Genomic DNA, 72089 nt, shown 5'->3' on the forward strand with positions numbered 1-72089 from the left:
GGACCCCCTCTACATACTGTATAAAATTGCGTTGAAGATCAAACTATTTCATAGATGGCTTCACAGACATGTTTGATAGCAGCGTATATTGGATTCATGTTAATGTGTATTTTCAGATATCTAACCACTTAAACCCTCGAAACTACACCAAACCTCTTTGCCAAAAATAGCCGATCTACAAGCTCACAACAACGCCTCGCAGCACGAGGCGTTGTAGATCTGCTATTTATGGCTAAAGTTCTCCTCAGAATAGGGATACTAGGGGTCAATCCTATCACACAGAGATTTGGCGGCCCCCCTGTAGTAACTCTGAGGACCCCCTAGAGGCAAGCACTGTGATTGGCTAGTTGGTTGCCGCTGAATTCTGACACTAGCAAACAGCAAAATATGACAGAACACTATGATAATAGGTTATTAATTATGTTGAAACATGCATGTATAATTAATATTATTTAATGTATTATTATTTGACAAATTTGCAAAAGCGTAGTCATCTCGCAGAGAGATATTTGAAAAGGTTACCTCCACCTATCTAACTATATAAATGGCGACCAACTTCCGCACCCTCGGTGTCCACACCCCACAGCTCTGTTATCGACTAAACAACGCACCGCCAGACCACATGTCGGCAACTGACTCGCCACGGCGGCCGCGCTGAATTTACGCCTCGCGTAGGGGACATCTCACTGCTAACTACACCTTTTCCACCGCGCAACATAATTAATTCTACTCACCAAATGTCGGACAAAACGGAAGGGGAGGCAGCTTCGTACCGTTTACCGTGCGCACAACCTCATCACCACAACAGCACGCAGCCGCTGCGGGGGTTTTTTCCTTTTTTTCCAAACTTTTTTTTTGGTCACCATTTTCTCCAGGCACCATTTCTGGTGTAACGTGCGGCAGCATGCGCTGGGTTGCCACGTTTGTGCGGCAGCATGCGCTGGGTTGCCAGGTTTGCACAGCCAGCGCCAGAAACAAGCAACCACCTTCATGAAAAAAAGAAAAAATGTTCCAGGGGTGTCCCCGCGCGTCCCAACACTCCACAGGGGGTCAGTGGACCATCAGGGGGTCCGCGGACCCCCTGTGGACCCCCTGAAACATAACAAATATTATTTCTTCAAATTTTTTCCTTTTTCAAAAAAAAATCTCCACAGTTTTACTCCGGCGATTTGGGTCCCCCAATATACACACGGCCACGCTGGGCCCCGTGCGCGGCTGGGGTTGAGGGGGGCGGAGCCCCCCGAAACTCTAGTAAATTATATTACATTTGTTTATTGAAAATGTTACGTAGGCCTATAGGCTACACAGTAAAATCCTCAGAGTGAATTTAGCTCAGAAAGGAATGGGTCCATTTGGTTACATTGGTACTATAGCTGTGTCACAGTTACAGTATTGATTATCCGCTGAAATAACACAGTAAAATCTGTCATGCTTCCAAGGAAGCTACTATGGACTTAGGCTACTGCAGGACACTTTACCATTTCATTTAGCAAACAATGAACCAACATGCTGATTCACAAACAATGATCAAACAAATAACCAGTGGTTTAAAGTAACTAAGTGCATTTACTAAAGTACTGTACTTAAGTACAATTTGGAGGTATTTTTACTTTACTGGAGTATTTCCAATTTTCAGTACTTTTACTTCTCCTCCACTACATCTCAGAGGCAAATATTGTACTTTTACTCCACTACAATTATTTTGAAAACTTTAGTTACTAGTTACTTTTAAGCCCTAAGAAATGTATTATTTCTTCATATATATATATACATTTTTTTGTTCTTCACAAATCTTGTATGGGGGTCCCTGGTACAAAATATTTGACATATAAATTTAGGGGTCCTGACATGAAAGCCCCTGGCTGGCCTAGAAGTTACGTATTACAGCTTTAACACTGAGGATTTTGAAGTCAGACTTCGGTAACTGGAAAAAAAAAATAGATAAAGGTTGCCATGACGCCCAACTCACCAATCACAGCGGCGTCCCTCCGAGACATGGGACGCAGACTCCCTCTATTGGCTGTTTTAGGCTGGGACTCTGGACAGCTCCCTCAGTCTGCTTCACACAGCGATCCGCCGGAGGAGGAGAGAGAGACACAGAGAGGGAGAGAGAGAGAAAGAGAGAGAGGGAGAGACATGGAGAAGAAGCCACCACCACAGCACAGGCCCGTATGATCCAGATAAAAAGAACACATCTCTACTGGGGGGAGAGGAAGAAGAAGAAGGGAACAAAAAAAACAACAAGCGACCTCGAGAGGAGGAATAGGAGGAGGAGGACGACGGAAAGAAGAAGAAACGGAGGGGATATATACGATAGGACGGAGGAGGAGAAGGAGAAGAACAAACCAGGGGATTTTAATACGAGGTAGGAGGAGTGGATAGTGGAGCCATCCGGAGAGAGGAGCGCAGCACAACAGGAGGAAAAGCGGAGAGAGAGAGAGGAGAAAGGTGGTGGAGGGTGGTGTGGTGCCGTGGTGGTGGAGGAGGTTGTGGTGGGGAGGAGGGGGGGAGAAAGAAGAGGAGATAAAGGAGAAAAGAAGAGAAAAGAAAGAAAGAAGAGAAATCCCCCCCCCCCCCTGTCTTCCCCCCTGCTCTGCATGGATGGACTATTACATGACTTGATGAATGAAGACCGCCTACACTAACGCTTATCGATGCCTGGCCAAGGACCTGGACGCTTACGCCATGACCGCCACGGAGGGGCTGACAATGGAGAGCCTGCACGGCGGCCACGGGGGCGGCGGCGGCGTGGGGCTGACCGTGGGCTCCGTGGGGGCCGTGGTCCACGATGCGGAGCTGATGAGCGGCCACAGCCCCCACCACCTGGTGGGGGCTGTGGCCGCTCATCAGCTCCGCATCATGGACGCTAGTAGTGCGGACGGATCGGGCGGATCGGGGGCTGGAGGCGGCGGCGGTGCTGGCGGCGCTGGCGGTGGCTCACCCGCCGCTGCCTTGCGGCTACATCAAGATTTGGCCGCCGCTGCAGCCGCCTCCCGCTCGGCCATGGCCATGTCCATCCTAGGGGGGGACGGGGGGGACTACCACCACCATCACCACCACCACCTCCGCGGAGCCGCGGAGCAGCTGTCCGGGCTGCCGCTGCACCACGCCATGCCCTGCGGCGGGGGCGACGCGTCCGGCTCCCCGCCGCCCGGGGGAGGAGGAGGCGGGATGCACGGCGGCGGCGGCGGCATGGGGAGCCACGGCGGCACATACACCACCCTGACCCCGCTGCAGCCGCTGCCCCCCATCTCCACCGTGTCGGACAAGTTCGTGCACCATCCGCACCACCACGCGCATCACCACGCGCACCACCACGCGCACCACCAGCGGCTCTCCGCCGGGAACGTCTCGGGGAGCTTCACCCTCATGCGGGACGTGGAGACGCGCGGGCTGCCCACCATGAACAACCTGTACGGCGCCGTGTACCACAAGGACCCCCACATGGTGGGGGGGTCCGCCGCCGGCATGGTGGGCCAGAGCCTGTCCCCGCTCGCCAGCATCAGCCCGGTGGGCATGGGCAACGGCCTGGGGGTCTCCTCCATCCACAACACCGCGGGGCTCCAGCAGGGCGCTCTCCACGGCTACGGCGCGGTCGCCGCGGCGCACGGCGGCGTCGCCGGGACGACGCACGACAAGATGCTGGCCGCCTTCGACGCCCACCACACCGCCAGCATGCTGGCCGCCCGCGGGGTCGGGGTCGGGGACCCCCACCACCATCAGCACCGAGGCCTCGTCGGCGGCCCCCCCGGCGCCGGCATGATGCCCCACCTGAACGGGATCCACCACCCGGGGCACCCGGTGGCCGCGGCCCCCATAAACCACCACCAGTTAGGGCACCACGCGCACCACCACCACCCGCACCTGCAGTCCCCGTCCCACGGGCCCGTGCTGGCCTCCTCCGCCCGGGACAGACCTCCGCCGTCCTCCTCCTCGGGCTCGCAGCACGCGTCGGGAGGCAGCCAGCTGGAGGAGATCAACACCAAGGAGGTGGCGCAGCGGATCACCGCGGAGCTGAAGAGGTACAGCATCCCCCAGGCCATCTTCGCCCAGAGGGTGCTGTGTCGCTCCCAGGGGACCCTGTCGGACCTCCTGAGGAACCCCAAGCCGTGGAGTAAGCTCAAGTCTGGCCGGGAGACCTTCAGGAGGATGTGGAAGTGGCTGCAGGAGCCCGAGTTCCAGAGGATGTCCGCGCTGAGGCTGGCAGGTATGAGGCGACCGTTCTGTTGTGTTCACACACAAAGCGTGTGTTTTTGTTTTGGTTCAGCATTGTTGTGCGTTTAGGGTTGGCAGTGGTTCTCAACCTTTTCAGGTCGGGACCCCCACACGATAATCATATTTAAACTGGGGACCCCCCACAATAATCATATTTGAACTGGGGACCCCCCACCCTGACAAGCACTTGGAATTGTAAGAGTTTAGTTCGACTCAGTTCCACTTCCACAGATAAATATTGTGAAAATAGCAGAACTACAAGCTCACACAATGCCTCGCAAAACCGGCCAATGTTTGACCGGTTTTAATAGCATAGTTAGCATCACTTTTTATTTTGTATTAAAATGGTCTTTTTAAAGTCCTTAAATTGTCACTTTACTGACATCCGGGGACCCTCACAAAATCAGGTGTGGACACCCCCTGCCCTGTGGGTCCCGAGCCACAGGTTGAGAACCACTATAGGGTTTAGGCTGCACATTGAAAACCTCTGTGTCAATTTAACTGTAGGCTTATAGGTCTAAATGTAGGCTAATTGAATGGACACTGGTCCATTTGATTACATTTGTATACACTCTCAGACATGGATACTTTTACATTCTGGGGATTTTAAGAGATGGAATTAAATATATCAGAATGATGAGGCGTCCTGAAATAAACCTCAAATGTGACAGTGGTCTATTTAAATTATATTGGCCTTATATTTGTTTTTGTGACTGAAGATTTTTGCTTTTTTTGGTCGAAAATAAATAGGGATCAAAATAAAATAAAATGTAAAATAATGTAAAACCATAACAAAAATCCTCACGTGTCCTCGCGCATATAAGCCTACTCTAGATGTAACTGAATCAAATGTTGGTCCATTTGGAATTACAGTATTATGATCGCCATTATTGATCAATAACAAAGCGATCGATGCGAAATGACAAGGTCATGGGATTTCCCTTTGCCGCTCTGTCACTCAATTCCGTTGTGTAATAATAACCTACATTTGATTTGCTCGTATAAAGGCTAGTAAATAACACCTTACATAATGAAATAATGACGGTATTTCGTTTACATTTCAACCGCGACTATTTAGTATTATGTAACGCGGTAAAATAAACTAATTTAGGAAAACAGTCCATTATTAAAATTATTATCATCATCATAATCATTATTATTATTGTTGTTAAATCCTATCATTATTATTGGGCATATTATTGATGCTGGTCTGTAAATCTGTGATAATTAGGAGTCAATTTGAGTTGTTTTGGGGGGAAGTAGCTTAGGTTGATAGGCCTAATCAACTGTTGATTTAATCACCACAATTAAAACCCATTCTGAGTGGCTTTTAGAGCCTTACTGTTGTGAAAACGGTGTGTGTGTGTGTGTGTGTGTGTGTGTGTGTGTGTGTGTGTGTGTGTGTGTGTGTGTGTGTGTGTGTGTGCGTGTGTGTGTGCGTGTGCGTGTGGAGGAATAGGAGGGGAAAAAGGGGGGAGATGGACAGAGTTAAAGGTGTCGTTGATTGGGATAAGCCTAAAGCAATCAGAGGGGACTGACTGAGAGAGACACGCGTTGAAAACGGGATAAATGGGTTTCTCTGGCGGTCAAACAGTGGGGCTGTTGCCCCCTCTAGCGAGGACCCGAGTATCTGACTGTCCCCCCCTCCTCAACCCTCCTATTGTTCCTTCACACACAAGGGAAAGGAGAGGAGGGGGGAAAAATAGAAAAACATCTCCTGATAAACCTATTAAGGAAGACCTGAGGCCAATTCTTACAAATGCCTTCTGAATCAGCAGTTCTCACACTTTCAAGATTTTTCCAAAAATGTTCAAAAATAGCAGATCTACAAGCTCGCAGCGCTGTGAGCTTGTAGATCTGCTATTTTTGAGTAGCCAAGCAAAAATCTAAAAATGACACAGATGCTTCGGCTTCACACGAGCTATGGCAGGTTGTTAGCTTATATGTAGGCCTAGATATGTCCTTTTTCTGGCAAGCAATAAATACCTCTGTTTACCAAGAAGGCGCAAATAAATGAAGCTTAAAGATGAACTGTAATTGAAAATGACAAACAAATGAAAAACAAACAGGATGTAAGAATAGAAATATGAACGATGTTAATGAACAATATCTACGAAATGGGATGATATTAATGCATGACTATTAGGCTATACGTATATATATATACTCTCCTGGAGAATATAGCCTAATTAAGTCTGGCAAACAATTAATTATGACATCGCCTGGGATCGCTCACATTACAAATCAGGCCTACTGTGTGTATATATAGGCCTAACTGACATTCTATATTATTACATAAGCTGACTGACTGAAGTTAACTGGCAATGATTATTATTGTTCTTGTGTGACATTGTTAGGACCACATGTCAGTTCAAGCGCTTGCCTTATGGAGAACAATAAATCCATTATTCTGTTTGTGATCAGTGACATTTGAACATATAGGTTAATGGCAAATTAGACTTCTTAATATGATATGGAAGCGGGGGGGGGGGGGGTGGGGAGAGAAATGGCAGTGTGTGTGTGTGTGTGTGTGTGTGTGTGTGTGTGTGTGTGTGTGTGTGTGTGTGTGTGTGTGTGTGTGTGTGTGATCCGTGCTCCCTTGTGTGTTGTATAATGTCAGGGCCTCCGGTTGTCAGCGCATGAAGGCTCACACACAGTAAGAATCGAACCCACTGTGTTAATTTAACTTAGAAATGATTTGGCTGCATTTGGACGCTCTCGAAGTTACAAATGGATCATTTAACACCATGTTATTGTTTTTGCGTGTATCAGTATTTAATGCCCCTGTGCTTCATTATGTGTTTAAATCCTCAGTATTCTTCTCAGCATGTTTGCTTTGGTCAGACAGCTCTGCGTTCCTGGCTGTATTACATGTTGGTGGGATATTGTTTTGCAATTGTAAATGTATAGGCCTAGAATCTAGGCTAGATCCTGTGTTTTGATTGATCTGGAGCAGTGGGTCTCATTTCTATGTGAAGTATTGATACTTCTATGTATTTGGCTAACGTAGCCCATTTGAAAATATTTGGTGCCAGGGACCATGAAATGAACAACTGCAATTTTTCAAGATTTTCTCTTCCAACTATAGCCGCTCTACAAGCTTTTCTAATTGCTAAATATTTATTTAAAAAAAATAGCAGATCTACAAGCTCTCAACACGGTGCGATGTGACGCGTTATAAGCTTGCAGATCGACTATAGTTTTGAATAGCTGAAGTATGAAATTGGGTTAAAGTGGTTAAATTGTTCCTCATTTAGCTGGGGACCCCCTGAAAAAACCCTCAAGGACCCCTGGGGGTCCCGGGAACCCATTTTGAGAACCAGCAATCTAGAACCTAGAATTAGACCATATGCAACCAATACAGTTTCAAGGGTTCCATTCAATTTACATTTTATTAAAGTGTCAAATCACAACAAGTTGTCTCAAGACACTTTACGTGTAGAGCAGAGACCTGACATTGTCCCACCCAGAGCAAAGCAATGTTTGTGACAGTGGCAACAAAAAACTCCCCCTTAACTGGAAGAAACGTCAGGCTAGACCCGGGTCTAGCCTAAGAGAGAGAGAGAGAGAGAGAGAGAGAGAGAGAGAGAGAGAGAGAGAGAGGAAAGAATAGCGGTATTAAACAAGACATGACTCAGTCATGTATACCAGCATGCTAAATGTTGTCCTATATATTACTCTGTGTCACGGCGATTTGAACCGACGGCAGGCGTGTATAGTAGCCTTAGAGGCGAGAGGCGTGTCTAGTACCATGGCTTGGGAGGACGAAACCGCCCGTTCAGAGTATGGGAAAGTATCCCCATTGGCTTAAAGGACAGCCAATGATCGAAAACATGTCGAGAATATGTCGAGAAATGACTAGTGCTGCAAGTGGCTTGAAAGTGCTGTGTGCAAGCTTCTTTCTTCTATCTGAGGTCACTTATAAGTTCTGTTAGATGAAGTCGTCACTATACTCTATGAAAACCATGATGGATATTAGGATAAGTTGTACAGCCATTTGTACAGCCATATAATTGGTCGTCACTCGTCACTAATGCTCATGATTAAATTGTAAAAACAATTGAATACTCGGTCTGTCTCAGAGGAGGGCTGTGGACAGTTCAGAAACCTGCCTACCAGTGACATCATCGTTTTTATTTGTATTAACGCGAGAACAATAGCTTCCATTATAGCATGCTAACTTTCCAGGAATAGAAAGCCTGCCGTTTCAATTAGCTTGTGTTCCTCGTCAATGATGTCATTGGTAGGCAGGTTTCTGAACTGTAGAAATAAATAGTGCCATACTATCAGGAGCATTAGTGAGGACCAATTACAAGAAGAAGATAGGTTGAAAATGGCTGAAGTCATCCTTTAAAGTTTATTCAGGTGAGAGTGCATGCATGGAAGGTTTTGTTGTTGTGCGTACAAACGTATAGCATTCCACACACTGGTCTGGACATTTTAGGAGGAGGTCATGACTGGTGACCAAGAATTACGTTTTAAGGCTATCAAAGGGATAGTTCACCTCCAAAATGACTTTTTTTCCTATCGATTAGTCACCCCACGGAGACTTGAATTCATGGATATCCTTTTTAGTATTTGTCGCATTCCTAAGCCAATAATTTGATGACCGGCAGCAGTTCCGGTAGGAGAGTCTCCTTTGTATCTCCTACCGGAACCGCTGCCTACCAGGTCCGCTGGCCATCAAATTATCTGCTTAGGAATGTGACAAACACTAAATAATATCCATGAATTCAAGTCTCCATGGGGTGACTAATCGATAGGAAAAATAGTCATTCTTTGAGTGAACTACCCCTTTAAGTCGACAGTCAAATCCAGCACAAGTTGCAATAAAGTCTATTACTGTGAAGAAAAGTGCAAATCCTAGGTTGGCAACGTTACAAGCAAATAAATATCAGGACTGTGGGAATGGTCAGTGTCTTGGCAATAGCTGGGATGTAAATACTGTAGTAGCATTATTATAATATCTGTAGTCGCCAGTGTTGCCAGATGGGGAATGTTGAATTATCGTATACCGGAGGCTTAAAATGATCGTATTTGAAAGAAAACTATCGTACACAGCCAAAAAAGAGAAATCATGCGTGTAAATGTGTAATTTCTGAAAGAAATGCGTATTTAGTGTTAGAAACAACTTTGTTTGAGACTCCTACGTGACAAAAACGTGCCACACAATTATGCTGCGTGGAAGCAGGCAACGTCCTGGACCTTACACAAATAAAAGCCTGAAACTGGACTGGAAAGACGCAAACCGGGGTTTTTATTGCCTCAAAATACAGATCTAGGGTCAGATTTACCGATTTCCTGACTTAATTTTAAAAGCCAAAATCGGAACCCGAATCAGCAGCCATGGGGAATTTAGAAAAATTCACACACTTTTTTTGTGATATGGCGAAATTATCGTATATTTGAACATTTTTGGAATTATTGATTCAGAGGGTTAAACTATCGTACAAATACGATAGTTATCGTACATCTGGCAACGCTGGTAGTCGCCATAACATGCACCACGATCAGTCACAACCAGGGGTCATCAATATGTCCGTACACGGACAAATGTGTCCGTGGCAAAGACTTGGTCTCGTCCGTGGCGAATGTTTTATTTTATTTTTTACACACCATTATAATGTTCTTATTTCGATCATGAGATCCAATTACCGAATGTCAGTCCCCAGGTTTTTCTTCAGAATATGTATGACTCTGATTTACTACGTCACTATGGCACCCTTACGGGTCCCTTACGGGTCCATTTGGTTCCATTTGTACACTCTCAGAGTTACAGACCTGTTATGGTCATTCGGGGCTAGCTCTTTATGTGTTTCTGGTAATATTGTTGTCCACTCATTTTGTATGTCTGTGGCAAAAAATAGAATTTTGACCAAAATGTCCACCACAAGCCAGCATGGAGATGACCCCCATGGTCACAACAATCACAAAGTATACAACACTATAAAATCCTTACCAGCATTTCCCCCAAGCAGTTCTACAGCTTTACACACACAGATGTTTCCAATACTCGTTTGCTTGATTACATGGACCTGGCTCACTCAGACACACACTCACGCTCACATTAGTGACGGCAGTAGATCAGGAGGGAGAGAAGCTTTCTGGCAATCAGAAGGTATACAGCCTTGATTGAAGTGTTAATTTACAAATCGATAAATTAACGCCGAAGGATTTTTACCGTGTATGTCAGCAAGACTAGGGGATATATTATACAGTATTACCTTTATTGTTTTAAGATTGTGTTGCAGAAAGACATGCCTGATGTCGAGGTGGAAACCTCATATCAAAATGTAGATACAAAAATGAGTCCTCCTATCCCCGATAACTCTATTGACACAAACTCACGGACGCTTCCTTCAGCATACAAGAGGCCGTTAGAGAGATTAGAGGTGAATTCTTTGCTTTGTTGACTATTATGTTCAGATGAGCAGCAGAACATTATTTTTTACTAAAGTCAAACACTGTTGTTTTTTCTTTTAAATGAAGCGTATTATCTGCAGGCTGCCGTTTCTAAAAACCTATAGCTATATGATTAAGTTCTGTGTGTGTGTGTGTGTGTGTGTGTGTGTGTGTGTGTGTGTGTGTGTGTGTGTGTGTGTGTGTGTGTGTGTGTGTGTGTGTGTGTGTGTCCTGCACTACCCCCACCTGAGCTTTCTCTACAGCCGTAATAACATTCCGTCGTACAAATACAATTATGTGTGTTTCATCTCTGCAATAGGAGAAAGCGAGAGAGAGATGGGGGGGGGGATGGGGGGTTCCTTATATCCGATTTACTCTCTCTAGCCTATAGGTTTAGATTGTAGGCGTTTGCCAAGTCACCATCCCATAGGCTGGCTGGCTGGCTGGCTCACACATACATATGCAGTCGTTCTAGCCTATTAATACCACTTGGTTCTCAACGTCGGATCCTGGGACCACCAAGGGGATCCAAAAGTGACCCTGGTCTCTTACGGGGGTCTGTACCTCTGAGAGTGTGCGAAATTGACCTTTACAGGGGTCCATTTGGTTCCATTCGGACACTCTCAGAGTTCAATTTCCTAGTGTAAATTGGGGTACCAAAGATTAATAAAGTGGTTCCGTTTGTACGATGAGTTAAAGACCTGTTATAGGACCCCTAGGTGGGGCCCAGACCAGATTTTGAGAAACGGTGATCTAGAGAGCCGCCCTATACTGTTCATTCAGGCATTCAGTCAGTCAGTCTCCCTCCCTCTCTCCCTCCCTCTCTCTCTCTCTCTCTCTCTCTCTCTCTGCCTCTCTCTTTACTCTCATTTATTGCTGTCTACTTATTCTCCGTCTCCCTCTGTGTCTCCTTCTCTCTCTCTGTCTTCTCCTCCATCTCTCCATCCATCTCTCTCTCTCTCCCAGGGCTTGGGGGTGGGGGTGTTGGCGGTGCGGGTTGGGGGTGTGTGTGTGTGTGGGGCGGGGGGGGGTATTATGTGATCGGGGCAGGCCGGGGGGAATAGAACACAAGAGCCAAAGCTGCAGCGTGCTGATGAATTATTGATAGGAATCTCTGCATGACCCGCCTCTGTCTCTCCCCTCACAGTGGCTGCTCGCGGCTTCTTCACCTTGCCCTGGGTTAACCAGGCAAAATCAACAGAGATAGATAGAGAGACAGAGAGACAGAGAGACAGAGAGACAGAGAGAGACTATTTTTCTGACAGCAAATGCACAATTCTTATGGTTTTGTAAGCTAGTTTTCCTAAGTTGCAATGTAACACTTACTCATTTCTGCTTTCGCTTTTAATTGTACATACATTCTTTTTTGGTCTCGACCGTTTCCTTGCGCTTTTGCCTCGGCAACGTAAACGTACGTTTCCTCATGATGCCGATAAAGCCCCCTTTCAATTTAATGGAGAGAGAGAGAGAGAGAGAGAGAGAGAGAGAGAGAGAGAGAGAGAGAGAGAGAGAGAGAGAGAGAGAGAGAGAGAGAGAGAGAGAGAAAGAAAGGGGAATAGAAGGAGAGTGGAAAGAGACAGAGAGAGAAAGGGAGAGATGGAAACAGGATGGAGGGAGAAGCACAGACAGCACAGGGAGAGAGAGGGAGGGAGGGAGACGGGGAGACGAGGAATAGGGAGGAGATGGAGACAGGAAAGCAAGAGAGGGGTGGGGGGTGAGAGCAGCCATCCAGTCAGCCGTCCACTTGCTTCTGTTGATGACCATACGTACAGTGTGTGTGTGTGTGTGTGTGTGTGTGTGTGTGTGTGTGTGTGTGTGTGTGTGTGTGTGTGTGTGTGTGTGTGTGTGTGTGTGTGTGTGTGTGTGTGTGTGTGTGTGTGTGTGTGTGTGTCCATGGCACAGAGCCTGTGTGTTGATGATTCAGCCTACTGTATGTGGTTTTCACAATTTTTCAAAAAAATAGCAGATCTACAAGCTCATAGCGCGGCACTCGGTGCCGCGCTATGAGCTTGTATATCTGCTATTTTTGAATAGCCCAAAGAAATCTAAAAACAAAAGACAGCAGTATGTATGAAAGCAAAATGACACACGAGACACTCAATTCATAAACATAGATTACACAATGTCCTCAACACATACATAACACTATATGTACAAAGGAGGAAAGGGCATGAATGGCACTATCCTCCTGATAGATGTTTTTTTCAGGCCAATGTTGAAAGAAACCAGCGATTCACATCCTTTTAATCATCACCGTCCATTAAAGTATAATGGATGGGTGTCTGGCCATTCCACATTTTAGTGGCAGAGCAGTAGAATGATAATTTTCTCCTGTTTTGTTCTAAATTTGGGTTGTTATACCAGATCATGGTCTGCGGGTGTCACTCACTTTGGAGAAGTAGTTGGAAAGGTACGAGGGTATTGAGGGCACTGTCCCTTTGATCTTAATCCATTAAGACCGGGAAAGCATCTGTGTCATTTTAGATTTCTTCGGCTATTCAAAAATAGCAGATATACAAGCACCAAGTGCCATGCTATGAGCTTGAACGAGCTTGTAGATCTGCAATGTTTTTCATTTATTGTGAAAATGTGTGCAATTCTTTGAATATACAGTATTTATTTATTTTTAACGCGAAAATGTTTAACTCTAATCTTTGCTTCTGGGGGGGTCCCCTGGAACAACATATTTTGAGATGGGAGGTCAGTGGCCAAATACATAATCATTTTGGGGGCCCTTGACATAAACCACTGATTATAGCAAGAAGCAGAAGTAGTCGTATCAGTTTGTTTTGGGACATAGTTTTTAGTGACGTTGAGATGTTGGAGAACCAAGAGGTGGCAAGCATAATCAAAATGGCATTGAATGAGGGCCCCAGCTAGAGACTTGAGAGCACTTTTGGGCTACAAATAGAACAAAACGTAATAAAACTGAATAGAATGGGACAACTTATAGGATCAAATAGGAAACAATAGAACTGCAGAAGAGAAGAGAAGAGAGTATACTCTCAGAGTTACATCTCACACATGTATTTTACAAATAATGAAATGCATCTATGGAATCTTTGTGGGTTTCTGTCGATCAATTCATCTGTATTCGTCATGCAGTTTGAATACAAAGAGCTAAAATGTTTTACGTCATAGGCGTCCATCTGTGATTCGTTTTTGAGTGTCTTTACGTATTTAGTCTGCAAGGAATAGAACTTAACGGCTGAGAGTCAAAACATTAGCATTATGCTGCGGTGTGTGTTCGTTCGATACATGGGGTTATTGTTATATGTTTGTTGTCTTCCTGGTTTACCAAAGGTCTTTAGAGCTAAGGTTACAACACGGTTTCTGTGTGTGCGTTTCTGCATTTGTGTCCGTTCTCATATGCAAAGGTTAAACTTCGCTGCAACCCAACGCATACAGTGTGCTAGTCATCAGAATATAGTTCAAACACTTTGTGCGCGTGTGCGTGTGCGTGCGCGTGTGCGTGTGCGTGTGTGTGCGTACAGTGGTGGAAACAGCAGTCACATTTTTTACGTAAATAAAAGTATCAATCGCATCGCGACGCATTGAGAGCTTGTAGATCGGCTATTTTCAAATGGCCAAAATGTATATAGGGCTGAAGTGAGTAATGTATGTTTTGTAACAATAATCAAAATCTACAAAGTAACTAGTAACTAAAGTTTTAAAATAACTATAGTGGAGTAAAAGTACAGCATTTGCCTCTGAGATGTAGTGGAGTAGAAGGAAAAAGTACAGAAAATTGGAAATACTCCAGGTAAAGTAAAAGTACCTTAAAATTGTACTGAAGTACAGTACTTGAGTAAAGGTACTTAGTTACTTTACACCACTGCTCTGTCAGGCGCAGGGCAGTGTATAATATGTCTCCTAAAAGTGGATGACGAGAGACGAACTAAAAACTGCTGCTGCTCTCATTATAATCTGTATTTGGGTGTTTGGGTCTGTTAAACACCGCGAAACTGAAATAGATCAATAGCGTATCGTCCTACCCCCTCAGTCTGAGGTGGCGTTTTTAGGGACGTTTTGTGATGAAATTCAGGGGCAGACTAAACAGTGCAGCGGCCCACAGCTGTGGACCTTGACTCAATCTAGAATCGCCGTTTTGTTATCTGTGCCAAAGCGTGTTGAAATTCAGACGTCCAGACCTAAATATTTCCCCGTTTACTGAGCTGTGTTACTGTCTGTGCATTATTACTGTGTATTATTACTGTGCATTATTAATGACCCCGAGCTCAATGTATCTACACGTATACTTTATAATGGATAACTTTGTGTCTATGAAGAATAGTTTATGTCAAACGGTTTAAAATTTGTGTCATATGTTGTTTACGTTTCATATAGGCCAGTGGTTTGAAAAGATATATATGCCCCATAAGAGAAGATTTTTTTTTACGGCTCTAGCAGTGATTTTCTACCAGTTTAATTTCAAGGACCCCCGGTTTGGCATTAGGCTACGGACCCCCACTGAATGGCATTCCTATATCTGGAACCCCAATTTATATTGTGAAATCAATGTTAATTTTAACTCTGAGAGTGTACAAATGGAACCAAATGGACCCATATCGGTCAATTTGGTTCCTAACTTTGTATCATTTAGCTGGGGACCCCCTGGAACTCCCTCAAGGAGCCCTGGGGGTCCCCACTTTGGGACCCAATGATATAGGCCCGTTGTACCCGTGTGTCTGAGTGTCTGTCTGTCTGTGTCCCTTTTATGCTCATATATGGAGTTCCGTGTGAGGCATGCCCAAATATGGAGTCTAGGCCAGTCTATATGACGTCAGTGCTATATCATATCGATGACATCAGAGCACTACTGTACATATATGGGGATTCGCGGATTTATCGATATTCTGTGGAAATCCGCTGATCAGACCGACTTCCCACTCGGTGCATCATGACTCCCTCGGGGGGGGGGGGTCCTCAGCGACACACACAACAGAGTTTCAAGTCGATCGGTTCGGGCGGTTCTCGACATACACTGGTGACACACGCTCACTCACAGAGATGTCGTGAATTCATGGATGGATATACACAGTGAAATCCTTCCTTTACTGGTCCGTTTGGTTACGTTTGTACATTCTCAGAGTCAGCGTTGCCATGTCATGTTGTTATAAGCGGCTTTGGTCTTCTGTTTCTGTAAAGTTGCTTGCAAATATTGGTAGTCGTGGGTTTCGTTTTTTTGGGGGGCTTGTTTCTAATGTGTAGTTGTTTACTTATGAGCTTACTTAAAAATATTCCAAATATTCCACATTTTATTTCATGGTTTATTTTGAAAATAGCAGATCTACAAGCTCGTAGATCGGCTATTTTCTAGCAGCCCACGTATACAGCGTATAGGTTTAAAGTGGTCATGTAGGCCTATTTTGGGCTTGTTTTTCCTAGACCTGGTTGCTTATTTCTCTCACAACACTGCTCAGAGTTAACATTAACACTTGTGTAACTTCACAGTGTAACCATCTTGCCTACAGTACCTTCAGTGGTGGAAAGTAACTAGGTACACTTACTCAAGTAATGTACTCAAGTACAATTTTGAGGTACTTTTACTTTACTGGAGTATTTCTAAATTTCAGTACTTTTACTTCTACTGCACTACATCTCAGAGGCTATTTTCAAACATTATAGTACTTTTTTTTAATATGATGCCAATACTTTTTTACTTTTACTCAAGTAAAATTTTTAATTCCGGACTTTGACTTGTAACAGAGTATTTCTACATTGCAGTATTGATACTTTTACGTAAGTAAAAAAAAATGTAGTACTTTTCCCATCACTGCCTGTACCTTGCTTGCTGGCCCCGCTCGATTGCCTGCCTAGACCAATTACCTTAACCCTGGTTGGTGGGTTGGTGGCGGTCCGCTGAGTGCGAGGCCAGGTGTCCTCTGTGCAGCACATAGGGGGGGGGGGGCTCACAGGAGAAAATGGCCCTGTCGTCACTTCATTACGCCGGCCAAATCAAAGCAGACACCCCCGGCTCCTAGTTTATTCCACCAGCACAACACAATCACTCAGACCAAGAGAAGAGAAGAGAAGAGACCCACACTTTAAGAGTCCACCCAGTGTTCATTCAACACATTAAGACCGGGAAACGTATCTGTGTCATTTTTTTGATTTTTAGTTATTAAAAAAATAGCAGATCTACAAGCTCGTAGCACGGCACTCTGTGCTGCTATTTTTTTTTTAATCGTGAAGATGTGTGCAAATCGTTGAATATATATGTATATTTATTTTTTAAGCGAATATTTGTAACTCAAATCTTTGCTTCTTGGGGGGGGGTCCCTGGAACAAAATATTTTCAGATGGGGGTCCGCGGCCAATTACATATAATTTTGGGGGTCCTTGACCTGAAAAAGTTTGAGAACCACTGATATAGCAACATAGGTTTTCTCAACCAAAAAAAAGAGGATTTAGAAGACATTTTGTAGAATCGGCCTCTCAGTCTTAATGGGTTAACTCTGGGAGTGTACAAACTGTAACAAAGTGGACCCGTAAGGGGCCATTTGGTTACATTTTGTACACCCTCAGAGTTACAACCAGATAAATGAACCACTGCAGGTCAGGAGAACAACAGGAAACATCTTTCAGTGGCAACAGTACCTATGCTATTAAAGCAGAGAATAAATTACTCCACTGAGGTGGACTGACATTTTAATTTGGCAACAAAAAAAGACAAGTTATGTTTGATCATAAATGATGGCCACAATATGGCAAAATCCATTTCATGGTACTGTAATACTTCTTCTTGCTAATCATTTTAAATGTATACTGCCCACTATCCTAATGGGTACTGTAGTGTAGAGCTATGAGATATGTACAGTAGCCTAGCAACACTTGAAGTATTAGAAATACTATTCTATGCTGGAATTAGTTTGAATTTCTATGTATTTGGTGTTTGGCACCAAGAGACGTTCGATAAACATTGCTAGACTACTCAGAATGATGAAAGTAAACATACACTGGCTTAAAGGTGCAGTAAGTGATTTTCTTTAGTTAAAATGAGAGTTAAATAGCTCTGTATTCTGATAGCAATCTCATTGTTGCTATTGAGTGATTGTTCAGTAACAGGGAGACTGTTTCTCCAGCTCTTTTAGTAAACAGAAAATGCATTTTCAGGAGAGAGAGAAGTCATACAGGACACAGGATGAACAAGGTGAAATTGGAAGTGATGACACAAAGAAACGGGCCGACAAAATGTAAACTGGAACTCTATCAAATTGCACCTGATAAATGGGTTCTCTCTCTTGATTGGCTGAAATTGGGTTTATTAAAGAGATGGCGAGACGGGGAGACGGCTAGCTTGATTACTATCTGAATATAGAGATTTAACAAAAAATGTTTTGTTTTAACCAAAACTATCACGTTCACTACCTTGGCTTTAAGGCAGTGTTGATTTTGTCGACTAAAACTATGACAAAAAATGCTTGTCGACTCTGCACTGACGAAAACTACATAAAAACAAAATAAAAACTAAGCTATGATGACTAAAACTAGACTAAATGTATTGACAATTTCATCAACAAATAAAAACTAGACTAAAATGTTAGTGAGGGACGAGTGGAGAAGAGATCCAGTAGAACTGCGACGCGTTGTGAGCTTGTAGATCAGCTATTTTCAGCATGCAACCAAGTGTAAAATCAGGCATTATGACGCCATCAAGGCACCGCCAAAATACATTTTAGTCGACTAAATCAACTATAGATTTAGTCGACTGTAATCTTATGATATTTAGTCAACTAAAACTAGACAAAAACTAAAACATTTCAGATGACTAAAATATGACAAAAAAATAATTGGAATTTTATTCAAAAGACTATGACTAAAACTAAATCAAACTTTGCTGTCAAAATCAACACTGCTAGGCCAACTCATCACATTTGCACAAGGCAGAGGAGTGAAGAGGAGTATTTGTATGTGTTTTGTTCTGCTTTTCTGAATGGCTTCCAGAAGCACAAGGGTCATGTAATGTAACCTCAGTCAACAGAACAGATGTACAAACTCTCTGTTCCAGTAAGAAGACTCAGAGAAGGAAACACCAAATTTGGAGTTGGGCCCCTATCTATCTATCTATCTATCTATCTATCTATCTATGTTTGGGTTTCATTATTCTCGTGACTCACAACTTGGGCTCATGGCTTTACTGTGCGTGTATTTCAGATACACACTGCAAATCTTTACATTAAACATTAACCCATTAAAACCTGAGGCTGATTCTGAATCAGTAGTTCTCTCACTTTTAATATTTTTTAAAAAATGTTCAAAAATAGCAAATGTACAAGCTCACAGTGCGGCACGAATTGTATATCTTATTAGCCAACGCTAAAATCTAAAACGACGCAGATGCTTTCCCGGTTTTAATGGGTTAACCCATTAAGACCTGAGGCCGATTTCTAAATCCTAACAGTTTTTTGAAAAAAATATGTTGTTCCAGGGACCCCCAGAAGCAAAGATTTGAGTTACAAATGTTCACTTTAAAAAAAGATATATTCAAAGATTTGCAAAATGTTTATGATTTTTCAAAAATAGTAGATATACAAGCTCGTAGCGCGGCACTATGAGCTTGTAGATCTGCTATTTTTGAATAGCAACACAATCTAAAGTGACACAGATGCGTTCCCGGTCTTAATGGATTCAGTGATAAAGATGTATTTATTTATTTTATTTTGTAGTCTTTGCCCAAAGTAGATGACGCCAGGTTGAAACTTGTTGAATGTAATGTCTTTCTTTCTTTCTTTCTTTCTTTCTTTCTTTCTTTCTTTCTTTCTTTCTTCGTTGTATAACTTCCGCCCACCCCTCCTTCCTCCCTCCCTTCCATCCTACCATCCATCCTTCCCTCCTTCCTTCCTCTCTATCACTACAGTGTGTTCTCATGCAGCATCATTAACATGCGGCTCACAGCTCTGGCTGAAATAACTCAGTGAGAAGAAGGCATAATGAATAGAGACAGGCCAGGACGGCTGGCAGTGAGGCTGAATGTGGCATAGATTGGCTCAGTTAAGGCTAATTTATACGTCTGCGAATGTCTGCGTTGGCCGGCGAAAATGACGTATCTTCAACTGAAGGAGACATGTTCTTTTCTCAGCCAACACAGCCATTAGATGAAGTATAAATTAGCCTTTAGACAGGTTTTTTTTTAGCACCTCAGCCACATAATAAACCCCTCTAGTGTCCCTATATTCTGGGGGCAAAACAGTACAACCTATACCAGGGGTCTTCAACAGGAGGTCCGGGACCCCTAGGGGGTCCTCAGAGTTACTACAGGGGGGTCTGCCAAATCTTTTTATTTTATTTTTACATTAACCACTTGAACCCTAGCATCCCTTGTCTGAGGAGAACTTTAGCCAAAAATAGCAGATCTACAAGCTCACAACGCCCTGACCTATACCATGATTATTGTGAAAGAGTATTTGATCCTTGATTTTAAATATTTAGATTTAGGTGTATGACGTCGATGTTCCTGCCATCATGTCCACACTTTTCTAAAATGTCCACGTCACGTTAATTAATTAATAATTCATAGCTGACTTCTTGTCCAAAATGGACTTTAGAAAGCGATAGGCAGTATTGCTTGAATACAGTACCTACCAGCATTCCAGCTTGTACCAGTACCCAGAGCCGCAGGAAGGGTGGTGCGAACGGTGCGGCCGCACCGGGCCCCGCGCTACGGGGGGCCTCGCAAAAAAACGGGAACATTTTTTTTTTAACATGACACCCAACATGACACCCAACTTAATGTTTTAAGGGCAAAAATAACCGCAAATAACCACCCAAAACTCGGATATATCCAACAGAAACCGCAAAAAAATCGCCAACTCCGCACCGGGCCCCGCATTTCTCCCAGACGGCTCTGCCAGTACCGATGATGACATTAGTACTAGTTCAGTCAGATAACTCACGAACAGATTGAACCAATATTATAGAATGAGAATACAAGTGTGGATGTAATATGGCGTTCAGGTTCTGCTACATTTTTCTCCCTGCTCAGCAAAATTTAGACAACCATCATTAACCATTAAGAGCAGGGAGATAGATATACAATAACACCCCTCCCCATGGGGAACAGAACCAATAGCAGAGCCCACTGGTGGTGCTGGGGTGGTGGTGGGATCAAACAGCCACATGACAACAACCCAGGGACAGATACAGCGGAGGAACGCAGATTTAGGTGAGCTTAAATAACCCGCCCAATTGGTCAGCTGATTGCCACGTCAGTGTACGTATGGGTCTTGCATAACAATGTACACAGCCACATAGTCATGAGCATGTGTGTAACCTCTCGAGTACATACTGCCTGAACTAACCTCGCAAGCTACCTATCATTGATGATGAGACATCAGTTCTGGTGATGAGACATTGGTTTAGTGCTCGGTGATAATGAGACATTATATAGCACACAGCTGCAAACAGACCAGGATGACAATGCACTATACTTTATTTGTCCTCCTTCCCGCCTTTCATCATACAGATTAATTTCTCGCTGCCTTTTGAGTGAGTGTGTGTGTGTGTGTGTGTGTGTGTGTGTGTGTGTGTGTGTGTGTGTGTGTGTGTGTGTGTGTGTGTGCTTCCATGTTTGTGTGTATATGCTATATCTGTGTGTGCGTGCGTGGGTGTGCGGGTGTGTGTGTGCATATGTGACTCTTATACAATGATTAAGCTAATCTTTGCTGCACTCAAGGCATGTATCATCAGGATACACACAGACAAAGGATGTCCACATAGACGTTCTCTCTCTCTCTCTCTCTCTCTCTCTCTCTCTCTCTCTCTCTCTCTCTCTCTCTCTCTCTCTCTCTCTCTCTCTCTCTCTCTCTCTCTCTCTCTCTCTCTCTCTCTCTCTCTCTCTCTCTCTCTCTCTCTCTCTCTCTCTCTCTCTCTCTCTCTCTCTCTCTCTCTCTCTCTCTCTCTCTCTCTCTCTCTCTCTCTCGTTTAGAGTATGTGAAAACACACTGCTGCTGTTTTCACATACGTTCTGTTTAGAGTCTAAACAGAACGTATGTGAAAACAGCAGCAGTGTGTGTGTGTAAGGTGTGTAGGAGGTACAGTCAGAACGTACAGTCCAGTATACAGTGTGGAGGATCAATGGGTATAATCTTGCTCAGATTAAACGAGCATTAATACAGGGGACCAGAGCGTAAACGCTGTGGACCCACATCACATTGATCTGATGTGAACATGATCCTGCATGGTTCCAGGAAGGCAGCGCTGACGGGAGGAGAGACAGACAGACGGGTGGGGGGAGGGGGGGGGGGGGGCAGAGAGAGAGAGAGAGAGACAGAGAATCACAGAAGGTGAGAAAGAGAAAAAATAGGAAGGAGACAGTGGAGGAAAAAGAAAATGTCTTCTAAATCCTAACAGTTTTCTGAAAAAGAAAATGTATGTTGTTGCTATATCAGTGGTCCTCAGACTATTTCATGTCAAGGAACCCAAATATTATATGTAGCCTATTTGGCCGCGGGGCCCCCCATCTCAAAATATGTTGGTTCCAGGGACCCCCAGAAGCGAAAATGTTTTGCTTTAACCCATTAAGACCTGAGGCGATTCTTTAAAAAATCTAAATCCTAACAGATTTTTGAAAAAATATATTTTTTTAAAAATCACTATTTTTCAAAAATAGCAGATCTACAGATATCTTGTAGATCTGCTATTTTTGAATAGCCAAAGAAATCTAAAGTGACACAGATGCGTTCCAAGATTTGCACCAACTGGCACAAAACATTTTCAGACGGGCGTCCGTGGCCAAATGTATATCAAATTAGGGGTCGTAGAAAACGGTTGAAAACCACTGCTCTGCACCTAATCTCCTTGCCAAAACGAGCGTTGTGTGAGCTTGTACGTCGGCTATTTTGGGAAAAGGTTCCTCCCAGAATAGAGGGATGCTCTGGGGTTCAAGTGGAGGAGAGACAGGATGGAGATGAAAGGAAGAGGGAGGGAGGGAGGGAGGGAAGAGAGGGGGATGTAGAGAAAGAGAGGAGGGCGGGAAGGGAGAGAGATACAGGGTGGGGGAGGGGGGTTCAGGGAAGGGTGAGAGAGAGAGTGATGGAGAGGGAAGGAGGGAGGGAGAGAGGTGAGAGGAACGACAGATGAATAGAGGAGATGAAGGCAGAGAAAGGGTGAGAGGAGGAAGGTTGGAATGTAGAGAGGGAGAGAGGGAGAGAGAAGATGAGAGGAACAGACAGACATACAGACAGAGATAGGGAGAAAGATCGGAGAGAGAAAAAGAGAGACAGAGAGAAAAAGAGAGACAGAGAGAGAGACAGCGAGAAAGAGAGAGACAGAGAGAGAGAGAGAGAGCGCTAGGGTCTTCCCAGCAGTATGCTGCTCTTGTGACAAACAAAGTCTGTGGACGCCAAGTGATATTCAGAGCTACACTGTTGTTACTGCAGCTGGGCCGCCCGAGAGAGAGAGAGAGAGAGAGAGAGAGAGAGAGAGAGAGAGAGAGAGAGAGAGAGAGAGAGAGAGAGAGAGAGAGACTTTATAGTATCATGCTACAGTAGATCTGGTGGATATGTTTATGAACATGTCATCGCTGTATAAGGCAGAAACCTTCTATCTTTTCATGTGTTTTTCCCTAAATGAATGCCCTTTATATTGTACACCGTGGTACGTATGACACAGTGACATGCCAAAGAGTTGTCGTTCAGTAAACATGGGGGTCTCCCCTGTTTCTCCAGCTCTTTAGTAAACAGAAGATACTCAGGATTTTGCTGTGCATGTTGTTGTTGCATTATCTCCAAACTTAAAGTCTACAATTGATTAATTCTGCATTTAACAGTTTCAACACAAAGACACAAAGCATCTACATGGAGTCAACATTAGATTAGGCCTGTCACAATTATTACATACCGGTAACGGTCTAATCGCAATTATTTGAAATAATCGCAATCATTTTAGCATAATCTTCATAATCGTTTCCATGTTGAAAAATGTTCACACATTTTCAAATATTAAAAAAAGCACAAATAGCAGATCTACAAGCTTACAACGCGATGCGTCGAAAAAAAGCTGAAATAGCAGATCTACAAGCTTACAACGCGTGACTTCGTGACGCGTTGTAAGCTTGTAGATCGGCTATTTCTGTTATGTTTACATGTATAAAATTATTAAATATGTCAATAATGTATTTGTATATTTCAGTTATTTGTCATATCAAAGGCTTCATATGTAACAATGTGTAATGCCAAAAACATAATTAAATCGTTAATCGCAATTATTTGAGTGACAATTAATCATCAACTTAAATTTGTAATCGTGACAGATTAGATTAAGGTTTCATACATACATATACATGTACATATATATACACATATACATGTATATATATATATATATGTACACACATACACACGTGTGCGTGTTTTCCAAAATGTATTATCTTCACAAGAGGCGTAGCTGTGCAGATGAAACATGGCACCACCCAAACAAAAAAACAATAAATGAAATAACTTCAACTTCACCTTAAAATTAAGCTTTATCTCTCCCCCCCCCGTCTTTTCCTTTAAAAAGCGATGCTCCTACGATGTGATGTGATGCGTAACGTACACGTATGATCTGTAATAGACAGATGTGTTTGAGGAGGGCCATCCTCAATTTGATTGGCTTCAGGTAATCGGATTCATTAGGAGGAATCTGTCTTTTATTGGATTAGGTTTCATATTGGATGGAAGCGATCCAATTGTACAAATAATAAACCTTTAATCTAGATGGTTCCCCAGTCTGTGATGGAGGGAGAGAGAGAGAGAGAGAGAGAGAGAGAGAGAGAGAGAGAGAGAGAGAGACAGGGACATGAGAACAACAGAGAGAGTGAGACAGCGAGAAAACAAAAAACTAGATCTGCTATTTTTGAAAAATCTTGAACATTTGTGCAAATCTTTGAATATATATATTTTTAAAGCCAACATTTTTAACTCGAATCTTTGCTTCTACAAGCTCATAGCGCTATGAGCTTGTATATCTGCTATTTCTGAATAGACACAGATGCGTTCCCGAGAAGAAAGAAAGAAAGAAAGAAAGAAAGACAGGGAAATGAGAACAACAGAGACAGTAAGACAGCGAGAAAAAAAACCAATGAGAGAGAGACACAGAATGAGAGACAGAGAGAGAGAGAGAGAGAGAGGGGGGGACAAGCTTTTCAGCGAGCAACACCGCCGCATGATGAAATATAGATCAGCTTTAGTTGTTTACAGATTATTGTGGTGACAAAAACAATGACGTCTGAAGAGACAGACAAACGAGGGTGAAAGAGATTACAGGCACTAATGGATTGATTACATCAAACGGCAATATCTACAAACAGGCTGGAACAATCTTCAGGCACTTTTCTTTTCTTTTTTAAAGATACTGCCAATTATTATATATTTGTTTTAACCCATTTAGACTGGAAAAGAATGTGTGTAATTTTAAGATTTATTTGGCACCGAGTGCCGCACTATGAGCTTGTAGATCTGCTATTTTTGAAAAAAAATCGTGAACGTTTGTGCAAATCTTTTGAATATATATTTTTTAACTCAAATATTTGCTTCTGGGGATTCTTCAAATGTCTTCTAAATTTTTTTTTTTTAAACTGGTGGTTCTCAAACTTTTTTTCCTGTCAAGGACCCCCAAAATCTCTTTTTTTCCCTCAAAATTAGCAGATCTACAAGCTCTGAGCTTGTATATCTGCTATTTTTGAATAGCCAAAAAAATGACAAAGATGCGTATATGGTCTAAAGAATTATTTTTCCAGCCAAGCCTAATCATGTCAAATCCTCACATGTAAAAAACTGTCACTTTTAAAAACAATAACAACAAAAAAGGAGTTCAGAATTAGAATCCCCTTTATATGACTTGGTGTTTTTTTGCTCATGAACACATGATATGTATAACCGTAACATAAATACACAACGATATTACATTTTTAAGAATTGCTTTCACTCGTCGTTATAAATTATTGTTTATTTTATTGTCCTCATTCTGATGATGGATTAAAAAGAGAAGAAAAGAGAATACAGATGTGCCACTTCAAAACTTCACATGTCCTGCCATCGCCAAGACAGTAAATTTTCAGGGGATTCCCAGGGCAATAAGAGGGACAAAGAAGGGCATTTAAAATGCTGAATTATTTTGATGATCACTGCTTTTATGATGCTAATTAATTTGAGCAACTGGTCAAATCACCTTTCGCCTCATAATGAGTCTGACACCTTCTTAAACACACATTCTTTTGTTCTCATGTATATGGATGTCTGTTGAAGGGAAAAATGGGGGTGTGTAGTGACAACTTCTTTTCAGGGGCAAAACAGTGCATTTTAAGGGCAGAAAAGGGAGGAAAAAAATGCATTTTCAGGGGACTTTCAGGGAAAGAACAGTAACGTGTGAAGTTTTGAAGTGGCACATCTGTATATGATATTGAACAGAAGAATATGCAGACTTAATTTAAACTTTCTTTTCATTTTGATTATTAATTTTTACTTGAATCAACACATTCAACACAAATGTAAAAAGTATGAATCAGTAGGCTTTATATTGCAATAACTTGATTAATATTCTCATAGTCTGTACTGTTTTTTAGACACATATGTGTGTGCGCGTGTGTGTGTGTGTGTGTGTGTGTGTGTGCGTGCGTGTGCGTGCGTGCGTGCGTGCGTGCGTGCGTGTATGTGCGTGCGTGCGTGCGTCCAGCACCATTAGCCTTTTCTTTTGCATTCAACCATTTGAACCTGAATGTCCCTATTCTCAGGCAAACATAGCAGATCTACAAGCTCACAACTGAGAGCTTGTAGATCGGCTATTTTCTGCAAATATATTTAGCTTTGAGCAAAAAGCAAGAGGGGGGCCATGCAAGTATAGAGGGTTTTCGGAGGGTTTAAGCTGAAATTATACGCCGTCACACAACGCTTTGTTATCTCGAACATCTGTTCTTTTCGGGGCAAAAAAGCGACACCGTCACGCGACACAGAGAGTGTAAATCAGGCACCGGGTGCAACGTTTCGACAGGAAGCAGAGACAGTCGCGGTCCTGAAACACGATCGAACCTGTTTTCATGGAATCAGAGAGACGGCGGTTTGAAGTCAAACACTCAGAATGTCTTGTCACAATGCCCAAATATAGCTCTCTCTCTCTCTCTCTCTCTCTCTCTCTCTCTCTCTCTCTCTCTCTCTCTCTCCTCTCTCTCTCTCTCTCTCTCTCTCTCTCTCTCTCTCTCTCTCTCTCTCTCTCTCTCTCTCTCTCTCTCTCTCTCTCTCTCTCTCTCTCTCTCTCTCTCTCTCTCTCTCTCTCTCTCTCTCTCTCTCTCTCTCTCTCTCTCTCTCTCTCCTTCTCTCTCTCTCTCTCTCTCTCCTTCCCTCTCTCTCTCCCTCTCTCGCTCTGTTGTCAGAGGCTCCTTTTTTGATCAATCACAAATTACAATATACTGTATTGATCTGGGTCTCTTGTCTTGTCGTGTTTTGTTTGCCTGGTGTCCAGTTAGCCCATTAAGACCGGGAACGCAATCTGTGTAACCACTTAAACCATCATTTTATACTTTGGCTATTCAAAAATAGAAGATCTACAAGCTCCCAAGCTTGTAGATCTGCTATTTCTTTTAAAAATCGTTAACATTTTGTGCAAATCTTTGAATGTATATATATCTTTTAAAAGCAAACATTTTTAACTCAAATCTTTGCCTCTGGGGATTCTACAAATGTCTTTTGAAAAAACGTATGTTGCTATCAGTGGTCCTCGAACTTTTTCATGTCAAGGACCACCCAAAACGATATGTATTTGTCCACGGACCCCCTCATCTCAAAATATGTTGTTCCAGGGACCCCCAGAAGCAAAGATTTTTAGATAAAAATGTACATATACCATTCAAAGATTTTCACGCATTTTCACAAAAAAATAATTCAAAAACAGCAGATCTACAAGCTCATAGCGTTGCACTCGGTGCCGCGCTATGAGCTTGTATATCTGCTATTTTGAATAGCCAAAGACATCTATAAAATGACACAGATGCGTTCCCGGTCTCAATGGGTTAAGTAGCGTGTATAGCAACATGGCTTTGGTTTGGTGATGTTTCAGAGAGTCGCACTCACAGAGATAAGGACGAACCGAGAGCCCATTTTTCTAATAGTTAACTCATCACTTATTAGCGCGCGCGTGCGTGTGCGTGTGTGTGTGTGTGTGTGTGTGTGTCTCTATCTATCCAAACAGTGCTTCTCTGTGACTCATGTCTCTGACTACACTACTGTCAACAGTGGTTCAGGGTAAAGGGCAAAGACTGTTCCCCTAACAGTACTGGCCAAAAAAAAAAACGACGTATAACTGATGTCCATATACTTTGTGGTTAGGCCTACTGGTACAAAGCCATTACTACTGCTGGTGGTACAACTGCTAACTGCTCCTGCTACTGCTGCACAGTACCTAATAGTAATGCTTTCTGTGCTGCTGCTGTTTAGCTGTGAACATTTACACTGAGTTATGCAAAAAGTATTTAGGGTGAGGTAGAAGAGACTGACAGACAGACAGACAGGGTAGCATAAATATAGAGTAACAGAGTAATAGTTGTACTTTTGATAGGTGCTATACAAAAAAGGTTGTATAGCAAATGATCTACTAGCACCACTATAATTGTTAAAGTCACTGTACAAAGTAATACTGCTGCCAGTAAGCCTACTCGGGATGCTACTGCTGCTAATACCACAACAGACACTAGGAAAGCTGAGAAGTAGACCGTGTAGGAGAGACAGACCGGACGGTGAGAGGAGTCTTATCAGAGTTAAAATGTTTTTTAAAAAACAGAGCTGGTCTCTGCAGGTAAAGTATACTGGGTATGTTCCATAGAGCAGTGCTTTTCAACCTTTTTCATATCAAGGTCCATTATTTATTCGGCATTTGAGCCACAGACCACGGTTTGATGAGATTTAGCCTCTCAGACCCAAAACTTTTGTTGTCATTGGATAAGATTTTGTCCACAATTCCATCCATGTTGTATTGATGTGGTACCATTAGGAGAGATAACAGGCAAACGTTGTTACTTCTTGTACATTAAGTAATGCAGATGTTAAACAGTAATGCAACTCTTAAAGAGCGTAAAATGAAACCAAATGGACCCGTAAGGGTCCATTTGGTTTCATTTTACGCTATTAAGAGTTAAAGATCTATAAGGGTCCATTTGGTTACCAACTCTCCATCATTTAGCTGGGGACCACCTGGGTCCCCCTCAAGGACCACTGGTGGTCCCTGAACCACTGGTTGAGAACCACTAGCGTAGAGAGCCGTCATACACTCCCTCCCTCGCTGAAAATAAATCTATTTCAATTTAATTCAGAAAACAGAAAAAAAGAGGTCAGAGAGTGAGAGAGAGAGTGAGAGAGAGATTTTGATTTTGTACATTTTGACAAATTGCTGTTGTTAAGAATTGACAGAGGAAGAGAAGGAACTGGAGAGAAGCAGAGAGAAGGAGGGAGAGAAAAGAGATGGAGAGATCAAAAGAGGGAAAAAAAGCGAAAAAGAAGAATTTGCGACACATTGTGTGAGCTTGTATATCGGATATTTTCGGAGTGCGACACCCAGAGGTGTGAAGCAACTAAGTACCTTTACTCAAGTACTGTACTTCCAATACTTTTACTTCTACTCCACTACATCTCACAATGCGTCGCGATACGACGCATTGTGAGCTTGTAGATCAGCTATTTTCTGTGTGAGACACCATGGTCTGACGGAGTATATAAACGGGGGCATCATGGTGGAATGACACTGACCTCCTCTGAGGCCATTTCCCCCCCAATGACATCACTGAGTCTACAGAGGCTGTGACTGGTCCGTCCATCTGCACTGTAAACAAGTGGATCTGCATCTGTGTGTACGTGTGTGTGTGTGTGTGTGTGTGTGTGTGTGTGTGTGTGTGTGTGTGTGTGTGTGTGTGTGTGTGTGTGTGTGTGTGTGTGTACACGCTGGTGGACCTTTGCACGCTGATGTCACCACAGACTGTATGGACATCCAGATATGCACTGATAGCCCCTCTTTCTCTCTCTGGACACACACGCACACGCACACGCACACTAAATACTTGTATTAGGGACTGCTCTACAAATCTTTCTTAACCATGTAAATGACCGTTTCCCTCAAGGGGACCCAAACATGTCACGTTTGTCTGGTTTCACTATCATGAGAGGACATTTTGTCCCCACCTGGACAGTGTGCAAGTACACACACACACACATTAAAACACATTCTTTCTCCTCACTACGCTCATTTATTTATGCAAAAAAACAACAGTATTGTTGTTGCTCGCTGTGTGTGTGTGTGTGTGTGTGTGTGTGTGTGTGTGTGTGTGTGTGTGTGTGTGTGTGTGTGTGTGTGTGTGTGTGTGTGTGTGTGTGTGTGTGTGTGTGTGTGTGTGTGTGCGTGCGTGCGTGCGTGCGTGTGTGTGCGCATGCGTGATAAAGGCGTTTCTCTCTATTTCCGGTGATCAACACAAATGAGGAAGGAAGCAAGCATTGGTGGCGCATTAAGCATGTCTACATGTGTGTACACACACACACACACACACACACACACACACACACACACACACACACACACACACACACACACACACACACACACACACACACACACACACACACACACACACACACACACACACACACCTAGCACTTAGCTATCAGCACTCTCATCAGAATCAGCAGCACTCCAGTAATTGTGCGTGTGTGTGCATGCGAGCATGCACGTGTCTGCGAGTGTGCGAGTGCGTGTGCGTGCGTGTGTGTGCGCGTGTGCGTGTGTGTGTGTGTGTGTGTGTGTGTAAGTGCTGAGATGTTTTGCATCAAGCGTTTTAGTCAGTCTGGGCTGGCTGCTATAAAGAGCCTCTCTGTACTACACAGCATTCTGTTGCTGCTCCCATCAACTGCTGACTGCTATTTCATAACAGCGTACACAGTAAAAAAAAAAAACCTTACTGAGAGTCTACAACCAAATGGACCTGTGAGGTCTTACTACTACTACTACTAACTACCAGGGTTTGAATTAGTCTCTGTCGGGTGGAAATGTACAATTAAAATGACAAAATATCCAATCTACAAGCTCACAACGTGTCGGTGTAGATCGGCTAATTTAACTATTTGAAAATGTTTTTAAAAATAGTAAAAAAATGGCAAAGAAGTTCAGAGATAATGGGTAATGGGGAAGGCACCGGCGAAAATAGGGCGTAGAGGGGAAAGGGAGGGGACCTAGTGTAGACCCCTGGTGGGCCCCGGTCAATTAACCTATTAAGACCTGAGGCGATTCTTAAAAATGTTTTCTAAATCCTAACAGTTTTTTGGAAAAAAATAAAATGGTCAAGATTTCTTTAAAATAGCAGATCTACAAGATATACAAGCTCATAGCGCGGCACTCGGTGCCGCGCTATGAGCTTGTATATCTGCTATTTTTGAATAGCCAAAGAAATCTAAAGTGACACAGATGCGTTCCAGGTCTTAATGGGTTAATAATAGTACTACTGTACCTGTCTGAGGTATTGCTCTCTCTCTTCCACTCTCTCTCTCTCTCTATTCCTCTCTACCTGTCTCTCTGCTCCTTGCCTGCCTGTCTGTCTGTCTGTCTCGCTCGTTCTCTCTCTCCTAATCTCTACTGTATAATAAAACATAAATACCTTAAAATCATCTTTAGGGGAGCTGCATGGCGCCACACAACGACCACAGAGATGTACGTTGAAGCTAACATTACTACCAGCGCTCCACTCTGTGTGCAATGGATACCAAGCATTACTGTAAGAGCTAGTGATGGCAGGGGGGGGGGGGGGGGGGGGGGGGGGGGGAGACAGAAAGAATGGCGTGGGAGAAGGAAACATAAAGGTTGACAGAGACAAGGAGAGAGAGAGAGAGAGAGAAAGCCTAGTCGTCGCCAGCTAAAAACGTTGGCAGTGTCTCTGCAAACCACATGATATGTTGAAGGTTGATGTTTCCCAACAAGAGAAACGAAACGCAAAAAAAAAAACACATTGCATAGGATCAACGTTTCCAGGTGCGCGTTGCCATGTCAACTCAATGCTAGATTTACAAGTCAAGTACTGTATGCAATTTCAAGGTAGATTATAGCCGGGTGCTCGGGTGACGCAGGGGTGAAGTAACAGTCCACCTGCTGCCCACCGTGTTGGGGTTCGAATGCATCCAGGTTGGTCAAGCCAAGCGTCTATAACGCACACAACTGACCGTGTTCGGTCCGTGTTGTCGCTGCACGTACTCCGGGGTGTTGACCGGGAGGAATAGGACGAAGGCGCCATTTAACCCATTAAGACCTGGAACTGTGTCATTTAGATTTTAAAAAGCATTATTTTACACTTTGGGCTATTCAAAAATAGCAGATATACAAGCTCATAGCGCGGCACCGAGTGCCGCGCTACGAGCTTGTAGATCTGCTATTTTTGAAAAATCGTGAAAATGTGTGCAAATCTTCTGAATATATATATTTTTAAAGCGAACATTTAACTCAAATCTTTGCTTCTGGGGGGTCCTTGGAACAAAATATTTTGATGGGGGTCCGCGGCCAAATACATATCATTTTGGGGGTCCTTGACATGAAAAAGATTGAGCACCACTGATATAGAAACATACGTTTTTCAGAAAACTGTTGAGATTTAGGAGACATGTAGAATCGGCTTCAGGTCTCAATGGGTTAAAACTGATAGTGTGCAAATGTACGTCTAGATTCAGATGCTTACACACGCACGCATTCACGCATGCACACGCTCATGCGCTCATGCACACGCACGCACACACACACACACTCAGAGAGCAGTGTTTCCAGTTCATGTCTCGCTCCAGCCCCACAGTGTGTGGTTAGCGCTTTTAAGCCCATGTCTTTAAGTGTCTTTTGACAAAAGCCTGTCTGACTGTGTGAGGCAGCATTGTCCTCTCCCACCAGACGCCAGGGAAGTGTGTCTGTGTTCACCGGTGAGTCTCTCTCTCTGTGGACGTCACGTGAGAAATAAGCCAGTGGTTCTCAAACTTTTTCATGTCAAGGACCCCCAAAATTATATGTATTCGGCCACGGACCCAAAATGTGTTGTTCCAGGGACCCCCCCCCAGAAGCAAAGATTTGAGTTACAAATGTTCACTTTAAAAATATATATATTCAAAGGTTTGCACAAATTTTCACGATTTAAAAAAAAATAGCAGATCTACAAGCTCATAGCGCGGCACTCGGTGCCGCGCTATGAGCTTGTATATCTGCTATTTTTGAATAGCCAAAGTATAAAAGGCTAAAGTGGTTAAAATTATTGTGATGCTATATTAACACATTTTGCTGAGGACCCCATGGAACCCCCCCAAGGACCCCTGGGGGTCCCCGGACATCACTTTGAGAACCAGTGAAATAAGCATCCAGGTCTATGAAAACAAGCCCAAAAGAAGCGACTGTATAGGCCACATGAGCACTTCTTTAAACCTATATACTGTACATTGGCTATTTGAAAATAGCTGATCTACAAGCTCACAACGCGTCGCATAGATCTGCTATTTAAAAAAAATCTTGAAAGAAAATGTTGAATATTTATTTAGGAAGATTTTTTAAACATTCTAACAACACAAATCTGGTACGGGGCTCCCTGGGCACAACATAGACATTTTCAGATGGGGGTTTTAGGGACAAATACATACATTACATTACATTACATTACAGTCATTTAGCAGACGCTTTTATCCAAAGCGACTTACAATAAGTGCATTCAACATAGGTAGGGAGCGAAAACTACTAATCACCAGAAGTCTTAAGTGCATTTTCTGCAAAAACAAGCAACCAAGAGTATACCTAGCGCTAAGGTAAAAGTGCAATATATCTGCTACCTATTTCCCTAAACAGATGAGACAAATCAATCAAATGAGCAGGAGCTAAAACAAATAAGTGTATCGACTAAACAAGATCCAATAAACAATACAACAATAGAAAACAAGCGTTCGTACAACTAGTTAACAACAAGTAGGCCAGGCAGAGAGGAAGGGTAGTGTTTCCTGAAGACGTGGGTTTTCAGCCTGCGGCGAAATATGGGCAGTGACTCTGCTGTCCTAACATCAGTGGGAAGTTCATACTAAAGTTCATACTAAAATGTTTCAGAACCACTGGTTTAAACAACATCAGGAAACAAGCCCAAATAAGCAACTACACTTTAGACACAAGACCAACAAAAAAACGCAACCCACAACTAACCAAATATTGGTTACAAGCGACTTTACAGAAAAAGAAGCCCAAAGTCGCTTATAATAAGCGGACATGGCAACACCGATGATCACAGCTTATGGGTTTATGTGACTGTCGCTCTCTCTCCAACTTTCTCCCTCTCTCTTTCTCTCTCTGTCTCTCTCTCTGTGTCTCTCTCTCTCTCTCACCAGTCATTGTTCAGTAACCTTGGAGTCACAGGCAGAGATAAAGAGGCAATTGAGAAAAGTGTTTTGTTGAAAGAGTTATTTTGTCTAGTGTTTCTTTTTTTGATGGAATATCTGCTCTTTGGAAAACGGTTGAGAGATGACTGTGGTACGGTTGTAGGGGAGGGCGGGGTACGTTGTTCCGTGCGTGGGGGGTCAGTAGTTATTCTATATTCCATTTGATAAATGGAGAATAACTACAGACCCCACAGAACAACATTTGTCCAAAGCCCAAAGCAGTGTTGATTTTGACAGCAAATTTTGATTCAGTTGTAGTCATAGTCTTTTGAATAAAATGTAATTTTAGTTTTAGTCATATTTTAGTCATCTGAAAAGTTTTAGTTTTAGTCTAGTTTTAGTCGAATAAATATCATAAGATCTACAGTTGATCTACAGTTGGTTTAGTCGACTAAAATGTATTTTGGCGGTGCCTTGATTCCGTCGTAATGGCTGATTTTACACTTGGTTGCATGCTGAAAATAGCAGATCTACAAGCTCACAACGTGACGTGTCACAGCTTGTAGATCTGCTATATTCCGAGCGCAGCACCATCCCTAACATTTTAGTTTGTTTTTTATTTGTTGACGAAATTGTCAATATATTTAGTCTTAGTTTTAGTCATCGTAGCTTAGTTTACATTTAATTTTTGTTTAGTTTTCGTCAGTGAAAAAAGGTAGTCGACAAACATTTTTCGTCATAGTTTTAGTCGACGAAATCAACACTGGCCCAAAGTCACTTATAATAAGCGGACATGGCAACACTGCACTCTGTGGGGGGGAGCACTTCCAGGGCTTAAGGCCTGCACCGGAATATGGTGGTGGTGCTCTCTCTATGGGGGGGGGGTGCCAGCTGGTGTCGGCAGATGTGTTTTGGAAGGCTGTGGGGTGATCTGTGGTGTTTTGTTTTATCGTCTCTGTCGGGTGGAAACTCTGTCGTGTCCAAAACCGTTACTTTTCAGGATTTAAAACTCAAACAAAAAGCAGCAGATCTACAAGCTCAAAACGTGCCGCTTGGCGCTGCGTTTTCGAGCTTGTAGATCTGCTACTGTTGATACTTTTGTGTGACGCTGTAGTATGATCAAGTAGGGCATTAATTTAAGACAACGCAAAAAGATATGGAGATAAGAGGCAACATTATATTATGTTATTCACTGATCCTGTGTTGTATAGTTTAATCTCCTATGGTTATCATGCTGCTATTTCACCTCGTACTGTAAAGCACTCTGTAACCGTTGTTTTTTGGAGAAAAGCGCCACACAAATAAATGATTTGTATAATTGATAATTAGCATCCCATTGTTCCACACTGTGGGCTTGTAGGCCGGCTATTTTCACTGTTCCTCGTACACAAAAGTGTTTACTGAGTTCAAAGATAATGATTATGCTGTTTGCAGGTCATTGTGCTGATAATGACCATTATAGTGATGATAACAATGTTTATTGAATGATACAGTGATGATGATGATGATGATGATAATGATGTACAGTACTATGGTAGTGTTAGTTGAATCATGATGAGGTTATGGTGATGATGATCGTGGAGGTGATAATGATGAGAAATGTCTTTGAGAAATTGAGGAGTAATGAAGATGACGTTAAAGGGATAGTTCACCACCAAAACGTGCGTGCGTGCGTGTGCGTGCGCGTGCGCGTGTGTGTCTGTATGAGACACAGGAAGAGAAAGAGAGAAAAGGAGAGAGGGGAAGAGGGAGAGAGATGGAGACAAATAAATTCTCATTTATCGTCTCTGATATTTTTTATGGTTGGATTCTTATAGTGACAGACAGCCAGCCAGACAGACAGACGACAGACAGACAGACACACAGAGGAAAACACTGAGGATCCATTTGTACACTAGCTCTTGGAGAACACTCAGGATTTTGCAGTGTGATGAAAGGCAGGGGAACCAACCTGCCTTATTGATGGAATTGATTGAGCTTTAGCCTTAAAGAATCCAACCCCCACCCCCCTTCCTCTCAGTTTCGTTCCCACCATCTCCTCCTGAACGCTGCAAACACCCCCCCACCCAAGAGTAATATCATTGCGTTTGGGATCTCTACGCTGTAACCCTTGGTGTGTGTGTGTGTGTGTGTGTGTGTGTGTGTGTGTGTGTGTGTGTGTGTGTGTGTGTGTGTGTGTGTGTGTGTGTGTGTGTGTGTGTGTGTGTGTGTGTGTCTCTGCTTGGGTGATCTTGATTCTGCCCTTTTACACGTAGATGTGTCTGCACCTTTTTCTCATTTGAAGTAAATTGCTGTACCTCCATCTTTTGACCACAGTAAGCAATATTGAGAGAGAGAGAGAGAGAGAGAGAGACAGAGAGAGAGACACACAGAGAGAGAGAGAGAGAGAGAGACAGAGAGAGAGAGAGAGAGAGAGAGAGAGAGAGAGAGCGAAAGTGTGCGAGAGAATTGGTATTTCTGCAAGTAATTTAGGTCAACAGTTCAGACAAATTTAACCACATGAACCCCCATAGACATAAATAGGTAGACGGCTCGTTGGCCACACGTCAACACCTTCCCATGTTACACAGGGCAGCTTGCCATCATAAACTCCACTGCCAGAAATATGCCTTGCAGTCCAATATACTGTAGGTGCCTGAGACTAAAACGGCTTAGAGTGCCGCACTACAAGCTTGTAGATCTGCAATTTTGGGGGAAAATCGTGAAAATGTGTGTTTTAAAGTGAACATTTTTAACTCTGATCTGTGCTTCTGGGGGTACCTGGAACAACATATTTTGAGATGGGGGTGCGCGGCCAAATACAAATCATTTTGGGGGTCCTTGACATGGAAAGGTTGGAGCACGACTGATATTATAGCAACATACTGTTAGGATTTAGAAAACATTTTTAGATATGTATTTGGCCGCGGACCCCCTGTTCCAGGGACCCCCCAGGAAGCAAAGATTTGAGTTACAAATGTTTGCTTTAAAAAAAATATATATATATATATTCAAAGATTTGCACAAATGTTCATGATTTAAAAAAAAAAAAGTGTTTTCAATATTTTTGAATAATGGTTTAAGTGGTTACACAGATGTGTTCCTGGTCTTAATGGGTTAAACGAGTATCCTGTACAATAACATAACTACATGCAATAACATACAATAACATTTCTAAACCAAACTGCTTGTACATCGGTTGAGAATTCAGCGAGTTGTGATGATTTCAATTGTGGAGAGACCTTCCTCCTGCTCCCATAGACATTACATTACATTACATGGGGCATTAGGGGGAGCCAGGGTTTTGCCATCATAACCAATATGGCTCCCCGTTGACGCATTGCTCCAATGAGCAGGAGAAGACAATGCGGTATCCATCTACCTGTCTATACAGTGGTGGAAGAGGTACTCGGATACATTACTTAAGTAAAAAGTAGCAATACCACAATATAAAAAAATACTCTGTTACAAGTAAAAAAAAAGCCTGTGTTCAAAATGTTACGCGTAAAAGCACAAAAGTATTGGCATCAAAATATACTTAAAGTACCAAAAGTAAAAGTACTAAAACGTTTGAAAATAGCAGATCTACAAGCTGACAATGCGTCGCGATGTGAGCTTGTAGATCGGCTATTTTCAAATAGCCTAGGTATAAAATAGGGCTAAATTGGTTAATGTATGTTTTATAATATAATAATGTATGTCTGCAAAGTAACTAGTAACTACAGTTTAAAAATAATAGTACAATATTTGCCTCTGAGATGTAGTGGAGAAAATAGCAGATCTACAAGCTCACAACGCGTCGCAATGCAACAACGGCAGTTGTATTATTATTATTGTCATCATTGTCTATTGCCAATATTATCTCTCCACCTGCCAGGGTCCTTGCTGTGTTGCAAGAAATGAGACCTTTGAGTTACTGTGAATGATTTGCTGTCACGTCACTGATGAGATCACATCTGATCTGCTGTTTACAGTATGGTAAACACAGGGGTCCACAGGGGTCAACAGGGGTCCACAGGGGTCCACGGGGTCAGGCACATTAGTCTATAAAACCAGGCTCATATAGCCAGATATTTCAGGTATTATATTATACACTATGGATGTTATAACCATGGATGTTATGACCCATTGTGAGCTTGTAGATCGGCTATTTTCAAATGGCCGAAATGCATATAGGGCTGAAGTGGTTTTGTAATAATAATCAAAATCTATAAAGTAACTAGTAACTAAAGTTTTCAAATAATTGTAGTGGAGTAAAAGTACAAGCACAGAAAATTGGAAATACTCCAGAAAAGTAAAAAATACCTACAGTAAGTAGGTATTTTACACCACTGTATGTTTTAGATATACACAGTTAAACCCCCCTGAGTTCATTTATCCCTTTGTAACTCTGAGAGTGTACACATGTAACCAAATGGACCCAATTCTCTTTCAAAGAAGTGTTTTGACAGGCCCCATTATGCATTCAGAGGGCAACTGTGCCCCCATTTGGCAACAAGATGTAACTGCAGCTAGACTGCCCATGGGCGTGGAAGGGAAAGAGTCATGTTATAAATGTGTCAGTGCACGTACAGTAGAGCAGTGGTTCTCAAAGTGGGGTCCGGGGACCCCCGGGGGTCCTTGGAGGGGTACCAGGGGGGCCCAACAAAATTTGTTTTGAATATAGTGTCACAATCATTTTAACCACTTTAACCATATTTTACAGTTTGGCTATTCAAAAATAGCAGATATACAAGGTCATAGCGGGGCACCGAGTGCCGCACTATGAGCTTGTAGATCTGCTATTTTTGAAAAAAAATTGTGCAAATCTTCGAATATATATATATTTTAAAGCGAACATTTGAAACTAAAATCTTTGCTTCTGTGGGGGTCACTGGAACAAAATATTTTGAGATGAGGGGGTCCGCGGCCAAATACATATTATTTTGGGGGTCCTTGACACACGAAAGTTTGAGAACCACTGCAGTAGAGAAATGTGATGCACATATTAGGAATCTGTGACTCAAACACAGAATAAGCTAAAACTCCTGCTTCTCGTGTTTAAGCACAGGCACTTACAAGCTTGTGGGTTTGTACTGTAGATCTGCTATGTTTTGACACCTAGAATAGGGGTGCTAGGGTTCATATGGTTATGTCTTAAAATGTACGAATAAAAAAGATAGCATTACCACTAGCCCATCCATCAGTACCATGGACAGCGACAGTACACTGCAGCTGGTCAGAGCTAGAAATATACTTCATACTTTGGCTATTCAAAAATAGCAGACATTTTTGAATATCCCAAGTTTTATCGTGAACACATTTTCACGATAAAAAAAAAATATCGATCTACAAGCTCATAACGTGGCACTTGGTGCCACGTTATGAGCTTGTAGATCTGCTTTTTTTTATCGCGAAAATGTGTGCAAATCTTTGAATATATATATTAAAGCGATTTTCTTTTACTCAAATCTTTGCTTCTGGGGGTCCCTGGAACAACATAGATGGGGGTCTGCGGCCAAATGCATAGTATTTTGGGTGGTCCTTGACATGAAAAGGGTTTGAGGACCACTGATATTATAGCAACATACATGAAAAAAAAGCTGTTAGGATTTAGAAGACATTTGTAGAATCCCCAGAAGCAAATATTTGAGTTACAAATGTTCACTTTAAAAATGATTCGATGATTTGCACACATTTTCACGTTTAAAAAAAAATAGCAGATCTACAGGCTAGCGTGGCACTCGGTGAGCTTGTATATCTGCTATCTTTTAATAGCCCAAAGAAATCTAAAATGAAACAGATGTGCTACCGGTCAAAGATGGGTTAAAGATTAAACTGTGCGTGGGGCAAAATAACAACATACAGTAGATGTTGAGTATGTTCACTCAATACATTGTGTTGCTGACATATTGCTTGGTGAAGTTAGGATACTACAAACAGAGATATACTCAAAATGACACCTCGCTTTTACAAGTGTGCTGATCATATTATACAATGGAAGTGTCCTAAGCTGATGTGATACAGGCCTAACTAACTGGTGTCTGTATTGTGGGGTAAAGTATCAGCCTTTATCCCTCATTTAAAATCAAATCCTATTTCTGTTCTAGGGATCAACCAGCAGGACATTTTGGGTTAGATGTTCTAGAACAGTGGTTCTCAGAGGGGGATCAACAAGGGGTCCTTAGACTAGGGGGTCCCCAGCTAAATTAGTTAAAACATAGCGTCACAATCATTTTAAACACTTAGCTTTGGCTATTTAAAAATAGCAGATCTACAAGCTCTAGATTTTTGAAAAATCTTGAAAATGTGTGCATATCTTTGAATATATATTTTGAAAGCGAACATTTTTATCTCAAATCTTTGCTTCTGGGGGGTCCCTGGCACAAAACATTGTCTAGATTGGGGTCCGCGGCCAAGTGTATTTCAATTTAGGGGTCCTTGGCAATAGAAATAGGTTGAAAGCCACTGTTCTAGAATATGTTCTACAAAGTGTACTAATGGCCATAATATGAACATGCAGAGAATAATGCAAAATAAATTATCTTTTAGTCGGCCGTCCTATCTGTCTTCTGTGTCACTTAAACGCTTTGATAAGAAGCTGAGAGGAGAGGAGATATGTCGATGCCACTAAAAGCTGTTTGCGTGCGTGTGTGTGCGTCTGTGCGTGTGTGCGCACGTGTGTGCGTGTGCGTGTGTGTGTGTGTGTTTACGGCGGGGGCTCCGGGATAGTTTCCTCTTACATAATAGTTTTGTACTCGATTGAGTTCTTAACCTGATTCCCATCGATCGGGCGGGGTCTGAGTTGTGCATACTTAATTCAGGGCGGTAATCAAATCAAACGCAGCGCAGACTCGCTGCCCGGCGCGTTGACTGGCTGAGACATAACAGCGGCAGCAGCAGCCAGGCCCCATCAAAAGAGCACTTGTTTGTTTTAACAGATGGCTCTCATAAACACAGACAGTGGTGTAAAGCTAGTGGTTGTCAAAGTGGGGGTCCGGGGACCCTCCAGGGGCCCTTGAGGGGGTTCCCTCAAGGGTCCCCTAACAAAAATGCATGTATTTTAACCCATTAAGAAGAACCTGGAACGCATCTGTGTCACTTTTTCATTTGAGCAAAAAAAAACATTATTTTACACTTTGGCTATTCAAAAATAGCAGATATACAAGCTCATAGCGCGGCACAGAGTGCCGTGCTACGAGCTTGTAGATCTTCTATTTTTGAAAAATCGTGAAAATGTGTGCAAATCTTTGAATATATATTATTTAAGGAGAATTCTTTCTTTAACTCTATTCTTTGCTTCTGGGGGGTCCCTGGAACAAAACATTTTGAGAGTCGGCGGCCAAATACATATCATTTTGGGGGTCCTTGACATGAAAAAGATTGAGCTACTGTTGGGATCTAGAAGACATTGTAGAATCGGATTCAGGTCTTAATGGGTTAAATCCTCAGTGGAGGTAGTGTACACATGGAACCAAATGTAAGAGTCACTTTGTCACATGATCATAAATTACTTTCACATTAATATTGGGCATTATTGATTGTATAGCATAGAACACATAGCATACATTAGAAAGCATAGAAAATACTAAAGGATACAAAAGGTCTGTTTTGAGCTTGGGAGTTTGTCTCACCTGTCTTCCCTGTTCACAAGCTGTGTGCTTTATCACAACAACATGCTGACCCTCACACGTGAGGACCACACACACAACATGTCAACACCTACTGGTGCTTCAGTGCTCTGTGACATAATGAAGCGTTTGGAGGTGGCAGTTTTGCGCATTGTGGAGCTGTGTGCTATAGCAGTAAGACCCATTCAATCCGGGAATGCATCTGTGTCACTTTAGATTTCCTTGGCACCGAGGGCCGCGCTATGAGCTTGTAGATCTGCTATTTTTGAAGAAAAAATGTTTTGAAAATGTGTGCAACTATTTGAATATATATATTTTTAAAGCAAACATCTGTAACTCAAATCTTTGCTTCTGGGGGTCCCCTGGAACAAAACATTTTACAAATGTACGCTTTAAAAAATATATATTCAAAGATTTGCACAAATGTTCAAGACTTTTCAAAAATAGCAGATCTACAAGCTCATAGCGCGGCACTCGGTGCCGTGCTATGAGCTTGTAGATCTGCTATTTTTGAAAATAAAATAAAGACGGGCTGTCTTTTATTACTATACTATTTCATTTTGTTATTGATCATTTGAACTTGTATTGATGGCATTTAAAGTAGCTGATTTGATTCATAATGGTACTATCAGTGACAGTGTAGGAGACAGACAGACAGACAGACAGAAATGTATATAGGGCTGAAGTGGTTAATGTATGTTTTGTAATAATAATCCAAATCTACAAAGTAACTAGTAACTAAAGTTTTCAAATAATTGTAGTGGAGTGAAAGTACAATATTTGCCTCTGAGATGTAGTGGAGTAGAAGTAAAAGTACAGAGAATTGGAAATACTCCAGTAAAGTAAAAAATACCTAACAAATGTACTTAAGTACAGAACTTGAGTAAATGTACTTAGTTACTTTACACCACTGTGGCCAAAATAGTCATCTTGTTGACTGAGGTGTTCTGTACGTTCAACTGTTTTGTTTTAAAAAACCATGACTGAAATAAAACTAACTAACTAACTAACTTCTCTTCTCCTCTTGTTCCTCCCCCCGCTCGGCCCTGTGCGCGCGGCGCGGCGCCCTCCATCTCTCTCGACATCGCCGACAGCGTGCAAGCGGAAGGAGCAGGACCCGAGCAAGGAGCGAGGAGGAGGAGGAGGAGGAGGAGGAGGCAGCACACCAAAGAAGTCGCGCCTGGTCTTCACCGACCTGCAGCGGCGCACCCTGCTGGCCATCTTCAAGGAGAACAAGCGGCCGTCCAAGGAGATGCAGCTCACCATCTCCCAGCAGCTGGGCCTGGAGCTCACCACCGTCAGCAACTTCTTCATGAACGCCCGCCGCCGCAGCCTGGACAAATGGATGGATGAGGGCTGCAGTCCCGGGGGCCAGTCGTCGGCCTCCAGCACTTGTACCAAAGCATGATAAGATGAATAGCAAAGAAAAAGGGATTTTGTGGGGGAATTATCTGTTTTTTTTTGGGGGGGAGATGGGATCGGATGGGTGGGGCGGGGCTTAGGGAAAGGGAAAGATAGAAAAGGGGGGGGGCAACTGTGGGAGATCAGGGAAGGAGTGGGAGCGTCGGGGGGGTTGACGGTGGAGAGAAGTCGGGGGGAGATGTGGTGAACGGGGAGGGTTTTTGGTTGGACATTCGGCTATAGTGGTGCACCACCCCAGGTATGGGATGGATCCACCACGACTGTCGGGAGTGAGAAAAAACAAAATTTATACTGTTTTTGTTTTGTTTTTTTGTTGCTTTTTTGTTTTGTTTTTTTAAGGATGATAAACTACGGAGAGGGGCTGCTCACTGCGCGCAAAACATGTCTATTGCAAAAATCACCATTGTTTTTCAAAAATCCATCCATTCCATTTCCAACCCTGTGAAAGTAGAGGGGGAAAACTATTTTACACACGCAAACCTCTCTGAAACCCCACAGCCTCAATCACAAAGAATTCACATCCACTTCCCTCTCTAAAAGTCATTCAAATCTATTCCTCGACACACAATGCTTTATTTCCTCTCAGTATAGGCTAACACTAGCCCAAATACCAAAGACTATGAGAATATGTATATTTTCTATTATGCAATATATAGGCTGAATGACTAAAAACACAAACAAAAATTACCCAACCAATGAAAGCTTTACGACAGCAGAATGTTCTAGAACCCCGTGGAGATGAGAATCACGATTTCTTCATTCATAAAGTAATAACTTTCCAGTTATATATAGAGGTGCAGCTGTGTTGACGCTCGCCCACACAAAGAGGGCTTGGGAGATTGCACGACCAAATTATGAAAATCATCCGATGAAAACTATGGCGCACACAGCTCCGAGGAGCTGTGGAGGGAAAGTGAATTATGTCAAAGCCACATTATATACGCCTGCCGGCTGTCATTCAGTTTTCATAGGGATTTATTTGAATCAGGTACAGCTACACGAAGCAAACCTCAGTGAAGAAATAGATGTTAAAGACCAAAGAGAGAAAAAAAAAGACTGGGTCGTTCTTGAAACCAGTGATTAAGACAGCTCACAAATAAGTACATTTGAGGCAACGGTTGTGTAATTTCGACATGCAATCTCCGCTCCAAGCCAGCACTATTTCCAGGGTTCCAACACTGACTTGTTTTTGAAATGGCAGAACATAATTAACCCATTAAAACCTGAGGCCGAGTCTACAAATGCCTTCTAAATCAATAGTTAACACACTTTCAAGATTAAAAAAAAAAAGTTAAATGTTAAATTGCAGATTGTACAAGCTCGCAGCACGGCAAGAAGTGACGCGATGCGAGCTTGTATATCCGCTATTTTTGAATAGCCAATGCAAAAATCTAAAATGACACATGCTTCCCCGGTTTTAATGGGTTAAGACAGGGGACAGTGAGGTTATGAGCCAGACATGGTTAAGACTTCGGGGATGGCAAATATGCAAGCACAAACACACACACACACACACACACACACACACACACACACGCGCACGCACACATATTACATGTACACGCACATGGATCCAACATACACCAACTTACACATCTGTCTTCGTAGTTTGAGGCGTCTAGACTAAAAGCTTTCTCAGTGTATTTAGCCGTTAGCGATGAATCGTTATATATATCTATAGATATAAATATGCGTATATATATATAAATGTATGTGAGCACAATCTTGAAGCACATTTTCTTTGCAATAGAACCGGGGCTTTCCAGCAAAAAAAGCCAAGTGGTCTTCACATCTTAGAAAACTCAGGATGCCATTTTTTCTAAACAGCGGTTGAAGAACACACTTATACACACTTTGTTCAGTGTCTGTCCTTAGTAGTAGCAGCATGCACGCAGGCGCACACACACGCGCACACTTGCTCACTGGCACACTTTTACTGCACGTGTGAATGCATACAAACACACACACACACACACTCACGAGTACATTCGATTTCAAATTATTTTTATGTACAAAGCAAAGGCGCAAGCAACAAAACACAAATACAAACGTGTGAACACACACACACACACACACACACACACACACACACACACACACACACACACACACACACACACACACACACACACACACACACACACACACACACACACACACACACACACACACACACACACACACACACACACACACACACACACACACAACCTCAAAGAGTCATTTCCCAGACATGTTTCAGACTTCCCTCTGACTAAACCAAAGCTGATCTCCAGTGTTCCCTATAGCTTTACTCATACAAGACACTTTGATCAGGGCTAGCCAGCTAGCATCCTGGCATTAAGACGATCTGTGTTCCGTTTATTTCGATTTGAACAAAACCTAGATTTGTTGAATGTGTCACATTCCAGAGAGCTCAATAATCAATCATCTCTCTCTCTCTCGTGTCTCATAGGAGAAGAGGCAGCCACACAAAGACACAAAACACCCCCCAGTATCTCTGAAAATGCTGTCATCTAAAAAAACAAGACACCCCGGTGAACACAATTTGCCACAAAACCAGATATTTACTTCCAGTGCAGCGCCATCCATAACATTAAAAATACCTCCAGGATCTACACGCTAGCCCTGACCTCCATTCACCAGACACCTAGAGAGTTTTGTTTCCCCTCTATAGCGGTGGTTCTCAACATGGGCTCCCGGGGACCCCCAGAGGTCCCTGAGAGGGTTCCAAGAGGGTCCCCCAGCTAAATCATTCATAACCAGGAACCAAATGGACACTTGAAGGTCTTTAACTCAGAGAGAGTACAAATGGAACCAAAAATAATGTACCCGTTCCATTTGCACGCACTGAGAGTTAAATTAACTCTTAAGGATTCTCGCTTTCCGTTTAGATTGGGGTCCCCGGAGACACACATCCTAAATAATGGGGGTCCGTGGCCTATATTTAATATCAAAGTGGGGGGGGCCCTTGGAAAATGGAAAATGTTGAGAATCACTGCTCTCTATACCATAACAACGTTAGACGGCTTTGGTGTGACAGCAGTACCTGCTGATTATTCCAGCTGGGTCTGAAATTGCGGAGCGGGGGGTGGGTGGCGGGGGTCCGGGGTCGTGGGTGGCGGTGGGGGTCGGAGCTGTCCAGGCTGATCAGGGCCTTTGTTATAGTTGAGGACAATCTAAAGACGATGCCTGTGGCAGCTCTCACCCCTACCAGGGGTCATCGTGAGAGGCTGGGGAGATGAGTTTCTGCACTGCAAACGAGTCAATTTATTTATGTATTGGAAGATTTTTAAGCTTGTACTCGGGCTTGGAAAAAAAGGGTCTCAATCTTTTCTTGCAGTGCGGGAGAAATGATGTGGGTCGGGCAGATGGACAGACACACAGACGATGAGTCAGGCAGAGATGTAATAATGCAAGGTTTCTGTGTCTGTCTGTCTGTCTGCCTGTCTTTCTGTCTGTCTCTCCATACACTCTGCCTAATAGCCCTGATACCTCACACTCTCCCGCCCTCTCAACAATCATAGTCATGCTATCAGCATCACATATGATGTAAATACACCACCCCCCTCTCCAAGAAAAAAATAACTCAGCCCACACCCACCCAACTATCCACCTATTCCAAATCCACAATCATCCCATAAATCACCTCATCCAGCTATTGAACCAAAAACGTTAAACCAAAAAAAACCAAAGGAAAGACGTCGGTCAGCAGCCCCTGCTCCTGCTTTAGGGAAACCCCAGGCTGAGAAAAATCCCTTGGCCTGGTTTAGACGCAAGCCAAAGGCTCTAAGAACGATAACTAAAATGGACACTTGAGACTTTTTCTATTTATTGACAAATCGAAACCAAAGAAAAACTTTTTCTGCACCTAACTGTTCCAACAAAAGGAAAAAAAGGAAAAAAAAAACGAACTACTCTGAAAGACGGAAGAGAATTATTACGGGGGGGAAAAAAAGAGTGGTGGTGATGACGTTGAGAATGATGGAGAAGGAAGTGGAGGAGGAGGAAGAGAAGGAAGAAATAAAGGAAGGACAGATGAAAAGAGGACATCGATGGAGCGGAGAAGTTCAGTAGCTTTGTTCTGCTTGATGTCGCATCAGGCTGTTTTTTTTTTAATGGGGAAGCAGGCTGGGAACAGAAAGGGTTACAAAAAAAAAGGGGGGGGGGACGTGTGGGGAAAAGGGGGAAGGAAGGGGGGAAAGTAAGCAAGCAAGGGAGGAAGGAAGCAAGCAAGGTGGCCATTTTCTTCCCTCCAAACCCCACGAGGCAGAACATAACGTGTCTCTCACAGTTGAGGAGTGTCTTTAACGTGTGCCTATGCAGTTTTTCAACGTCAAAATGGTAAAAGAACAACGACGACCTCATCAGCTAACAAACCAAAGATACACCGTTAATGCAGTAGCAGAGCCTCCCCCCACATACACATTCAATAAGTATCTCTCTCTCTCTCTCTCTCTCTACATATACAGTACAATGCTATGTTATGCTGTGCTCTATTCTTAATCCATTTTGCCAGTGGTTTGGATGACACCCTAAGATTTAACACCCCAAAATATTGACTTTTGATTTCCTTAGTGCAATAATTAGCTGCAATTGTTTTTTTCTGAAAGCAGAAAAAAAAAAGATAAAATAGACGAGGCATTGTATAGAAAAGAATAGATCACCGTTTGAACAAATCAAGTTGTGTGAGGACATTTAAATGAACAAATTCTTTGAGAAACCCAAACCAGACGTCTTGCTGTGTATACAGTGTCTGATCTTTCAAAAACGTGTTAACCCTCTCAGCGTGGCATTAGCAGACGACCATCAAAAAAAACAACACATTTTTGACGAGCTCGCTGCACTTTAGCGGCGACACTGTAGCTTTACCCCGAGAAGCGGAATTGTTTGTTAAATCCCCATCGGGGATCGATTCAGGGTGAGAAGAGGACACTGACTCCTCCCTTATGTGTGTCAGTTTTAATTTTGCTCTGCACCTATAACTCAAACACGCAAAAGTAGCACATTCCTAAAATGTAGAAACTTCATTTTTAGAACCCAGATTGGTTCTTACAATCTAGATCTCACTGGGTTCACAGACTCAGTCATGCACCTGCAGTTTGCAGCGTGACACGTTGGGATCACACTTGTGGATCTGCTATTATCCGTGCGCGACACACCGGCACAACTTAAGTATATACAGTTTTAATGTTGCATTCAATTCGATTCTATTCAATCACTATACGTCAAGACACCCGATCTATTCTAGGCACCCGCCACGCCTGAGAGCACCGTGACCGTCGAGAAAGCATTGTGACATAACAGGACATCCTAACCGTCCCATCGCTACACCCACTATCCACTCTTTAGCTCATCCTTTAAGGAAGGGGGAGGGGGCACTGCTACTCCATACGTACAACAACAATAAAATAAAGCTGAAAAAAAAAAAGTGAAAAAGAAAAAAAAAATGTACGGTTCAACACCTGCTGAGAGAAACTGCTCAATATCGGTCGAATAGCTTTATCTCTTTTAGTTTCCTCTCTCTCTCTGTCTCTCTTTCTGTCTGTAAAAGCTTCTAGGCCAAAGAAGCCCCCACTGACCTGACCCTCCCATTGGCCACGCACACTGGTGGGGCGGGCCTCAGGGATCAGGAAGTGGAGGCCATTTTCCATTCCCACTGCAGTTCTGTCTGAAATCTAAAGCCCGGTTCATGCTTTGTCGCAAAGCTGGCTGGCCGGCCGGCGCGCTTAAAAATAGCTTGTACCAGCTGTTTTCCAGACGCGTGACACGACACGGCGGTGCGACAGAGCATAGATTAGGCGTTACACAGGCTAAACCTGCCAAACCAAACCAAAAAGTATAATGCATACAAAAACCAAAAAGTCCATGAGATCCAAAGAGGTTTTCATTGCCTGTCTTTTTACTACTTAAAAAAGATTGCCAATGCCTATGTTGTACAACTACTACTACTACTACTACTACTATGATTATGTTCCTTTCTAGGTTCTTTTGCAATATATGATTTGTATTTAATGTAATTTATGCTTTTTTTTTGTTTTTAATTGAGAATTAATTTAAACAATTTTCTTTTTGTTTGTTTGCCAAATCTTCATCAGAACTCTTTTACCAGTAATGATGATTAGATTTGCCAAAGTTTACATGGTTTGTTCCTTCTTTTTTTTTTCTATTTTATTGTATTTATTTAAGAGATGTTTTAGAACACATTAGTTTTGTACTTAATTTAATGCTATTTAATTAGATGTAATTTTTGTTTTCTCGATGAATATTTATGGGTATTTAAGAATGTTAGTTGCATCCAAGATGCAGTGCTTTATGCCTCACATTGTTTAATTTATTCTTAGCTTTGTAACTTTTTATTGAAAGCGAACGAATGTCGTGTTCATTGTCTAGACTTAAATAACAGATCAATGTAGGAATGTCTTATAGATGTACTTTTGAATGTCGACACAATGCTACTCTCACTTTTTTAGCGATCAATTTTTTGTCCTGCGATGATTTGTATTTCTTTTTCTTTTCTTCTTTCTTAAATGCCTTCTGTTCCCAAAATGAAAACAATCTCTGTATGAGGAATAATACGAGCAATGAGCACTGCATCGGTTTTTGCTTTTCCTTTTGCCTTTTCTTCAATGTGATTTTACTTAATCATTTACAAGAGAGTTTGCTTTCTACCGCAGTGGTTCTCAAAGTGACCAGGTGTCCTTGGGGGGTTCCAGGGGGTCCCCAGCAAAATTAGTTAATATAGCATCAAAATTAATTTAACCACTTTAACCCCAATGTACCGGCTATTTGGAAATAGCCGATCTACAAGCTCACAACACGTTGCAATGCTATGCGTTGTGAGCTTGTAGATCGACTATTTTCCAAGAATCTTGAAAAAGATGTGAAAAATGTGTAATATTTTTTTAAACATTTTAACAACACAAATCTTTAATGGGGTTCCCTGGCACAAAAGTGTTTTTCAGATGGGGGTCAGTGGCCAAATACTTAATTAATTCGGGGCTCCTTGACATGAAAAAGTTTGAGAACCACTGATTTACAAGAGAGTTTTCTTTCTGTACCGACCATAGTTGGACAAGCAATGAATTTCAGACTGATATTAGTGACACTTCATCAGGAGCATTGAGGGCCACACGTTGATAGATATATCGATTGTTACAGACTACTCACCAAAGATAAGTGGAATCCTTGAGAGGCTGGTAAATGGGGGCGTGTTTACATGCAAACGCACAGCAAAATCCTCAGTGTTTAAATGACCCTGAGGATTTTGCTGTTTGCCGTATTCCAGATATCACTTAGGTACTTTTTGTTTTGGGGAAACTGGGATCCACGGTTCAGGTGCACCTCCATGTTCACGATCAGAAAAAAAAAGAAACTTACAAACAAATCCTTCTTTACAAATGAAAAGAATGTCTTAAAATGCTAACATTTTTGTAATGGGAGAATGTAATTATAGAATTTGGGACAACTGTCGTCATACTGCACGAGATGCATTGATGGTTCCATCAAACCCAGATAATGTTGTTTAATAACCTTATCTGGGATCTTCTGTATTTGGATAAAAAAAAAAGCTTTATATTCCGGGCCTTTTTTAACAGGCATTTACACGATACAGGACATGATGGGTGCACCTGTGACAGCTGGAATACACGAGTGTCTTGAATGGATGTGAACAGGAGAGTTGGTTGGGGGAAAGGGGGGGGGGTATGTAAACACGCTCACATGTTTTATTATGTTACGAAGTAAAAGTGAGGAATCCCTTAAAAGCTAGCTGCTTCCAAGACTGACTTTGTGTGTGTGTAAAAAAAAAGAAAAGAAAAAAACCTTTCTATTTCAATAGTGAGAACCAGAGAGGCTACCTCACTGACTTTCCATTTGTCCTTTTAATCGTGTTGATGAAAACCAAAGAAACCAAAGATTTTTTTCTATCAGTGCGGTCTGCGCTAGGGACCCATGCCTTTCCTACTTCCGGTTATTTTGTTTTATGGGTTTCGCAAATTTTATAATGCCACATACTTTAATGATCCTTTCTACACCATCTCTATATCTCTCCCACTCTCTCTATATCTCTCTTTCTCTTTTAGCCCTCGAGCAGGCTTCTACTCCTAAAAGAATGGATAGGAAAGACACGCTTATAGGGTTGAGTTGCAGTTGGATGCAGAATGTCAGGGGCCGCAGACAGCCAAATATCTATTTTTACATTCACATTTCAGCCCATTATCCGATGCCCTTATATAAAAGGGACGCAACAGCGGGGAAAAAGCTTCTTATATCACCATCGTTACACGTGATTTATAGTAACAAGTCTAACGCCTAAATTGGGCTCGGCGAGCATTATTTTCGACAAAGTATTTAGGCTTTTAGTAACAAAGCCACAGTAGCCACAGTATCCCTAAAATGATTGTATGTATTGTGTGAGAGGGCTGACACAGGACCAAGAAAAAGGTTTTGTAGAATTGCCTCATCCATAAACCCATTACCCAGTCCTTATACGGCTACTGAACATTCATATTATCGTCAAGGAAAGTTTGATTGTTTCCTTACCATTTGTCTTTGACCCGAATGCATTGATCGATCTTTGGGTCTCTGACCCGCAGTGACGCGATGTACTGAATCACGATGTATTTAAGAACAGCCTGAATCTCAAATGATGCTGTTTTGCACCGAACCTCTTCCGTAAAGAATAACAGTGGCATTATTATACTCTGATGACACCAGCGTAGTGGCCTTGTGGTAAGACACGTCCGCTCTGAGACTGAGCCGTTGGCGGGGTTCAATCCCCGACCAAGTCATACTGTACCAAAGAATATTTTACGAAAATAGCACCCAACGCCTCTCTGCTTGTCCCTCAGCATCAAGGGGTAAGTCCCTGCGACATACTGTATACTAGTGGCATGTCCAAGGGGTGTACTTGTACATCAAGCTGTCTCTCACGCTACGGAAACAGGAGAAAAGCTGCTGACTTATGGCAGTGGTTCTCAACATGTGGGTCGGGGTCCCCGCATGATTTTGGGGGGGTCCCCAGATGACAGAGAAGTGACAATTCAAGGACTTTTAATACCTCAAAAAGAAAAGAAAAAGACCATTACTGCATCAAAAGTAATCAACAAAATACACTATAACTAGTCAAACATTGGCCAAATAATATAAGAAAGCAGAAAAGAAATTGAAAATAGCCGATCTACAAGCTCACAACGCCTCGCAACTGTGAGCTTGTAGATCTGCTATTTTCACAATATTTATCTGTGGAGCCGAGTCAAACTAAATGTAATGCCTCAACTTCCACAATTCCAAGAACTTGTCAGGGTGGGGGTTCCCCAGTTCAATTAAGATTATTTTGGGGGGTCGCGGCCTGAAAAGGTTGAGAACCACTGACTTATGGGACACATCATGGTCTACTTACTTTACACCGATGACAAATACTATTGAGGGGATAAACGTATTGGCCCTTATTCGAAGGACATGAAAAACTTGTTTCATCTCTAACAAAAACCTAATACGCCCACAGGGACATGACGCCAGCATCGGCCGATTGCATTGTCACTGTATTTAGCTTACTTGATTGTACGCCAAGAAATAGAACAATATGCTGGATCAGGTGGAAATATATTGTCCCCGTTAAACGAGGGCGAAAAGCTGCCTTGAGCTGCCTCAAATATAACCAAAGAAACGACCTCCAAGGAACCCTATACCAAAGTCCAGAATCTTAAGGGTTTTTTTTTTTCTGTTTGCTTGGGTTCACTTCTGCGTGAGGCCCCTGTCTGCATCCAAGTGGCCAAATAAAAAGAAAAACTCCCTGACACAGACAATTGTATTAAATGACCCCATGGAGCTTGTACGGATTCAACTATACCTGTTTGGGAAAGCAACGTATGTTGAGAATCAGCTTAGGATAATAAGACTGTGACAGCAGGTTATGAAAGTTGCGGACATGCAGTAGGACCACCAACGACCTCCTGGATGTTATGCCTGATTTATACTTGTATGTATAAATCAGCTTAAATTGGGCTAAAACGTCTGTGGACCAGTGTTGATTTTGAAAAAGTATTGGCATCAAAATATACTTAAAGTATCAAAAGTGAAAGTACTAAAATGTTTGATCAGCTATTTCCAAATAGCCTATGTATAAAAATAGGGCTAAAGTGGTTAATGTGTGTTTTATAATATAATAATTTGTATCTGCAAAGTAACTAGTAACTAGAGTTTTCAAGTAATTGTAGTGGAGTAAAAGTATAATATTTGCCTCTGAGATGTAATGGAGTAAAAGTATTTAGTAGAAGTAAAAGTATTGAGAACGGGAAATACTCCAGTTAAGTAAAATTCCTCAAGAGTGTACTTAAGTATACAGTGCTTGAGTACATGTACTTAGTTACTTTACACCACTGGGCACCGGTAACTCCTATGTTAAGCTAGGCCGTGTCCTACTGCACTCCAGCCTCCTGTTATTATGTTGCTTTTCCCCAAGACAAGTTGCTTTACAAACAGAGATACAGTAGAGACGCTTTTGTTGCAAAGTACGAGATAACCCTGGATGAGTGCCTTGCTGGAACCAAAGCGAAGTGTAGAAAACCCTGTTGAGATAAAACGTTCTGTTTATGTGACTAATACCGTACCTCAGCACCTCAAGCCATTACAAATCTCTCTCTCTCTCCCTCCCTCCCTCTCTCTCTCGCTCTCTCCGTTTCCTCCTCTGTTCTCTGGTGCTTTGCTTCGCAATCAACGCAAAGAAACTCAGAGAGATTTACCAAAGGCTTACTGCTTTCTTTCTTTCTGTCTCTCTCTCTCTTTCCTCTGAGGCATTCCAACAACAGGCACAAAAGATGTAGTTTTCAACTCCTTCGTGGTGCAGAGCGCGATCCTCTCACGACCACATGTACAAATGTGAATAGAAAGGTCATGGGAGGATACGGCTGCTCCTGTGCGAATAACTATAGATATAGCGACTGCAGTGCATTGGTTTGTTTTGGACCACATGTGGAGTACAAAAGGGGTGATAGGTTTACAACGGAACAACACAATTATTGGAAGAAATGTATCCAATTTGTTGTGGTATAGGGGTCAACTTTTCCCCTCTGTTACTCCAGGTGGGCCAAACCAAACATTTTGCAAAACGCGACTTCGTTCTATCCAGGTGTGATGGAGACGAAGCTCTTTGCCCGCGATCTCTTCATTTCTCTCTTCTAATTCCTTTCTTTTCTTTTGTCCCCTTTCTCCCAAAACGGTTGCAAAGCTTTGTACGACGACAAAAAAAGAGACAAAACGTTTGTTGTGGCATGTTGAGTGTTCAGCGCAGACCGTGCTCTCCTTTACCAAAACTGTTGCAGATATACCTCATAGACACTAGTTGTTAGGATGATGTTAATATAGCGTATGTCATAAATTATTCACTTCCTCTTCTTCATCATTATTCTTATTATTTTTGGTAAACTGTGACTTTTAATGAAAACGAGCAAAACGTGGGTAAAAAAAAGAAGCTTTATACAGTTTTCATTTATGATTCTCTTTTTTGTAATATTTGAAGAAATGCGCTAAAACCAAAAATTCTCTTATGCTCTCTCTCTCTCTCTTTCTCTTGTTGATGTATAACTGTCCCTCTCTCCATCTCATCTGCTGAGAATGGAGGTTTTGTTTTATTTATTTAATTGTTTTTCCTTTGTTTTTTTGGGGGGGTTGCACTGGTCTTAAGGGCATTGGGAACACTGGTGGTACAACAAGGCCTATACAGTACGTACTTCTGCCTGGAATAACGGCGCCATCTTTATTCCACTGGGTTTTCTTTTTTGTATACCTTAATTCAACCATGTTTGAATCAATTTCCACACACAAAAAGGTATAGAAAAAACGAAAATGTCCCTTCTTTTTCTTTTAAAAACTCTCCTGTGTTTCGGTGAAGCATTTTCAGTCAGTAAACACCACAAAGCACTATAGCCCAGTTTTTATGCATGGGTATATTTACAGTTTAGCTAGCCATGTAATGCATTGTGATTATGCTTACTATGATTATATTATGATTATTAAAATAGCCCTTTTCCCCCCCATTTACAAATCCATACAGTACACAGTTCAAAGATAACAGCGTTGCATCTCACACTTTGTGTGATATTTGATCAGGTCTTATAGTCTGCTAAGTGCTAACACTGAAACAACTTCATGAAATTGGCTGCGTAGTGCTTACACAGTGAACGTGTTCATTTATCCATCTATAACTCTGAGAGAGTACAAATGTAACCAAATGGACACGTAAGGGTCCATTTGGTACACATGCACTCTCTTTGGTTACATGTGTGCTCTCTCAGAGTTACATTTAAAATATTTCCGTATACATCTTGCTCCCTAGAAATTAGACGATTAATTTGTAAATACACTAGATACCGGAGAGGCAAGTTTTATCGGTTGTAAATAAATAAATGTAGACATAACCAAACTGTTTCTCCCAGATCAATTGAGATCATTTTAAATTACTACAATGTGTCCCCAACTATATTATCGCAAAGTCTATGACGTGGCCATGAGAACGCACACTCAGGATTTTATTACGTACAACTAGCCCTATTCCAGTAGCTACTACATGCTAAAGCAGTGTAACTTGCTGAAAAGCACATTGATGGCTTACATTGACGGTTGTTACAGTCTCTCAAACACTGTAAACTGTAATGGTTTCTCCTGCATAATCAATACTGGATATACAGTACAGGATATATCTCGTTATAGATTCTACAGCATGCATAGTCTGAGTCAGAGGCTAGTCTGCGATGTCACAAACTCAGAAGCAGTGTAACTATAGCTGTAGTGTGTCTTGGCTCAGTCTTGTGACTCAAGGGGTCACCGTGGCTGAGCGGGTAGAGAGGCCGTCTGGTGATCAGAAGGTCACCGATTCGTCCATACCTACTACGGGTCGAAGTGTCCCTGAGCAAGACTCAGCCACCGATTGAATCTCAAGATTTCAAAGTCTCTCTATCCACACAAACAACTCATCTATCTGTAGAGGCCTGCAGGCATTCTCCCTCAGGCATTAAAGTTATTACAGAGGGGATATATCAAAAAATAGCCATGTCAGTATTAGCAGAACAAGTTCATTTATGAATAAACTATTCCCCAAAATCAGCACGTTTGACCCCGAACTCCAGTACTGACCAGTATTTAAGCGTTGTGTTAACACAAGTTACTTCAGTGTTAGACAGACAAGATGATTTAAGTAACGTCCTCAGCGCTAGCAGATTCCTCCTGACTAACAGTATACATCCAAGAGATGCCAGAGCAATATCCCATCTGCTCTTGAATATCCCAAATCTACTATTTTAAAAGAGCACCATATTCACACACCGTAATTCTGTAATCCTAAATGGTGTTTCAAATATCTTACTTGACTCATAAATCACTGTGGATATATACATGTTACAGGAAAAAAAAAGGAAGTTATTTTTAGAAGGGCCATTAAGTTGTCATAGTGTATAATGAAGAATTGTGCACGCTGTAAATTGTTTGTGTTCAAGTTAAGTTTTCAAAGAGGACCATGGCTGTCAAACATTTGATCTAGTGGTATTTCAAAGGGGGATCCCGGGACCCCCTCAGGGTTTCATGAGGACCCTTTATACAGGATTACAGGTCCATTTGGTTCCATTTGTGACCGCTGGGGTTCCATGAAATAAAAATAAAAAGTTTGATAAGCTGCACTGAAATCCAGAGGAGTAGTGTGTTTGATCACATGCAATATTTTTGTTGAAGTTGACAACTTCCTGTTGTGTGATGTCATAATGCCCCAGTTGATTGAAAGGCACACGGTCCAATCAGGTCTCTCGTGACGTCGGTTGTGAGTTGATTCACTGGGGTTTAAGCCGCGTGAAATGGAAACAATTCACCAACAACCACCGTCACTTGCTTTTGACACAACGGATGAAGGAAGGACCATATTATTAATACCTTCTGATATTCTTGATAGATTATAGATTATTTTTTTTATTTTTTTTAAAGTTGCCAAAGAACTTGAATCTAATCACCATTTGGGGGGAAAATCACATTCATTTTCTTGTCTTTTTTTTTAAAGTTTACATGCCTCTAAAGACGGCAAAGTACACAATTCTTCAAAACTACTGTAACTGCCCCACTACTGCGGATGCAACTGAATAACTGTGAAGATAGTGCTTTTTATTCTACGCCAAAAAGAAGCTTTATTCCAAAGACCAACAACTTTGACCAAAAATATCCAATAGTACACTCACTGTCCCCTTAAGACCCCAACTATCCTTTATTTTATTTCTGCTTTGATTTTTGTTTTATTTTGTTTTGTTTCTTCTTCTCAATCTCGCTTTCTTTCAAAGTTGTCGTAATCATGTCTTAATAAAAATGATGCTTTTTTTTTTGTTGCATTGGTTGGAACAGGAAAAAGAGAAGTGATTGAATACCTTGTGGTGTGGAATTAAACGATGATCAAAAACCAGAAGGAGATACCTGGAGAATTCATGTTGTTCCACTCTGTGTATAAATAAAGAACAAAAATAAAGAAGTCACAATGGTCTTATCCATGTACCACTGGTTCCCCTGTCTCATTCAATCCTGAAAATCACTTGTTTTCCATCAACTTCCAACTGTCACAAATCACATTCTGGACACAAAGTTACATTTAGTGTCTCCTCTGGACACAAAGTTACATTTAGTGTCTCCTCTGGACACAAACGTTACATTTAGTGTCTCCTCTGGACACAAAGTTACATTTAGTGTCTCCTCTGGACACAAAGTTACATTTAGTGTCTACTCTGGACACAAAGTTACATTTAGTGTCTCCTCTGGACAAAAAGTTACATTTAGTGTCTCCTCTGGACACAAATGTTACATTTAGTGTCTACTCTGGACACAAACGTTACATTTAGTGTCTCCTCTGGACACAAAAGTTACATTTAATGTCTCCTCTGGACACAAACATGACATTTAGTGTCTCCTCTGGACAATAAAGTTACATTTAGTGTCTCCTCGTCCTCGGGACACAAACAAAAACAAAAATACAGTATGAATTAAAGCTATACTATGTAACTTTCTTTGTCTACCCCGGATTTGAACCCCTGCTGATTCTTTTTCCCATTGAGCTAATAGAGCTAGCCTGCTTGCTCAGTGGATGAATTGAATCTTGACCTTCAGGTCAAAATTCATGTCAAGCCCAGAAACAGGACCGTGTCAAAGGTCATGTCTCACCTAGACACATGATCTAAAGAATCTCAATAGAAGTTTGCATTTACCTCACTCTCATGGACAGAAACAATGGACGCGTCTCAACCAAACAGGTCTTCCTCAGCAGCATTGTGAACTGGAGGGGAGGCAATTAAGTAATTAAAGACACAGTCACACATGGATGATGTCATGTCATGGCCTCATGCTCAGTGCAGACATAGACATACCGAATCGCTCTGGTTAAGATTCAGTGGCGTGCACAGACATTCTGAGGGGCAGCTGCTCAAGTAAATTATACTTTTTTTTGGTTTACGTGGTCTGCTCTTTTTTCCCTCTACACCTATCCACCTCTTGGCTGTGTCTTTTCCACTTCCTGTCGGATTTCATTGGATATCATTAGTCATCTGACCGGTTTCATTGGATTTCATTGGATCAAAAGACAGGAAGTGGAACACAGTGAAAAGCCTAGGAAACAGGTGGATACCTCTTTGCCAAAAATAGACGATCTACAAGCCCACAACGCCTCGCAGCGCGAGGCGTTGTGGGCTTGTAGATCTGCTATTTTTGGCTAAAGTTCTCATCAGAAAAGGGATGCTAGGTTTCGAGTGGTTATGGTAAAAAGAAAAATCATATCACATAAAGATTTGGCGGACCCCTTGTAGTAACTCTGAGGACCCCCTAGGGGTCCCGGACCCCCTGTTGAAGACCCCTGCTGTAAACTGAAAAAGACTTAACTTTTTTTTCCTTTTTTTCAAAAGGGCACTTCTGGTCAAGAGGGCAGGTGCTCTAGTACCACCTAGAGTCTGTGCACGTCCCTGTTAAGATTGCCTGCTAAATGCCTAAGTTGTAAACTTTTCTCTTCTATCCCGGATTTGAACCCGGTTTCCTGTGCAAAGTGTTGACGTTCTTCCCATTGAGCTAATATAGAGCCTATGTCTGCTTGCTCAGGGGATAAATTGAATCTTGACCATCAGGTCAAAATTCCTGTGTCTAGGTGAGACATGACCTTTGACACGACCTAAATGTCTCAATAGAAGAGCAAGGAGACAAAATACAACCACCCCAGTTGTGTAAGTGATATTGTATTAAAGGTAAGGTAAGCGATATCCGAAAGTGCTCTACCATACAGATTGGACAAAATACACTTTTAATCATTAAAGAAAAGTTATATAGTGCCACTTTAATTAATTAAAATAAAAAAATCACTTACGTAGCTATTCTATGTAAAATAGGGATACCAGGTTGAAAGTGGTGTGTGTGTATGTGTATATGTATATATATATATGTATATGTATATATATTAGGGCAGGGGTCTTCAACAGGGGATCCGGGACCCCTAGGGGGTCCTCAGAGTTACTACAGGGGGTCCGATTTTTTTTTTACCTCATCCACTTGAACCCTAGCATCCCTTTTCTGAGGAGAACTTTTGCCAAAAATAGCCGATCTACAAGCTCACAACGCCTCGCAGCGCGAGGCGTTGTGAGCTTGTAGATCGGCTATTTTTGGCAAAGAGGTATAGATGTAGAGGGGGAAAAAGAGCAGACCACGTAAACAAAAAAAGTTGAATCTGAAAAGTTGGTCCCTGCTTCATCTCTCTCTCAGCTAGGGGGTCCTTGGCCTGAAAACGTTGAAGACCCCTGTATTAGGGTATAGCATTAGCTTCTGTAAACTACTGATATAGTACAGTTAAAAGAATTTCATAACCTTCTGTATAGTTGTGTATATTGCAACATTAATCCTACGGCACACCTGGACTCACGTGCCTTGGCAGTCGTCGGCACACCGTTTGAGAACCCCTGCAGGCCGGGTTCTTCAAAGTTGTGTTGTTTTGTGTACTTTGGCAGCGAGTGTGCAGTGTGGTGTTGTGTTGCTCTCAGCAGTGAGCTAGCTTCACGCTGTTGTGGCGTATTGCTGGATCAAAGCCTTATTGATGGTTCCCACTGAAGCAGTCCGGTCTCCTGAAGCGCTTTTGGTGGAGATATGTGTTGTTGACGACTCAAAGACACACACACACACACACACACACACACACACACACACACACACACACACACACACACACACACACACACACACTTTGAAAAAATATAACAATATTACAGAGAAATAAGTATGAGACAGAGAGACAGGTATAGGTGAACAGACTGATCAATCAGCTTGTTAGCGCCTGTCCGTGTCTCTCTCTATGCAGTGTTGTTTTACAGAGTAACAGCACATTTTGATTTAGTTTTAATCATAATCTTTTGAATAACAGTTGATTTAGTCGACTAAAATGTATTTTGCCGGTGTCGTAATGGCTGATTTTACACGTTGCATGCTGAAAATATCCGATCTACAAGCTCACAACGCGGCGCAGCGCGACTCGTTGTGAGCTTGTAGATCTGCTATTTTCAGAGAGCAATTTGTCTTTTAGTTCTACTGGAACTCTTCTCCACTAGTCCCTTCCTAACATTTTAGACAAATTTGTATCTGTTGACGAAATTGTCAATATATTTAGTCTAGTTTTAGTCATCATAGCTTAGTTTTGATTTAGTTTTCATTTAGTTTTCGTTGGTGAAAAAAGGTAGTCGACGCGCATTTTTCGTCATAGTTTTAGTCGACGAAATCAACACTGTCTCTATGAAAACAAGCCCAAAAGAAGCGACTAACACATTAGCACTATACCTATATATACATAGGCTATTTGAAAATAGCAGATCTACAAGCTCAAAACACGTCGATCTGCTATTTTCAAAAATGTCGTGGGTGAAAAGGGGAACATTTTAAACATTTTAACAACACAAATCTGATATGGGGGTCCCTGGACCCTGGCATAAAACGTTTTCAGGTGGGGTTACACGGACACTAGGCTCTATGCACACTAGCCATTTTGGAAGGAAATTGGACCTCTTCCTTACTTCCTTCACAGGTATTACCAATGATTCTAATGAAGGTTCTGTTCCATTTCCTGTAGTACGGTGGTTCTCAAACTTTTTTTTATTTCAAGGACCCCCATAACTCTGAGAGTGTACAAATGGAACCAAATGGATTTTCGTCAGTGAAAAAAGGTAGTCAACCAACATTTTTAGAAGAAGAAGAAGAAGAAGAAGAAGAAGAACTCACATCCCTCTCTCTCTCTCTCCCCCATGGTCTCTCTCCCTCCCCCCTCTCTCCCCTTTGCTCCCTCCGTCTCCCTCATCCCTCTGTCATGCAGAAATCAATGGTGGTCTTCTCTATTAGAGGTCACAGGGTGAGGGGTGCCGCTGTCCCCAGCTTTTCAATTACCAGGAGCCTGCAGTCTGCTGCTGCTGCTGAGAACACACACACACACACACACACACACACACACACACACACACACACACACACACACACACACACACACACTCTCTCTCTCTCTCTAACTCTCACACACGTATGCATGCAAGCTCTCTCTCTCTCTCTCTCTCTCTCTCTCTCTCTCTCTCTCACACACACACACACACACACACGCACGCTCTCTCTCTCTCTCTCTCTCTCTCTCTCTCTCTAACTCTCTCTCTCACACACACACACACACACACACACACACACACACACACACACACACACACACACACACACACACACACACACACACACACACACACACACACACACACACACACACACACACACACACACACACAGAGGGGACCATGTCATACACATACAGGGGGCATGATGTATATATAGATATACAGTATATATGCACACAGCAACACAACCTGTCACACTCATACGGTATCTGGCACAGACAAATATCTGCACACATACCGTACATGCACTTTACACACACACACACACACACACACACACACACACACACACACACACACACACACACACACACACACACACACACACACACACACACACACACACACACACACACACACACACACACACACACACACACACACACACACACACACACACACACACGCGGGAGAGGAGAAGAGAAGAGGAGGAAAAAAGAAAAGAAAAGAGAAAAACAGAAAAGAGATTAGCAGAGAGAAGTGGAGTACAGAATCACAGGGAAGAGAAGAGAGCAGAGGCCGAGCGCCCCCAGGGGGCTGTGTGTGGGGGGGGGGGGCAGGGGGCTATGGGGGTCGCAGACAGCCAATCTCTCTCAGCTTAATCAACACAAGCAAGAGGTGATTGGAACACTGCGGGGGATGGGCAGAGAGAGGGGGGGGGGGGGGGCAAACGGGGGGAGGAAGATGGGATGGGGGGGGTGGGGGGGGCAGGTGGGGTGCAGGAGAGATGGGAATGGATAGCGGGAGGAGAGGTAGAGGATGGGCAGTAGATTGGAAAAAAAGATACGAAAAGTGGTTGAGGAAAAGAGGAGAGGGATGGGGAAGCGAGGGAGGGAGGAGAGAGGGATGGCTGAAGGGGAGGTGAAGGGGGGAGAAGGGAGGGGGAGAGAAGAGGGAGGGATGTGTGTGAACCGCTGGAGGCGTAGAGAGAGAGAGAGAGAGAGAGAGAGAGAGAGAGAGAGAGAGAGAGAGAGAGAGAGGCCAATGGAAGGATGAGAGAAGGATCTCAGGGATGGAGGAGATGATGGAGAGAATGAGGGAGAGATGGATGAGGCAGAGGGAGCAGACATAGTGCTGGATGGAATAACATGAAGACTGACAATCATACTGCACTGTATCTGTACATACAAATAGAGAACATACCATTACATACATTTGAAAGATTTCTGCTACATTTTTCTCTTTGTTCTCTTTCACGCGCGCGCGCACACACACACACACACACACACACACACACACACACACACACACACACACACACACACACACACACACACACACACACACACACACACACACACACACACACACACACACACACACACACACACACACCTAACCCTATATACCTGGCTTCAAAGATGCAATGTAAATAAGCTCTGTTTACACATGTCCTTATCTTTGTCCTTCACTGTACATGCAGTTCTCATTTTGTGGTTGTTTTATCTGACACTCGCTTGGCCAATGTAAACGCATGTTTCCATACCAAAAAAATGAATTGAATTGGGGGGGTGTGTGGGGGGGGGGGGGGCAGTGGGAACCAGTGGGCCAGAGCAGGGAAGGTATAGAAGATTGGACAAGATGGAAGAGGAAGAGGCAGGAGAGAGAGAGGGAGAGAGAGAGAGGGAGAAGCGAGGGGGGCAGGGTGGAATTGGGGGAGAGGGGACAAGGAACGAAGGAACGAAGAGAGGAGAGGAGGTGAATTGGGAGTGGGGGAGTGTGTGTGGGGGGGGGGGGGGGGGTGGACTGCAGAGGGAATGCAGAAGATTGGTTGAGGATGAGAAATGTGTAAAGGTAGCAGAAAACGAGAGCCAGAGATGGAGGAAGGGAAATAGAGAGGTAGACACCAAAAAAAGTGAAACACCGGAAGAAAAAAAAGACATTGTGAGCGGCTAAAAGAAGAAGAACTAAACAGGGAAATGTGACAGGAAAATAAATAAATGTAGGGGAGTACAAGCAAAAGTATTGAACATTGGAAATACTCAAGTAAAGTACAAATACCTCAAAAGTGTACCTAAGTACAGTACTTGAGTAAATGTACTTAGTTACTTTACACCACTGCGTGTTTGTGATGTTCATAGACAGGATCTGGAGATGCAGTCGTGGAGGAGAGGGTCAGGGACGTGCACAGATAGACTCTAGGTGGTGCTACAGCACCTGCCCTTTGCCCTCTTGACCAGAAGTGCCCTTTTGAAAAAGAAGAAAAAAGTTTACAGCAGGGGTCTTCAACAAGGGGTCCGGGACCCCTAGGGGGTCCTCAGAGTTACTACATGGGGTCCGCCAAATCTTTAAGTGATAGGATTTTTCTTTTTACCATAACCACTCGAAACCTAGCATCCCTTTTCTGAGGAGAACTTTAGCCAAAAATAGCAGATCTACAAGCCCACAACGCCTCGCGCTGCGAGGCGTTGTGGGCTTGTAGATCGGCTATTTTTGGCAAAGAGGTATAGGTGTAGAGGGAAAAAAGAGCAGACCAAGTAAACAAAAAAAAGTATAATTTACTTGAGCACCTGCCCCTCAAAATGTCTGTGGACGCCACTGCATTGCTGCTTTTTGCAGATGATGTGGTCCTATAATGGCGTCATCGGTCCGTGACCTCCAGCTCTCACTGGATCGGTTTCGCAGCCGAGTGCGTAGCAGCCGGGATGAGGATCAGCGTCTCCAAATCTGAGGCGCCATGGTTCTCTGCAGGAAACGGGTGGATTGCTCGCTCCAGGTAGGGAATGAGGCCTTGCCCCGGGGTGAAGGAGTTCAAGTACATCTCAGGGTCTTTGTTCACGGAGCGAGGGGAGGACGCAGCGGGAGATCAGCCGGAGGAATCCGAGCAGCAGGAGCACAGTGTTGCGGTCGCTGCACTTGCTGTACCACACTGTTGTTGACCAAGAGAACTGAGCCAGAAGGCATATAGCTCTAGATACAGGGACGTGCACAGATAGACTCTAGGTGGTGCTAGAGCACCTGCCCTTTGCCCTCTTGACCAGAAGTGCCCTTTTGAAAAAAAGAGAGAAAAAAAGTTTTTTTTTCCCAGTTTACAGCAGGGGTCTTCAACAGGGGGTCCGGGACCCCTAGGGGGTCCTCAGAGTTACTACAGGGGGTCCGCCAAATGATTTTTCTTTTTACCATAACCACTCGAAACCTGGCATCCCTTTTCTGAGGAGAACTTTAGCCAAAAATAGCAGATCTACAAGCCCACAACGCCGTTGTGGGCTTGTAGATCTGCTATTTTTGGCAAAGAGGTGTTTGGTGTAGAGGGAAAAAAGAGCAGACCAAGTAAACAAAAAAGTATAATTTACTTGAGCACCTGCCCCTCAAAATGTCTGTGCACGCCACTGCTCAGCTGTGGTCATGAAGTGTCGAGTCATTATGAGTTAGATTAAGATTGCAAATACAAAAGGCCAAAATGAGTTTTCTCAGATGGGTGGCTGGTGTCTCCCTTAGGTATTGGGTCATTTGAGTTGAAAACTTAGTTCAGTCATTCAGGAGCTCCTTCACATGGAAAGGATACGATACGATATTTGGCTCACAACTTCGATACGATATCGATACGATACGATACGCACTTTTTTTATTATGAAAATATATGGGGGAGGAAAAAAGTAAATGCAAACAAATAATTCTGTTTTTGCATTATTCAGACATGCAAACTTGTAGCTTTTCAGCTACAATAGCCGTTTTCAATCCAAATAGGGCAATAGTGTGACACCTGACCCCCCCAAAAAAAACACGTTGTCACCCTTTTCACCTCGGGGCTGTTTGCATGCCTGATTATAATGATTGTAAAAAAATAAAATAAAAATAAAAACTTTTTTTTTTTCAAAACGATATTTTTTTTCCCCAAAACGATACATATCGTCACAAAAACGTATCGCGATATATCGTGGGACGATATATCGGCACACCCCTACCCTGAACGTCTCCCTAGGGAGGTCCTCTGGGCACGTCCCACTGTGAGGCCACAAGGCAGACCAAGGACCAGATCCCCCGTCTGGTGACATCTCCACGCTGGCCTTGGAATGCCTCGGGATCGCCCAGGATAAAGTGGCTAATGTGGCCCAGGAAAGGGAACTGTCGTCCCCGTGATCCGACTACGGATAAGCGGTTGAAGATATACTGTATGTGAAATAAAATGAGGGACAAAGTTGGAAGATTGATTTGTCTCAATTCATAATAACCATAACCACTTAAACCCTATTATGCTTTGTCTTTGTTGTACATCAAATAGCGAAAATAGCCTACATAAAAGCTCACATCGCGTCACAATGTGACGCGTTGTGAGCTTGTAGATCTGTTTTCCCACATTAAAATAAAATCACACACAGTTGCATTATGTTCACTGTAGCCACTTTATTATCTCAAAGGAAGACTTATGCCGTGTTTAATTCCATTGATACTGCCAGAGATATCAAATGTAAAAAGAAGAGACATGACGGTTTGTGAATTCTAAACAAACTAAAATGAATAAATAAATACAAAAAAACAAAAAACCTTAATAATAATAATGCTGAGCTGTAACACAGTGGTAGCATGTTGTTATGGTTATATGTACAAACAAAACCCTTTACATATACATGACAAACCCACAACTGGATACAGAGATGGTTCAAAATAATTTAGAGAACAAGCTTATTTACATAATTATTGAATTATGTAATTAGAAAACAAGCTTAAGTTTACATAATTGTCTCCGCCAGAGGTGGAGAGTATGTTTTCATCACTGTCCTTCCGTGTGTCCGACCGTCTCGGCCAAGCTAACATTGGTCAAGCTTCACGTGAAGAATATGTTGTCACCAATGCTTTGATTGGCTAGCGAGACGCATGATGACATAAGAACCTATAAATATCAAATGTGCTTCAAAAAATCATTTATGTTTTTGGGCGGTGCAACCGCCCCTATATGTGAGGTTTGGACATCGACCCATTGCACCCCCCCAACCCTGCGCTGTGATTGGCCACCATTGTACCCCCCTAACCCTGCACCGTGATTGGCCACCATTGTACACTGGTTAACTCTATTCAGGACTGTGATTGGCTAGTGAAACACATGACACATGTGAAGTCCTATAAATAGGACCGTGCACTTTTATGTTTTTTTTTAAGTGAATCACCCACTGTGATGATCACTGTGACCACACCGCCCACTTCACACTGGGTGTGATTTTTTGAAGCTAAGCTAACATTGGTCAAGTGACACGTGACAATATGTAATATAAATAGGTAAGACAGGATTAATCAGGAACAGTGCTGGCGGAGACCTGTGCTCCGAGGAGCACATTTTCTAGTTGGTGTTGATTTCACTCTGAATAGAGAACAAATTGAACCAATGATTTTAGTGTGTATAAGAGGTAGTCTAGTCTCCCTCTGGGTCTGTGGACATGTACAATACTTGACTGATGATTACATTGACAGTGCTCTGAAAGGGTTGACAAAGAAGACGCTTTGAAATGATTACAATGATGTTTGTGCCGGCCTGAAATTAACCCCAAAAGCTTGAACATCCTGAAGTGTTGACATGCACAAGTCACCAGATGCCTTCTCAGTCAGGTTTCCCAGATTGTAACACAATCAATGTGACTTTTCTAGTCAAATTAATGCAGAAAAGGTATTTTTAAAATGTATTAGTAAATTAAGCCAGAAAGCAAAGTGGGGGTAACAATGTTTTTGTAGACAAAGTGATAGCACCAAACATGTTTTTAAAAAGGACATGGAAAAAGGACAATGTCTCCTTGTTTGGAAATGTAGGCATTTGTGCATTTCTAAATCCCAAACCCAGTCCACAAAGTCAGCCCAACCCATTCATTGTCAAAGGGACAACTCCAATGAGAAGACCTTTATGATAACAGTAAAGAGACTGCTGGTTATGTGGATTTCCATGAGTGTTTAGAAAATACCCAAGAAGATAACATGCAGACCTCCAGTCTTTTTAGTCTGTAGTCGTGTTAAAAGGCACATTATCACAGGGGTTGTCACAGGGGTACAGGACAAAGAGAAGGACTGGTTATGCTTACTTTATGTTGTCATGCCCCGAAAATAGCAGATCTACAAGCTCACAAGGGGTCATGACACGTGGTGAGCTTGTAGATGTACCATTTTCCTTTCATCGTTCCATTTCAAGGATTCACCCGATTCACACATCATCCACAGCCACAGTGAGTAAGCAGGAAGGGCTGCCTTGCTCAAGAGGCACGTGCTGTTGACCAATGCTGTGGGCACTGACTGAATCTTTGACTTTACAGTTACAAACTGTAATTATCTCCAATAATTATTACACGGCCACCAAGCGGTATATACGTATACATATATGAACAGATGGGGTGATGTTAAAGTTGCAAAAAGCATCCGCTATTTTACATTGTTCATTATGTCACATGAACCAACATGTATTTGAAACAAACAACTTAAGAATTTCTGGTAGTTAATTGCAGAAGCTATTAATATATTATTTCAGCCACAAAGAGAACAACAAATCCAACATATCTTTCATCTTAACTCTAACTACTTATATACTTTAACCTAATTCCAGTGAAATCACCAGCTGATGCCATTTAAAAACAAAAAGGAAGTGGTGCAAACAGCTCAGAAAGCAAACCCTGGCACTCATCCACAGAGGAGAACACACATTCAGCAGTTTAGTTGTAAAGACCACTGCTTTTGAGCAGTAAAAGACCTCCTTCCAACACAGCACAGTTTCAAGAGGTGGGGCAGGAATTACTAGACTTCCAGAGAGCCAATGTAAGGTGAGACAAAGTCTCACTCCTTCCCTTAATTCTGCGTCGTCTCTTGTCATCATGATTTCTGTTAATTAAACAGTGTTTCCTATGCTAACAGGGTTTCCTATGCATGCTTACACGGCAGAGCGTAATGGAATGTAAGCAAAGGATATAGAAAAACAAAAAAAAATGAACAAATAAAATAAATAGTGCAATGTCTTTTTTCCTGTGGCTTTGATGCACTGTGACCGGTTTCTTTAGTTTTGGATATACTGTATTCTTTCCTTGACACAATGCAGACCTGCGTCAGACTGTCATCTACAAAACTCCATTTGTTGCGTTTGTTTAAATATTCTCGGCCAAACGGAGGGGTGGGTCGACGTGGGACCAGAGACGAGGGCCATGGCTACACGACACCGAGTTGGTATTCTAGGCGATGCATTAAAGAAAGAAGAAGGGTGAGGGGTTTACAATTAGGGCTGCAACAGTTAAGCAAACTAATTGATTTAATCAATGATAAAAAAAAATAATTTAATTAAATAATCAATGAATAATCTATCCCTATTTCGGCCAAATTGTGCAAAAATATGTCGTGCATAAGATAGTGAAAATAGCAGATCTAGAAGCCCATAACGCGTCGCATTAACACATTGTGAGCTTTCCACGACACCATTGTATGAAATAGGGCATGAGTCATTAATCGGCGTGTTGAAATATATATATATTCTTAAAGAATATTACAAAAAGGTAATCTACAGAATAATCTCTTAGGGAAATAATCGATGGTTGCAGCCCTATTTGCAATTCAGTTCAGAGCCGGTGAGAGGTGTGTAAGTCCATGTACGGATTGTACAGTTAAAGCACACTGGAAGAATGGGATTCCACTTGGTGGCGACACAGCGGGTCATTTATAATACTCTCAAACACCACATGACAAGATGCTCTCCACCCCCCCCGCCTTCCTCAGCCCAAATGGATCTATGATTCACTTCAGCACTAAGTAGGGAACAGTAACACTGCAAAATCAACCCAGTGCTTCTCAAAGTGGGATCCGGGGACCCTCAGGGGTCCATGAAGGGGTTCCACAGCAGGGAGTCAACAGTAAAATTAATTAATAGCTTTTAGCTTGTAGATCTGATATTTTCAAAAGATCTTGATTTTCTTTTTATCATTTTTGTCCCTGGCACAAAATATTTTCAAATGGGGGTCCACAGCCAAATACATATTAACTTGGGGGTCCTTGACATGAAAAGGTTTGAGAACCACTGGATTTAACCACATGAACCCTAGCATCCTTGTTTTGGGCGTGTCATAATAGGCAAACATTCGGCAAAAACAGGCAAATATTTTGGACCCTTAACAGGTTTGTAACTCTGAGAAGGTACAAATGCACACTCTCAAGAGGGCCCTTGAAAAAGGTTTAAAACCAATTAAAACCGGGACATCATTTTTAGATTTTTGCGTTGGCTATTCAAAAAGAGCAGATTTACAAGCTCGCAACGCGTTAAGTGCTATTTTTTTGATCTTTTTTTTTTTGGAAAAAAATCTTGAAAGAAGTGTGAGAAGAAGAAGAAGTACTGCGTTAGAGTTTCTGGTTGGCGAAGAAGGCCTTGGCGGCTCCACAGGTGGGGTTGGTGCAGAGCGGGCAGCGCAGGGTCAGCTGGCGGGAGCACGGCTCGTTGGAGGCAAGGTGGTTCTGGACCAGGTCGGCCAACGCCTGCAGGGAACAACAACAAAAAATAGGACTGTCACCATTACACATTTTACTTCACGATTAATTGTCACACAAATAATTGCGATTGACGATTTAAAAAGTGTTTGTCTTTGAACACTGGAACATAGTGTATGAAAAAAAAAAAATGTTTGGCTTTTAGGCTTTGAAGTATGCACAGGGCAGACATGACAAACGAAGAAATATGACAGACATTATTCTAAACTTTTATACTTAAAAAGACATAATTTCCAAAAAAAAATCTGAAAATATTTTGAAAAAAAAACATTTTTCAACATGGAAACGATTATGCAAAAATAATTGCGATTAGGCGATTATGTAATAATTGTGACAGGCCTAATCATATTGATCAGAATGATACTCTGTTGCATGCTGACCATAGCCAATCTACAAGCTCACAACCTGTAACGAAGCTTCAAGCTTGCACAAAAACACCTCGAAAGCTCTAGTAATAGTGTAACAGTAGTAACAGTAATCAGTAATAGAGTAAGTAATGTGTGCAGTCAGTAATAGGGTCACAGTAATAGATTAACAGTAGTAATACTGTAGTTGTGTGTGTGTAATAATCAGTAATGGTGTCAGAGTGTTGATTGATGGGTTTCACAGAGACAACAGAAGCTCAAACCTCACCAGGAAACAATCCCTCAGTAACTACCAACTAATCATCCCCACCATATTGATTCACACGCACGCACGCGCACACACACACACACACACACACACACACACACACCACAGAGAAAGAACCCTTATTTCTAGACACACACAAGCATAGAATGACGATAGTGTGTGTGTGTGTGTGTGTGTGTGTGTGTGTGTGTGTGTGTGTGTGTGTGTGTGTGTGTGTGTGTGTGTGTGTGTGTGTGTGTGTGTGTGTGTGTGTGTGTGTGTGTGTGTGAGCCTACACACACACACACACACACACACACACACACACACACACACACACACACACACACACACACACAGGGTTTGACCAGCCAGTGGGCCAGTCAGTTCAGTTCTACTGTAGTCAGCTCAAAGATTTCCATTGATCTGGAACCTTCCCTTAATAAACCACACGCACGCACGCACACACACACACACACACACACACACACACACACACACACACACACACACACACACACACACACACACACACACACACACACACACACACACACACACACACACACACACACACACACACACACACACACACACACACACACACACACACACACACACACACACACACACAGTGAAGAAGTGGACCTGTGTGTGTGTGTGAGAGGTTTCAGGGTTGAAAATAAGGGAGAAAGATGGCTGAATGGATGGAGAGAGAGAGAGAGAGAGAGAGAGAGAGAGAGAGAGAGAGAGAGAGAGGAGTGGAGGTAGAGAAGGATGGAGGGATGGAGAGGAGGTAGAGAAGGATGGAGGTATGAATGGACAGACAGACAGAGAAATGGAGGAGTGGAGGTATAGAGAAGGATGGAGAAATGGAGTTAAAGAAGGATGGAGGGATGTAGAGGAATGGAAGTAGAGAAGGATGGATGGAGTGCAGGTAGAGAGGGGGGGTTATGCGTTTATTGACAAGCTCCTCCCCCAGGGGTTTACCTCCATCTGAGCAACACATCCACGCGCCTGTCTACCTCTCCACAGTGTACCTGTCTGCCTGCCTGTCTGCCTGTCTGTCTGTCTGTCTGTCTGCCTGCCTGTCTGTCTGTCTGCCTGTATGTTGTGTCAGGGAGTTGTTGTGGATAAAGGTGAACGTTTCAGCCCTTATAATAGACATGATGAAGCCACGTCAACAACAAATATTTGTGGAGGCGAGCGATGTTACTCACAAATAAGTGAACTACAATCAGTACGTTCTATGTCTGTAAGGGGGCGTGTCCACATAGAACAGCTTTTTGAGTTGGCAGCACCGGTCTTCCATGTGTTTCTGGTAAAGACGCGCTGGTGGCCTGGACCGCTGGCGTAGCGGTCCAGGCACCTGTAGGCTACAAAGT

The 72089-nt window shown here is 42.6% G+C and overlaps 2 protein-coding genes across 2 annotated transcripts in view; one reads left to right on the plus strand and one right to left on the minus strand.

Moving 5' to 3' along the window:
* Positions 1 to 2625: 2625 nt before the first annotated feature.
* On the plus strand, positions 2626 to 42944 carry LOC311037792 (one cut domain family member 2-like; the record flags this gene model as incomplete). The annotated part of the gene is made up of 2 exons (XM_084047082.1): positions 2626 to 4207; positions 42631 to 42944. 2 exons carry the CDS (start codon positions 2626 to 2628, stop codon positions 42942 to 42944), a joined length of 1896 nt encoding a protein of 631 aa, XP_083903208.1.
* A 23042-nt stretch (positions 42945 to 65986) lies between these two features.
* fech (ferrochelatase) overlaps positions 65987 to 72089 on the minus strand; it is a 23205-nt gene continuing 17102 nt past the window's right edge. The window contains exon 11 of the mRNA XM_084047662.1: positions 65987 to 70080. Coding sequence (XP_083903788.1) covers positions 69946 to 70080 — 135 coding nt within the window. The 3' untranslated portion in view covers positions 65987 to 69945. The remainder of the gene's footprint in view (positions 70081 to 72089) is intronic.

Source organism: Gymnoscopelus microlampas (genome assembly GCF_963454915.1).
Source record: "Gymnoscopelus microlampas genome assembly, chromosome: 21".
Taxonomy (NCBI): Eukaryota; Metazoa; Chordata; class Actinopteri; order Myctophiformes; family Myctophidae; genus Gymnoscopelus; species Gymnoscopelus microlampas.